Source organism: Solanum dulcamara, chromosome 9 (assembly GCF_947179165.1).
Source record: "Solanum dulcamara chromosome 9, daSolDulc1.2, whole genome shotgun sequence".
Taxonomy (NCBI): domain Eukaryota; kingdom Viridiplantae; phylum Streptophyta; class Magnoliopsida; order Solanales; family Solanaceae; genus Solanum; species Solanum dulcamara.
Window position 1 is genome coordinate 16,875,068 of NC_077245.1, and position 72,089 is coordinate 16,947,156.

At 37.5% G+C, this 72,089-nt stretch overlaps 1 protein-coding gene across 1 annotated transcript; it reads right to left on the reverse strand.

The window, feature by feature from the left end:
* Positions 1-30,461: 30,461 nt before the first annotated feature.
* Positions 30,462-32,634, reverse strand: LOC129903972 (pentatricopeptide repeat-containing protein At3g02650, mitochondrial). Its single transcript, XM_055979506.1, has one exon. The coding sequence runs from the start codon at positions 32,591-32,593 to the stop codon at positions 30,701-30,703; it is 1,893 nt and encodes a 630-aa protein (XP_055835481.1). The 5' UTR covers positions 32,594-32,634; the 3' UTR covers positions 30,462-30,700.
* Positions 32,635-72,089: the final 39,455 nt, after the last annotated feature.

Here is a 72,089-nt window from a genome sequence, read left to right on the forward strand (position 1 = left end):
AATTATCATCATTCACATCATCAACAAACATCTTGCTCCAAAATCCTTATTTAATTCTGTATTCCATTTATAGAAACAAAAGTGACATTCTAGCTCTATCAATATTTTATTTCTTTTTATGTCATTCACATTCATAACTATCCCAATTCTCATATAACTCAAAAATCAATTTCATCAAACTCATGTAAAAGAATACCTTATTTTTACTATAAAAAATAATATTATTTTTATTATACATAAAAACCATCAATCTCATCCTCAAGACAAATTATGACCAAAAAGAAATCTCATATTGGGTTCATGTGAATGAATACATGAATCCATAGTCTCAACAAAGTCAACTCAAGAATATCATTAACACATTTTAGTAATATTCTATAGTTTAGAAAATTTCAAGAAAAACCTTCATAGAAAGTTCAAATCTTTCACAACTTCTATCCAACACATCTATGGGCATATGGAAGAACTCAATCCATATTTTAGGTTAGCCTTACATACCTTGCTTGAAGATCATCTCATCAGAAACCAAGACTTGACTTGAAGATCTTGAATCCTTGAGCTTTAGAGAGGATTTTGTTGGAGATAATTTGGATGAGAAGAGGGGATGAAGATTAGGGTTTTGGGGAGGTGAGGGGACTGAAAAATAATCCCAAAACGTTCCAAGTGAGGGTATATATAATTAGGGAAAAAGTCCAATTTGCCCTTCCTCAAAATTCTGGAAAATTGGGCAAAAATGTTGCTGGCGCTATAGTGGCGCGTCGCGCCACTGCAGCGCCAAGCCAAAATAGGCTTAAAACCCTGTACATCTAATAGTGGCGTGTCACGCCAAGGACCAAACTACTGAGGCTGTTTTCTGGCGCTATAGTGGCACCGAGCGCCACTGGAGCGCCAAGTCTAAATTTTCTGCAGTGGTCGCCCAGGCCTGAAATTCCTGCAGTACTAGTCTGTAGTAAAATGGTCATAACCTTTGACGCCGAACTCCAAAAATTACAATCTTGGTGGAGTTGGAAAGAAGACTCAAAGACCTTTAATTTGGTAGGTCGTGGGCCACCCAGTTCATTATATTATAGGAGATATGGTCATTTGAAGTTGCCCCTTATACTAACTCATCCGAAAACTTAATCGGTTGGAATTCTTTGGACTCGGTTTGGTGTTAGAGATCCCTTATGACCCCTAAATACATCTAACACACTTAAAATACTTAGGAATTAATCTTAACTCATATATATAATTACAAGTCCTTCAGTTCGAGTCTACACACATGTGGAGAAATGTTCGAGTCTTTGCGAAAAAAATTTCGGGGGGTTACAAAATAATAATAAAGGGATTTCTCAAATTCATGCTCAAAATAATAGTTAAGAGACTTCTCAAACTCAACTCAATCTCAAACTCTTTCTCAATCAAGTTAAAAATAGTAATTCTTTAAACTCAAAATAATGTGTAATTTAATTAATGCAAAACGTTCACCAATCATTCTAAAAAAAATCCATCAAAGCATAAAATATAAATGAAATCTCAATTAGGGTTCATGTGAATACAAACACGAATCCATACTCTCAATAAGACTCAACTGAAGAAACTCATCAAAGAATATTATTATTATTATATATATATATACAATAACACAATAGAATTCATATACAAAATTCAATAGGAATTATAAATAATTCAAGAACTCAATTCATGGAACTTCGAAATTCAATTAGGGTTCATGTGAATGAAACCATGAACAGAAATCTAAAGAATTCAAGGTGTAGAATAAATAATAATCTCGATGCATAATTATATAAAACTCAATGAACGAAGAAATTACTCATTTGAAACTCAAAAACTAGGGATAAAATTCAACTCAACTATTCAACGATAGAATTTAGATGTAGGGCACGTGGATGAACTTGATCCAATGTTATGATAATCTTACATATCTGAAAGATTGATATTACAATCGAAACTCGAAAAACAATAGCTTTCTTGGAGGAAATCTTTGATTTTGGAACCTTGTTGCTTGATCTCAAGAAAAAAAAACTCTTTTATGAAGTTCTTAGAGTGGAAGAACTTGGGAAAACTTTGTATGAAAAGTTTCTCTTCGTATCTTGAATCTTTTTTTACTTGAAAGCCTTAAGTTATTTTGAGAGAGTTTCTTGAGACTGGATTGTTTGGATTGATGATTATGAGAGGAAAACAAGTTAGTTGGATGATATACTCAGTTAAAACACTCAAAAATGACTAAGAATAGGGCTAAAAAGCTTGGGAAGGACCAAAATAACCCTGGAGGACTTGCCGGATTTTTCTGAGGATTTGATTTCTACGACTCGTAGAAAAATCTAATGGTTGTAGAGTTGAGTCGTAACTTTTTTGTACTCTGACAACCTCTAGTAAAACGGTCATAACTTTTTGCTCCGAACTCGGAATGAGACAAACTTGGTGGAGTTGGAAAGAGGACTCAAAGATATTTAATTTGATGGTAATAGGCTACCTAATTCTTTATATTCTAGGAGATATGATCATTTGAAGTTGATCCAAGTAAATGTTTTTACCGAAACTCAATCGATAAGGAAACTTTCAACTCCACTTTGTGCTAAAGGATCCTTATGACCTTAATTCATCTCCAAATCTATTTTCACACTAAAGAATTAACCTCCTCACATGCACACAATTATGAATCATCCGATACAACCCCATACACATATGAAGAATGTCTAGGTCTTAGCTTAAAAAAAATTCAGAGCGTTACATAAGTGATCACTAACCCACCTCGTACACATCTCTTTCGTCAGCTTGATACAATATAAACAAATGTGGATTTCAATTAGTAAGTACAAATAATTACTAGTAATGGTTCTGCTTCTTTTATATTTCTGTCAGGTAATTTGTATTTACGCTACGTAGGATCTATTCGGAAGGAGCGCTCCTAGTAATGTATTTGCTTATTTTTATAGATACTGTAATTAATTTAGCAAACTGATAAAGAAAGATAATAAATAAGTTTCCACTTTGAGATATCCAATCGGAGAAGACTGGTCCCTTGAAGGAAAAACATTAATGAGAGGCAAAAGATTGTTATCTTTTATTTTCAATAAAGTAATTTTTTTAATTTCAATATCATAAGGTTCATGTTTAAGACGAAAAATTTAAATAAAATTTGGTACATACATTATGCATATTCTTTTTTAGTTACAAAATTTTAAAATCAGTCTTACTAATTAAGTTTGTATTTGGTCAAACTAAGACCCATAAAATGACACAAATATAAAAATTAATTTATAATATGCTAGTATTTCATTTGTCTTTTTCAAATCTTGAAACAAAATACAAAAGGATAGAGCCCTACGACGCATCTATATAAGCACATAGATATATTACAATACTAGTATTACTTTTCTTTACAAATTCATACATTCGATTCACATTTGGCACTTTTTCTTCTCTCATAAAGTAGTTTTTGTTTATAAATCTAGGGTCTAATTTGTAACATATGAAGGGTCATCTTCATCAACATCAATTTACAAGTCATCAACAATAACACAACATACCTGATGTATCTCCACAAATGAAGTATACGGGTGGCGGTATGTATACATTCTTACTCCTACCTTGTGAAGGAAGGGAGGTTATTTTTGATAGACAATTTATAAGTCATGAAGGTGTGAATATTGATACAAATGATGGAGACAAGTTGTTTGAACAATGGAGTATTGTAGAACCAAGTGATTTCTTGATGATTCAAGATCATCAACATCAGTTTATGAGTCATCAAGATGGAAATACTAATACAAGTGGTGGAGATAAGTTGTTTGCACAATGGAATGACGTAGAGCCAAGCAATTTCTTGATGCTTCATGATCAACATCAATTTATGACTCACCCAGGTGTTAATAGTAATACAAGTGGCGGAGATAAGTTATTTCCAAAACAGTGTTGTAGAGCCAAGTGGTTTCTCGATGATTCAAAATTGGCTTCATCAGTTTGTGAGTCATCAAGGTATTAATATTGCTACAAGTAGTGGATATAATTTATTTCCACAACAGAGAGATGTAGAGACAACAGATGTCTTGATGATTCAGAAGCAGCATCATGATCAACATCAGTTTATAAGTCATCAAGATGTTAATGTTGATACATATTTGCACAATGGAGTGCATTGATTCAGGATCAACATCAGTTGATGAATCATCAAGGCGTTAATACTGATACATATGGTAGAGATGATAAGTTCTTCTTACAATGGAGTATTGAAGAGATAAATGATTTCTTGAATAATTGAGGGAACTCGACCAAAATTTCATGGAGACCAAATGCGACATGATTTTATGGGAAGAGTTGTCCAACAAAATGAAGCAAATTATGGGAAGGCATATCCAACAAGATTTTATTACAACTTACCTTCAGGTTTCTTTCATTTATGAAGTTGTCATACTAGTAAACTTAGTATAAAACATGCAAGTTGCTCTTATTGTTCATGTCATTAGATCAAAACTGGATCTAAATTGTAGAACAAGCAACACGTAAACCAACAGTCAAAACTAGAACAAAAGAAGTATTGAAGCAATAATGAAACCTAGGTTCAAAACCTACACTAAGACAACAATAAAAATTGGACCAAAATAATTTAGGGGTTTAAATAATATGAAATATTTAAGTTTAGAGGGTACGTAATATCACCCTCATATAGTCTTGGGGTATAAATAATACATAAAAAAATTGAGAGGGATAATACAACAATTCCATAATTTAGATGTGTAACTAACGATTTCGTCATATTTCAGAGTGGTTTTTGTAATGACCCGTTAGGTCATTTTGAGAACTAGTCAATATCTTTCATAAAAGATTTTTTCCATAAATTTTAAATGGAAATTTTGAACTATTCATTTAACTACGGTTTTTTTTATTAATGGATAATTTAAAATAATTTATTTAGTTAGTGGTTAATTGGCCAAGCCCATTAATAATATAATTTAAATTAATACCCTGAATAATTTTAGATCATATTTTTAAAACAAAAAATATATCATAACCTCCTGAGAAGAACATCTCAACTTTGGCACAATCCGAAGCGACGGCCAACCTGCAATTCATTGTGTATATGCATTAAGGTTATATTATTATTATTTTATTATTATGATAATTAGTTGTCAAAATTTTTAAAAAAAAGATTTGCAATGTTGCCACCTTAATTTTGCAACTTCAATTATAAGAATTGTATTTGGACTTTGACCAATCATTACGTAACGATGGCCACATGATGGCTAAGTAAATCATGTTAATGAATTGAGGATTTTGGTTAGATTTTTATATAGTGTTTCGTAGTTAAAGTTTAATGATTATGGCTCTAATTTTTGGTTTCACAATTTTCTTATAGTTATTAAATTATGATTCAAGTTTTGATATATTGGTTTAGGTAATTAAATATTAGGTGTGTTGTGTTTTATGAATTTCCTTAAATTTATGATATTGAATAAATTGGAACCTAAGCCTAGACTTGAATTTAGAAAAAAATATATGAGAGTTGACATGTTACTTGGCATCAAGATTAGGAACCCGATTATAGATTTGAGTGAGTTTTTGGGTCTAGGCTATACATATAGTAATATGGTGTTGTTAGTTTCAAAATCTTATTGTGATTATTTATTTGATTAGATTGCATTGATTTGGAAGCCCAACGAAAGGAAAACGCTCAAGTCCCGGAGTAATTGTTTGATTATTTGAGTCAAGTGAACTTCTAAACCTCTGTTTAAACTTGTAGATGCTAGTATTTCCCTGTTATGTGCGTTGGGGTAATGAGAATTAGACTTGATTATTGATTGTATGATTGACTTTAAAAATGGAGATAAAGGGTATAAAATGGCAATCTAATGACGTGTATAGGTGTAATTTATGTAATGAGATTATTGACTTATTCTGGACATGTCAAATGACTATATTGATATGAGATGTGAAAATTATTGTTGATATCATGCTATTATCGTGAATTATATGAACATTAATTGATTGCATTGATTCTGATACACTGTGCTGAGACTGGAAATAATATGAAACAAAGGGGACGGGCCTAACGCTCTGTGGCAGGTATTAAGAAACAAAGTGGTCAGGCCACACGCTCCGTGGCAGGTATTATGAAATAAAGAGGTCGGTCCACATACTCCGTGGCAGGATATATATATTGAGGGGATAGGCCACACGCTCCGTGGGAGGTTACATGGACAAAAATGTCCCTCATAAATTTTGGACAGTGATCCAGCGGATGTGTACTCATAGGACATACATGCATCATTTTATTACATTGCATCGTACCTTTTTGATATTTGTGAATTTGTGTTTACTCCTTATTTCTCTATATATGCTGAACTTGACTTGATATGATTCACTTGATGAGACTATTGATGAATATTCATGGATTGTATTATTATTATTGTCCAAAGTGTAGAGTTAGGCTGATTTTATGCAGATTGTAGTTAAGGAGGTTCGGTTGGGATGAGAGGAGTATTTGTAATCTATTGAGCTTTGCTTAGTTTTAGTTGTCCACTTGCTGAGTACCGTGTTGTTTGGTACTCACCCCTTGCTTCTAGATTTGTGTAGGTTGTGAGTCCAGACCTACTTGATCTCCTAATGTTTTCTACCACATCCGAGGCTATAATTTCGAGTGTTGAGGTAGCTATTACATTCATCTAGCAGACACCTCTTACTCTTTTATTATGTTTTAGTCTTATTCTAGAGACAACGATATTATGACTATATTTTCTTTTGTACTTAGGTAATGTATTAGTGGCTTGTACATGTGACAACCAATATTGAGATTTTGAGTTTATTTTATGTGTTTTTAATTAATTTAAAGTTCGATTCATTTCATTTTCTTCCGCATTTACTTTTCATTAGGTTTAGGCTGACTTGTCTCTGTGGGTTGAGATGAGTGTCATTACACCCGGATTCAGGTCGTGACAAAATAGTATTAGAGCCCAGGTTCATAGGTCTCACATGTGTATAAGTCAAGTCTAAGTCTAGTCTCGAGGATCAGTATGGAGACGTCTGTACTTATCTTCGAGAGGCTATGAAGACTGTTAGGAAAGATCTTCACTCTTGATTCTCTGTCATGCGTTCTTGTTCCAATTTAATTCTCTGTTCTCTCACTTATAGTGGTAACTCATGGTTGATTCTGCATGTGTGTAGTTGAAAGTGATCACGTGGTACAGATTTAATTTTGAAGTGGAAGTGATAGACCTATGGAAAGGATGTGTGGTCAGACATATAATGCACCGCGATTTGGAAAGAGTGAGTAAGATTGTTGTTCAATGATGTATTTTGAGGATATAGTATAGAAGGAGTAACAAAGGTTGTGAGATTTTATGAACGTCTTGCTTAGTGTGTGAAGGAGATGATGTTGTGCTAACCGAGAACAGAATTACTATAGCGGTTTCATAAAGTGGGTGTATATCAAGAAGGGTTATAATACATTTACTGTCATGCCCCGGGAGGGTACCCTAGACGTGGTTAGCACTAAGAAATCATTACTGGCTCTCAAGCGAACCACTTGACCTGATCACACATCCGTTTATTCATTCAATCAGCAAAAAACTTAAAATAAAGAGATAATTAGGTGGGTAATTTCAATCAACAATCTAGCTCAAGAAAGAAAGGTCATGGTCCATCAAATCAAACTCCAATCTATGTCATTAAAATAGTCTAACAAGAATAATTCAAGAAAATAAAATACTCAATCAGCCCATCACTATCTAGTCTATGAAGCCTATATCACTACTATCTAATTGGTGCCAATGAAAGGTTTATGGCTACCTCAAATCAAAATAAAAGGACTAAAATCAATGCAAAAATAACATAAGTAGTATCCTCTGAATGTATGGAAGGACTCACCAATAAGCTGAGTGTAAATAAATCCTCAACGGTGGAGCCTATTGATGATCTCTTAAACCTGTCTCTGCACATGAAATGATGCAGGTCTAAATGGACGTCAGTACGTGAAATGTACGAGTATGTAATATGGCAGAATGAAATATGCATCAAGGTAGAATAATATCAGTTCAAATATCTCCAATCAGAAAGATAAGAGAGACTCAATCAAGGTATCATAAGTTTAAAGAAGAATACTGTTTAAATACAAACCAATCATATACAATCCAATCCAATCATGTTTCAATCATATACAATTCGATCTCATCCAATCATATACAATCCGATCCAATCCAATCATATACAATCCGATTCAAACCAATTACATACTATCCAATTCAATGATATACAATCAACTCAACAATAAAAATCAAAGGACTCAACTCAATAGATATGCAAATTAGAATTTAACAATGTTTTACAATTCAAACTCAATTATCTACAATGTCAATCAAACCAATCATATCATGCATAATCCACTCAATTTGGGAGTTTCTCTAATCGACAACCATCACCTATAAGCCAGTGATGTACAACAAGCCGACGTTGTTGCCACTTCCGTTAATATCTTTCTAGGGTAGGAACGAATCAATAATCATGGATCGATAATCAATCAAGTCATATCATGTCAGGACGGTAATTTGGAAAACATCTGACTTTAATAGTTCAATCTTCTCCTAAGTTTGGCGATGTAGTTATTGGGTTCAAGTTATTACTTACTCTTACCCAATTCAATACTCGATACTCCTCCCAAAACTCAATATACTCATGTCTATCAGGTTAAATATTCAAATCATCTCATCTGGTCTTATTGGACCCTTTTCAAAACTCAATCAATCTGGTCTCATTAGACCTTCTTTCAAAACTCATTCAATTTCAATCATCACTTCATTCAATTAGGCAATCCTTTTAAGACTCATCAGGACTTCGACTCAACAATCATTAATGCTTTCATTTAAGACATGCTTTTAACTCAATCATGTTGTCCCATCACTCTTTCTCAAAACGATTAATTATGCCGAAAAAATATTCATGTTTCAAAGTAGTAAAATGCTTAAAGTCATCAACTTGACTCCAGCTTAATGCATCCTCTTTTAAGACATTCAAAATCATGCTTTCAAATTCAATCAATGCAGTAAATATTAAATGCATTTAAAATATAATTTTAACTCATCAACTCAATCTCAAAATAGATGTTTTAATGTAAAATTATTTAACTCGTTTATACTCAAAATACTCATGCTCAAAATAATAATTAAGAGACTTTTCAAACTCAACTCATTCTTAAACACTTTCTAAATCAAAGATGAAAATAATCATTCTTTAAACTCAAAATAGTGCATAAATAATCTATGCAAAAACGTTCACAAATCATTTTTAAAACTCTTCTCAAACAATCATTTATACTCAAAATCCTCATAAGACTCCAATCAAATCGAATTATGCAAATTATATCATGTAGTCACATTAGACTTCAATCCACTCCATCTCAAAATATCATCATCAACATTACCTCTTCATCAATCATTTTACTTTAAAAAAATAAATATTATTTACATCATCATCAAATATCTTGCTCTAAAATCCTCATTTAACTCTATGTTTAATTTCATTAAACTCATTAAAATTTGCATCATCTCACTTTGAAAGCAATATTTTATTTATACATGAAAATCATCAATCTCAACCTCAAGGTAAATTATGACAAAAATAAAATCTCATCTTAGATTCATGTGAATGAATACATGATTGTATATCTCAAATACTCAACTCAAAGACATCATCAATACATATGAATTTATATACAAAAACTCAATAGAAATTTTAGATAACTCAAGAACTCAATTCATGGTACCTCAAAACTCAACTCAACTCTAATCAATGAAGATGTAGGGCATGTGGATAAAATCAATCCAACATTGTGAGTAGCCTTACATACCTGACTTGAAAAACAAATCAAGGATTTGATGTCCTTACCTGAAGAACTTGAACTCAAGTCTTCCTTCTCTTCTCCAATTCTTGCTCTAAATGTTCTTGGGTATTTTTGGAGAGAAAACTATTTAGAAACTAATATAGGGACAGAATTTAGCCCTAAAACGTAGTGGTTTAAGTTGGGAAAGATAGGGAAAAGACCAAACTATCCCTCATAAAAATCTGATCACTCTTACAGGTCGTCAAAATATTTACAGGTCGTAGACCCAATTCGTCCTGTCAATTCTTAGAAAAACCTAAAACAAATGAGCCTCTGATCTTTGTTTACGACCAATGTTTATGACCCATAAGCATTTCTATGATTCATAACTTATTCCTACGGGTCATAACTCCAGTTCGTAATATTTCCTACTGGTCGTAATATTTTTGATTTGACAGTTTTTAGTAAAATGGTCATAACCTTTTACTCTGAACTTGGAATGATGAAATCTTAGTGAAGTTGGAAAGAGTATTCAAGCACCTTTAATTTGATAGGTCGTGAGCCACCTAAATCTTAGTATTCTAAAAGTTATAGTCATTTGAAGTTGATCCTTATACGAACTCATCCGAAAACTTAGCTGATAGAAATTCTTTGGTCTTGGCTTGATGTTAGAGGTCCCTCATGAACTTAAACCACATATAATACCCTAAAAATAAATAGGAATTGATCGTAACTCATATCTAAAATTATAAGTCATCGAGTTCGATCCTATACGCATATGAAGAATGATTCGAATCTTAGCGGAAAAAAATTGGGGTGTTACATCTACTATAGTGGTACCTATGTTTACTTGGTTAGGGCTATGGGTTGTGTTGCTTCTTCTATTGACCTGACCTATGAAAGGGTGCATATCGCTTTCGACTGGAGACTGAAATGCTTTGATAATGTATAACAGCTATGTAATGGGTAGGAAGGTGTAGACTATCTAGGTACGATATTTATGGTGGGTATGACGTGTTCTAGTGGTAGATCTACCAGACATTCACTGTGTGGTACTAGTGGTATATGAAAATGAATACATCAATTATCAAGTACGACTACTAACTATTTAAAGAGTTATCAGTTTTATCTCATGCTCGTATAATAATATTCGATGCGGCATTCACATTTGAGAAACCAACTAGTTTGTTACTAAGGACGCTTGGGTTAAGCTTGGTTTATAAGAAAGATTTTAGTGGTGGATCTTTGGTACGATTAATGCATTTAGGTTGTGAAGTGTATTCCGAGGATTCTAAATAAGGACTTGTGATTTTATCGTAAACTCCAAGGGGGTATATCGATATAAGAATGACAAGCTAATGGGTAAAGAAATTTCTAGCGTGTATACTTATATGAAGGCAATTGAAAATTTTAGTTAAAAAAAGTACGTATAAAAATTGGATTCCTTTGGATTTGGTTGGTACAACTAAGTTTAAGGTGTCATATCGATGATAAGGTTGAATTCGAGATGATGGCAATAGATACTGAGCATAATAGTAATAAGAGTTTGTGATGGATTGTGACCAGAATGCAACCATATGATAAGGATTTTCGGTTAAATGAATTTTGTATGGTAATAACGACTTACGGATATCTAAAGTTGTGGTGTGCTAATAGTAGCAAGGCTGTATGAAAAATTTTAGGATGTGCTGAGACACCGCTCGACTAAAATTGAAATGATCTAGAGTCATAAATGAAAAAAATTAGTAATAGACGTAGTTTAGCCTTCAGAAAGGGGCGAGATGATGTTTACTCTGATTGTGAGGGCCAAAAATGTATCTTCAGAGAGAGTGAAGAATTAAATTTAGAGACACATGATTTAATTTTTTTTGCTCTGGTTATGCATATAATGTTACATGTTATTTATATGGGCTAAAACCTGTTAGATAAGATTTGAGAAACAAGTCAACAGGCGTTTGGCTCGAGTGTGGTAATAAGTTTTTTTGTGTGTGGCTTTGAGTTTGGTAACTGAGACAGTTGGTTTTTTTTTACCAAATGATATGGTAAGATCGATAGAGAGGTTATCAATGATAAGGTAAGATACGTGAATTCATAAAACTCTTCAAGGTATGAGCTAATGTTGATACATAAAGAAATTGGGTTACATGAATGGAATTCAAAATTCAAGTTGTTCATTGTAAGTCTACATTGTGGCAATAGGTTTTATCAAGGTATAGATTGATAAGGTGAGAAATGATCGATCACAACAGATATTGAGCAATTAAAAAGACTTGTACAGGATTTGGGTCTTAGAGATTGTTACTTTTGATTGTTAAGGGACCTAAGGCAGTGCTTCACTTAAAGTTTTTATTTAGAGCATGAGGTAAAATATCATGAATTGTTAGTCAAAGAATAATATCGGTAAATAAATTAGAGAAAGGAGCAAGAGCCTAATATATTGAAGAGCAAGGTATTTAGGAGTTGCATCATGGGAAGAATCTAAGAAAGATGAAGGAATAAAATATCTCGTTTACCTTGGTTCGAAGTTGAAGGTTGTATGGATTTTGCCTTTGAGTTCATATATGATCACATAATGTGAACTGGTTCGGTATAGACTTACTAGGGGTTTATCAGTGACTTTTAAGAAGATTAAGTTTTGATTCGAGTGACAAATACTGATATGTGTAAGATGTTGTATTTTTATGTTTATTTGAATTATTCGAATAATGGTATATGACTTATGAGGGCTTTTCGGTATGGACCTATAGTTTTACATGGTTATTGAGGATTTCGAGTTGGATTGATACTACTCTATTGATGGGACTACAAAGACTATTGTGATGTGTTTATTACATAGAAACTTGATGGTAAATAAAGATTATGTGCTCACAGTATATAGAGTTATTGGGGTGACCAAGAACCACTCTTATCTTTGGTATGAGGTATATGATGGTTTGAATGGTAGTTGAAATTTGGTATGTGAGAGACTGTTTAGAGTTGACATTGGGTATGATTCAATAAATTTATCTTGATGAAAATGTACTATTAGATTTAAAATTAGTGCTATCAGCTTTGGGTGTGACTTGTATCTACCATGGAATACTTAAATGGAAACAGAGGGAGCCATAGTTTGAAGTATTTGGAGGCGACGATGTGTTGTTAAGAAGAAGTACTTTGATACCAGTGACAGTTTGAGAGTAAGGTAAATTATTGGTGTGATTATGATATTTTTTTTGGTATTAGGTATGTTGGCTTTTGTGGAGTATTGTGAGGAGTATGTTGGGTTTGATAAATCGAGTACGTCTATTTTTGTAATGAGACTAGACTGGTTGAATGTGGTAGCTAAAAATTAAAGAAATAGGGTCAAATGAATGAAAATGTTTGATATGAGCATCATAGAAGGAGTATCTTGTATTATTCGACCATGGTTCCGTGCATTCTCATGTGACCACCTACTTTATTTCAGACATAGTTTGGAGAATGATTCGCTGCATATGCTCATGCATATTTCCATATCTATGGGTGGGTCCCTAGTGGTGGATCGAGTGTACTGATCCTGCGAATGTCCTCTTGGTAGGGTGGCATCCTTGGGTAGACTTGGTCAGTTATGGTAGATTTTGTGTCATTTGGGATAGATGAAGTATACCAGTGGTTCTACACGCACAACTTTGCTTATGAGGATTTATAGAAAACCTACCATGAATACTTATAATTGTTCGACAGTCTTAAGATGCATCTCATCATCGGAGTCACATTCTGGCTAGTGTTATTGAATTTGGGGACCAATTGGTCTAGTTCTGTCTCTTTTAAGGGTTGCTTACAATCACAACTATTGATCTACCATTTCTGATAGTGTTGCCATGGGTTTTATATTTTTCGCTATCCAAGAGGTTATTTGATCATTTTCTTCTTTGGGTTAGATAAATTATATTCTCTAGTGATGAGTATCCAATGTCGAAAGATCAGATTTATATAACTTAAGCTTCTGAAAAGATTTGGTTGTGAGAATGAAATCTTGACAAAATCTATGATGGTTTGTGTATTATGTGTGTGGTGACTAGTTCAGGTTCACTTCTGGTTGTAGCTAGTATTGATTAAGAATTCTCTCATAGTTATGTGTTGAAAGATTGTCCAAATGGTTATGCTGTGGTTTAGAGGGTTTCGATTCAAGTTTGGTCATTACGTTAATCTGTAGCTTGAAAATCACTCTTGATTTGTAGATTCATCAAAGTTCAATTCAAAAGTTCAGTTCTTATTAGTTAATCTTGATGGAATAGTCTTAAGGAGGAGCTCACTTAAAGAGATGAACACCGACTCCGGAAGATCATAATTCAGACTTTTGATAACGTCGGTTATTCTTCCTTCTTCTCCTTTATGTTCGAGGACGAACATGATTTTTAGTGGTGGAAAATATAATGACATATTAGGTCATTTTGACAACTAGTCCTTTATCTTTAATAAAAATTCTTTCCATAAATTTTAAATGGAAATTTTGAACTATTCATTTAACTACAGTTTTTTTATTAATGATTAATTTAAAATAATTAATTTAGTTGGTGGTTAACGGGACAAACCCATATATAATATAATTTAAGTTAATACCTATATAATTTTAGATCATATTTTTAAAACAAAAAAATATTATAACCTCCTGAGAAGAACATCTCAACTTTGGCACAACTTGAAGCGGCAGCCGACCTGCAACTAGATAAGTAGTAAGCATGCCTTAAATAATTCATTGTGTAAATGCATTAAGGTTATATTATTATTATTTTATTATTATTATGATAATTAGTTGTCAAAGTGAAAAGAGAGATTTTCAATGTTGCCACCTTAATTCTCAACTTCAATTATAAGAAGTGTGTTTGGAGTTTGACCAATCATTACGTAATGATGGCCACATGATGGTTAAGTAAATCATGTTAATGAATTAAGGACTTTGGTTAGATTTTTATATAGTGTTTCATAGTTAAAATCTAGTGATTATGGCTCTAATTTTTGGTTTCACAATTTTCTTATAGTTATCAAATTATGATTCAAGTTTTGATATATTGGTTTAGGTAATTAAATAATAGGTGTATTGTATTTTATGAATTCCGTTAAATTTATGATATTGAATAAATTGGAACCTAACCCTAGGCTTGAATTTTAAAAAAATATAAAAGTTGACATGTCAATTGGCATCAAGATTAGGAACCCAATTATATATTTGAGTGAGTTTTTGGGTCTAGGCTAGACATATAGTAAAATGGGTGTTGTTAGTTTCGGAATGTTATTGTGATTATTTATTTGATTTGATTGCATTGATTTGGAAGCCCAACGAAAGAGAAACGCTCAAGTCCCGGAGTAATTGTTTGATTATTTAAGTCAAGTGAACCTCTAAACCTTTGTTTAAACTTGTAGATGCTACTATTTCCCTGTTATGTGCGTTGGGGAGTAACGAGAATTAAACTGGGTTATTGATTGTATGATTGACTTTAAAAATGGAGATGAGGGATATAAAATGGCAATCTAATGACGTGTATTGGTGTAATCTATGTAATGAGATTATTGACTTATTCTGTACATGTGAAATGACTATATTGATATGAGATGTGAAAATTATTGTTGATATCATGCTATTATCGTGTAGACTACTCAAGAATTTTCTATTTTATTTGTTGTAATTGAATTTGAATAAATAATTAATTGAATTATATGAACATTAATTGATTGCATTGATTCTGATACACTATGCTGAGACCGGAAATAATATGAAATAAAAGGGATGGGCCACACGCTTCGTGGCGGGTATTATGAAATAAAGGGGTCTGACCACACGCTCCATGGCAGGTTACATAAATAGAAACGTCCCCCATGAATTTCGGACAGTGATCCAGCGGATGTGTACCCATAGGACAGACATGCATCATTTCATTGCATTGCATCGCACCTTTTTGATATTTGTGAATTTATGTTTACCCCTTATTGCTCTGTATATGCTGAACTTGACTTGATATGATTCACTTGATGAGACTATTGATGAATATTCATGGATTGTATTATTATTATTTTCCAAAGTGTAGAGTTGGGCTAATTTTATGCAGGTTGTAGTTAAGGAGGTTCGATTGGAATGACAGGAGTACTTGTAATCTCTATTGAGATTTGCTTAGTTTTAGTTGTCTACTTGCTGAGTACCGTATTGTTTGGTACTCACCCTTTGCTTCTACACTTGTGTAGGTTGTGAGCCCAGACCTACTTGATCTCCTAGTGTTTCATACCACATCTGTGGCTATCATTCCGAGTGTTGAGGTAGCTGTTACATCCATCTAGTGGACACCTCTTACTCTTTTATTATGTTTTAGTTCTATTCTAGATACAAAGACATTATGATTGTATTTTCTTTCGTACTTTGATAATGTATTAGTAGCTTGTATACGTGACAACTAATCTTGAGGAATTTTGAGTTTATTTTATGTGTTTTTGATTAAGTTAAAGTTCGATTCATTTTGTTTTCTTCCGCATTTACTTTTCATTGGGTATTAGGCTGACTTGTCATGATGAGTTGAGATGAGTGTCATCACACCCGAATTCGGATCGTGACATTCTTATGCCTTATCCCTACTTTCATTTTGTAAATGATAATTAGTGCATGCATATACCGTGTACTATGTACTATCCAAAATATGCATGAAAAAGTATGTACAAGTGGTCAAAGCCCCACCTCTTACACATCTCTTTCATCAGCTTGACGTAATATGACCAAATGGCAAATGTGGATCTCAATTAGTAAGTAAAAATTAATTACTGGTAATGTTTTTGCTTTTTTTATATTTTTGTCAGTTACTAAAATTAAATCTCAACTAATTTGAATTCACGTCGAATAGAATCCATTCGAAAGGAGCACTCCTTATTAATGTTTTCACTTATTGTAGTAGATATGTAATTAATTCCGCAAACTGGTAAAGAAAGATAAATAAGTTTCCCCTTTGAGATATTGGACCGGAGAAGACTGGTCCCTTGAAAGAAAAACATTAATGAGAGGGAAAAAAATTGTTGCCTTTTATATTCATATATACATTTGATACATCAGTATCATACGTATCATGTTTAAGACAAAAAAATGAAATAATAATTTGGTACGTACATTACGCATATTCTTAACCAATCTACAAAATTTTAAAATCATTCATACTAATTAACTTTGTACTCATTCAAACTAAGATCCATAAAATAAAATAAATATAGAAATTAATTTGTAGTATGTTAGTATTTGATTTATCCTTTTGAATGTCATGAACTAGATCATCGTGAGTGGCATCCACACCAACACTCCAGTGGGAGATCGAATTTCTAATCCAAACTTAATCCATCAACACCATTTTAAGAAGTCAAAAAATGAAATAAAACAACTAAATATCAGTTTAAAATAAATAAGGATCGAGTTTCCACAAACTCAATTAAATATCAAGATTATTGTAGAAAATAACCCCTTGGAACCTGAAAGTTATAGAACCAAAATTCTAACTATCTAGAATAATTAAAGGGATGCAAATCCAATCAAGAAAACAATAATCTAAAGTCTATGAAATATCTGAATCTGGAAGATGGACAAAGAAACTAGGAGAAACCCATGATAGCCTGAAAGAACTAGCTCACCATTGGATTCAGAAGTCGTGTGTATCAATACTGAGGTCTCAAAACAGCCGTCTGAATATGCCATGTATTAACAAAGAAAGAGTAGGTGCAGTACCAGTACACAAACCACGGTGTACTTATAGGATCATACGGCCAATTTCAAGATATGAAATGTAAATCAAGCAACCAGAATACAATAACACAAGTCAACACATAAAACAATAAGCCAACAACAGAAATAGACTCCCAATCTTAAATCTTGACTTAAAAAACACATGAAATATGTCCCACATGATCACAACAACACAAACTCGATTCTCTCATAGAACTCATGCACAAACTGTTAATGTACTGGCGCGGTACCAGAGCCAACCAAATGATATTTCATACCATGTATGGTACCTGAGTCAATCATTAATAAATACCAGACGTGGTTTCTGAACCAATCAGCAATCACAAATAACATGCACCATCATAATCACAATGAACAACCAGACTTGAAGTCGTAAGTAAAATAAACAGGTTCATTCAACATGATGTCATTTCATGTTCATCCCTTATGTTTTTTCCACATGCATTGCACAAGTAATACAATAAAGTAGTTAACATGCAAACATTACATACGTGGGAAAATAAACAACCATCACCTACCTCGATTCAAACATTAAAAACTCTAAAGAACTTGATCTTTCCCTTTTTGCAATTATTTGGCTTGTTTTTGGTCTAAAACAATAATAAATCAGAACAATCAATAAATAATTGCCTAATTAAACCCGTATCATTACTTAATTCTAACCTTAAGCCAACTTCATGATCATTCTACCTAAACTAGGGTTTTTTCCATCATAATTTCAAGTTAAAACCCTGCCTTAAGTTTGACCACCATATATTATAGGGCATAAGAATCTGTAATGACCTAGCCCGTCCTTACTAAAAAAATTGAGGTAAAGGTATATGAATCTTATTCGTCATAAGACTAGGATCAATTCCTTGGTATGCGAGTGCATTAGTTGTCAATTAAGGTCGTACAATGCCCCTAGCACAAAGTTAAGTAGAAAGTGTTTTTTCGATTTAGTTTTGGACTTGAATTTAAACTAAGGTCAACTTCAAACGACCATATCTCTCAGCTTATAATAAATTAGGTGTCTCATGGCCTATAAAATTAAATGTCTATGAGTCTTCTTTCCAAAGCCACTGAGTTTACCTCATTTGGAGTTCAAAATAAAAAGTAATGCTCATTTTACTAAGCACTATATGTGTTGGACCGCGGTGGTGGGAATTAGGTTGCCAGAGCAGGATTCAATGGGACAGATTCCAAAAGTAGTATATTTTTATTATCTCCTTCTTCTCTTAAGTGCCAAAATAGATAAAGGTTACCCTAGAAACCCCCAAAAGGTTGTTCTAAGCTTGGAGAAAAGAGTAGAAGAGATTCATAGCGCAAGAAAGGCTACATCCCACAGGTTTTAGGCCCGTATCCATAGTTTCTCCCTCCGGAAGTCATAGATCATGCTATAATCTTCTACAATTGCTAGGCAGGTAGGCTAGGTTTTCTCAATTGAGTAGTTATAAATTGGTTCCCATCGCTTAATATAATGTAGATTGAGATTTCATGCCTAGGCCTTCGAGCACAGAGTCTGGATGATTAAATGATTGTCAATTATTACTTAGAGTGGGAACGTATGTTGTAGGCCGTAATTATTATGTGACTAGTGATAAAGGTCCAATCCTTGAATGTTAAACTTGGTGAGACTATTTAGAAGGTCAATGACTCTCGTGACATTAAGTGTAGGCAATAGCTGGGTCATAACAAAATTCTAAGACTTGGGGATTATGGAATAGTGATGTATATATAGAGATGTATTTATACAAATAATTATTTATCTTCATGCTGATTATTTTCTGTGAATTACTTGAGTAATACGAATCATAAAATAAAGGGTGAATGTGAATGACTTAGTGCTGATAAATCTCATGCTATGAACCTATTTGATTACTTGTGGTTGTAGGTTATAGTGTAGTCTATATCACAGAGAGACTCTTAATAGGATTGAGTAATGTTATGATGTTTACCATGCATTTAATTATTGTGGTTGGGTGATTGACATGTTGTGATTGGTCTACAATTCCAAGACCGTGAAATCCATAATCTTGAACTTGCTCTACCAAAAGTGATGTCTTGACTAAAAAATATTGTTAATGAAGGGAAAGATGGAATAAAACCAATGAAATGACTATTTGTGAACAAATACACACAATGAACATGTTACTTGATTGTGACATTGGATCAGGTATCACGTTCTGATACATATATTGGATCGGATGTCACGTTGCGACACATATATAAGATCGGATGTCACATTCCAATACATATATTATTTGGGTATGGGTTCTATGAGAGAACTATTATGTGTCTATCGTCTGTGAATTGATCTTGACTATATGGGTGATGATAGAGAAACTGATCTGATTATAATTGAACATGCCCATCCTGTGTAATAATTGATATGAAAGGAACGAAGGTCCAAGTGTTACCATGTTGACTGTTGTAGTTGAGATTTACACTATAAAACTGTATATTGCTCTTGAAATGATAAATTGGTAATGTGCTTCTGTATATGCATGTTCGAATTATGTTATGTTAGCTAGATGCATCTATATCGTAGGTATAAGGCCGTGGGTAAACAAGTGGAGAGCATTTGATGTGTGGTTTAGTAAGATTAGTGACTTAGAGTCAGATATTGATTATGTCCTATTGGTACATGTGTAAAAACAGGAATTGGGAGAGAATTCGACGATTCGATCTCCGGTCAGGCTGCCTTGGTGGGAAGAATCTTGTTGTGGCAAGGCAGCTAGAGTGGGTCAAGTCCCGCCACAGCAGGCTAGCATATTTAGAAGAGGAGTCTTAGTCTAACTTAATGTTGCTTTCTTGCAAGTGAAATATTAATTATTCTAGGGTCAGGTGTTAGTACGAAAGTTTAAGGAAAGTAGACTGGTTAGACAAAGTTAGTGAGCCCATAGTTCAGAAACTCATCTATGTGATAAAAGGGCTAGGCCTTGATCTGATTCAGAGTTAGAAGCGGACCAACGAGAAGGGAAGAGAGTTAGGCTTGAACGACTTTAATAAGGCTAATGGGAATGATAAGAGTTTGTGCATAAAGGTATGGCGAGTGTATTTCCTTAAGAGCATGTGTTCTTCTTGTTGATTTCTTTATATTATACGGTGGGTATCAGGTTGACCGATGATGCCTATCAGTATGTGTTGTTTGTACTGATACTACTCTTGCAATCAGACCCTGCAACCAGACTATGCCAAGTGGCATAGCAAGAGTAGTATTAGTACAAACAACAAGAACTAGTAGGCATCGTCGACCAACCCGATACCCACTGCATAATATACAACAATCAACAAGAAGAAGCATGTACTTAAGAAAATACACCCTCCAAACCTTTATGCACAAACTCTTACCATCCTCATTAACCTTCCAATATTTTTCAAGTCTAGCACTTATCCGATCATAGCCTAACCCTTCTATCACATAGAGGAGTTTTCGAAATACGGGTCACCACTAACTCTGTCTAACCAATCTACTTTTCTTAAGCTTGCACACCCACACCTGGCCTCAGAATATTTAGCATTTCGCTTGTAAGAGGCAACATTAAAGGTGGTCTAAAGCTCCTCTCTACTCTATCTGTACTGGCCTTCATGGCGAAATCTAACCCGCTATGGCGGCCTCGCCATAGCGGGATTCCTCCCACCAGGACGGCTTTCCCGAGACAGAAACTCAGAATCCTTTCCCAAGCCCCCATTAACACACACACCAACAGGACACCACCAATATCTGACTCTAAGTTACTAATCTAACTTAACCACACATCAGTTGTTCTCTACTTGCTTAACCACGACCTCATACCTACAATACGGACACATTGAGCAATCACAACATAAAAACACAAATGACACCACTACAGTATGAAAATTGGTAACACTTGGAGCTCTTGTCTTTTCATATCAATTATTACACAGGATGTGCAAGCTCAATTATGATTACATCAGTTCCTCCATCATCACACATATAATCAGAATACACAATCACATTACGTTAGTTCCTCCATCATCACATATATAATCAGAATACACAATCACATCACGAATATAGCATCACTCGGACTTTCGATCCTTAACTTGAATTAATTTACACTAATAGACATGATTAATCACAGTTACAACAATTAATTGGTCCTCTTCAGGAACAATAACACATATTTGATCCTCTTATGAACCCACACCCAAATTGTTAGTGTATCGACGTGACACCCGATCCAATAGTTAGTATGTGTCGGTGTGACACCCAATTCAATATGTACTGGCGTGGTACCTGATCCAATATGTACCGGCGTGGTACTCGATCCAACAATCACAATCACAATCAACAATGAATAGTTCACACACTTTGACAATCAAGTAACAGGTTCATTGCAAGCAATTGATCACGAATAGTCATTCAATTAGGTTCATTCCATCTTTCCCTATTCACATATATGTATGCAATACTAATAATGCAGTCCGCAAGCATACATAACAGATACAAAAAAATAAACGATCACCTACAGCTACAAGTAATCGAATGGGTTCATGGCATGAGATTTTTCAACTAAGTCATTCACAATCACCCTTTATTTCATAATACGCATTACTTAAGTATTTCACACGGATAAGTCAGGATGAACACACACAATTGTTTTCATAAGCCTATCCTTCTATGTGCACCAATATCCATTACCCACAAGTCTCAGGATCTTGTTATGACCCAACTATTTTCCAACAATAAATCTCACAAGAATCAACAACCCTCTCAACATGGATTATCACGATTGGTATTCAAAGACTAGACCACTAATACTAGTCACAGAAATCATAACTCACACCATACCTTCCTACCCTAAACAACAATAATAATCATTTAGTCATCCAAACTCAGTACCTGAAGGCCTCAGCATGAAATATTTCATCAATATAAGATATAATATGCGTTAAGAATAGATTTACAACTACTCAATTAAGAAAATCTAGCCTACCTAGGCATCAAGCAGCTGCAGAAAGATTATAGCACAATCCTCGACTTTCGGAAGAATAAACAATTAAGACAAGACTGAAATTTATGGATTATAGCCTTTCTCGCGCTAGATTTCCCTTCTTCCCTCCTCTCCAATACTAGAGAAGCATTTTGAGAGTTTCTAGGGTAACCCTCGTCTATTTTGGCACTTAAGAGAAGAAAGAAAAAAAATCGCGTCTTTTAATTCTATCCCATTAATTTCGTTATGGCGCATCCCATCCTATTATGACGGCGCTGCTGTGGCGAGATCCTTACTACCATGGCGGGATGGTACAGGCCAAGGTCAACTTAGTTCCCAAAATTTTCTCTCTTTCTAAATAACAACGGTTCGGGTCGATTCAATAGATTCCAATTTAACCATAATCTGTTCTCGAACAATACACAGAGAAGTGAGCATGCGTTGGTTGGGGATTTCTTCGAAACTAATGGAATGACTCATCACGACTCAGGGAAGGCCACATACCCTGACGCTTAAGCACGTCCTGGGCTAGGAAGAGGAAATAAGGCTACAAAATTTTTCTACTTCACATCATAACTGACCCTGCTATGGCAGCATAGGCGAGGCAGAAACCCTGGGTAGTTCTAATATTTGCTAAATAAACAACACAAAATTTAGATTTTGACTTCCTAGATTAACCCCTTTATGTAACACCCCTCAAAATTTTTCCTAAGATTCGGACCCTTGTTGTATTCGTGTAGGGTCTAACTCAATTATTTCGAAGTATGTGTGTGAGTTAAGATGAGTCCTCGAGTAATTGAAAAGTGTTGGAGGTGAGCTGGGGTCCCTAGGACCAAGCTAAGACCAAGAAGGTTCGTTGTGGCTAAGTTTTAGGACGAGTTTGAATGAGGAGTCGACTTCTAATGACCCTATCTTTTGAGAGACAGAAATATAGGTGTCCCACGACCTATTAAATTAAAGGTCGTCGAGTCTTCTTTCCAACGCCACCAAGAATGTAAATTTTGGAGTTCGGAGTCGAAAGATATGGCGATCCTAAGATGAACGAGCACAATAGAGATTTTCAGGCCTGGGGTTCAACTACTGGAAATCTGGGCTTGGCGCCGTAGTGGCGCGATGCGCCACTATCGCGCCAGGAACATGCCTTAGTAGTTTGTCCCCTCGCGCGACGCGCCGCTAAAAGTTGTGTAGGGTTTTTCAGGCCAAATTTCCAGAACCCAGAAAATATGGCCTTGGCGCTGTAAGGGTGCGACGCGCCACTATCGCGCCAGAAACATGCCTCAGTAGTTTGGTCTCTAGCGCGGCGCGCCACTGCGAGGTATGCAGGTTTTAGGCGTAATTGGCCTGGCGCTGCAATGGCGCGACGCGCCACTATCGCGTCAGGTGCGTTTTTGCCTATTTTTCAGAACTTTTGAGGAGGGGCAATTTGGGAATTTACCCAAATTATATATATGTTACCCTTGGTCTTTTGGGAACACATTTTTGCAGCCTCACTCTCTCTCTAAAAAGCCCTAGGAGCTTCTCTCTCTCTCTCTTCTTCTTCTTCTCCATTTCCAACAAAAGAGTCCAAGAGCTTCAAGATTTGAGTCCTCCATTGAAGACCCAACCACAAGGTTTTCTTCAAGTCTTCACTAAGGTATGTAAGGCTATCCAAAACATGGGTTGAGTCCACCCATGTGCCCTATTCTTGCTTTGAGGTTAGATGTTCATGAAAATGGAGTTTCTTGGTATGGTCTAAGTTTAAATGAGTTTTGTCCCCTATTTATTTGATTCTATATGTGTTGATGTTGTGGAGTTAAGAAGTTCCCAAAATGAGCCTTTATGTGAGTATGAGTTGATGAAAATGAGTTGTTAAATATGTTCTATTGATCTTCTTGACTATGTAGATTTTGATAAAGGATGCTATTTTCTTAAAAATATTGCTTATTATAAAGATGTAAATTTAAAGTCTTGAAATTGTGATGAGTCTCAAAGATTTCTCATATGGATGGAGGAAATGATTGATTATATCTAGATGTTGCTATATATGTGCATTTAAATTTCTTTTGAAGATATGATTGAGATTGATCGGATAGTATGATTGGAAGAGATTTGATTGTGATAGAGTTGATGAGTTGACGAGGTTGTAATGAGACTTGTCGATGTGATTTGATTGAGTTGATTGGATGGAGTTTTATGAGCATTGAGTCTTGGGAGGAGTATCGAGCACCGAATTGGGTGAGAGTATAGTCCATACTCGAACCCAATAACTGCGTCGCCAAATGTAGGGGGGATGGAACCGTTAAAGTCGAATGCTTCCCCGAGAGATTTGTCCTGACATTATAGGACCTGATTGGATTGGATCCATGATTTATTGATTCGTTCATACCCTGGCAAAGTATGAACGGACGCGGAAACAACGTCGGTTTGTTGTACTTTCACTGGCTCATAAGTGATGGTTGTCGGTTAAGAGAAACTCCCAAATAGGTCTTGATAGTACTCTGGGTCAGATTGATTTGAATTGTATGTGATTGGTCCCGTCTAAATCATATTCTTGTTTAGACTTCGGACATTTGATTGAGTTGTTATCCCTCTTGAGTTGAGCTCCCGAGTTGATTAATTCTTCCTTGATATTCGTTGTATTCGGCCATTTTACATACTCGTACATTCCATGTACTGATGCCATTTGGCCTGCATCGTTTCATGATGCAGAGACAGGTACTAGAGATCATCAACCGGCGCTCCGTTGAAGATCCACATACACCCTCAGCTAGTTGGTGAGTCCTCTGAGTTTCCGGAGGATATTGAGCCTTCATGTACAGTTTTGTTGACATTTCCTTCATTTTGATTGTTGGTAGCCATGGACTTGTCATTGGCACCTCTTAGACTTTGATAGAGGCTTCATAGACTGGAGTGTGGGGAGGTCGAACTGTTATTTTGAGGAGTCTTATTTTATTGTCCTGTTGGGCTGTAAATGTTTGGCCTCCAGCCCCCATATATATATATGATCAGTATTTCATTATTTGAGTTTTCCGCTAAGAGAATATGATTGAATGAAGGTGTGACTGGACCAGGTGGTTCGCTCGGAGGTCAGAAATGGCCTTCGAGTGCCGGCCATGCCTAGGGTACCCTCCCGGGGCGTGACACTTTACGTCAAACACTATATCATAAGTTCTACTAATCCGAATTCCATTCTGAAAGTTTCTATAAGATACTATGTCCCTCACATATCATGATACCATCTTAATTTTTCCAAGCGCTACACTTCAAGGTACCAAATATATCTAAACCGCACAACGCATAAATTTCATTGGAATCTATCCTAGCTTGAATTCTGATCAACTCTCATACTAGGGGAGACTTTATCCGGGCACTTACACCCTAACTAATGCTAGACGAGAAAATCAACCTCACTCAAAAAGAAGTAACCACAAAGTATAATCATGACCTACAAGAGGAATGTGACTGAACAAGAAATCATTTACTAATCCTACTCCCTTAATCGACCTTGCTACTAAGGATCATCAATCATAAAAAAATCAACTTAGTTCAAAATTTTCATCATTTCGTCATACCCTTTTTCCAAGAGTTACTATCAGCTAGTGATCATTCTCATAAAATAAGCATATGGAAAATGTCCAACACTACTCAACCAATTACAGGTTATTTTTCTAAATACTGCACGATTGACTATTTCCATTAATGGATAATCATAATTTCACCAATACGCGAAGACTTGATCCCAACACCATCTCATGGTTTCTCATTAACTACACATTATCACTACAACGTACGTCCTTACTCAATCGAGGATAAAAAATCACCGAATCAAATAAGGTCTGATGTTCGAATATATATAGGTTACCTCAATTGGGCAACATTAATCCCATCAAATCAATATCCTATAAGTCCATTATCAAATAGTTCTAAAAACACTAGAAAATCATGATCAGTCACAAAACTTAACCATACACCAGATCTCCAGTCATCTGTCTAACTTAATTAACAACCATCAATTCTCTATTATTGTGCACTGGTCTGAAAGCTGGAACTAGCCATTATATGTCTAGAAGTTGACTGGTGAAACATGGTAAAACAGGGGAGACAGGCATGAGATACTGTCACACCTTGTCCCGTCACGGAAGGAGAATTCCCTCTATGGTAGCTTCAACGGGGTTAGCTTCCAAGGGAAAAATTCCTGAAGGTTTTCCCCCTCCCTCCCCTCTCCTTGAGATCACTTATTGACTTTCGGGGTTAGGGTTATTTCTTTAGTTTTCCACCAATCTTTTTGGTAAATATAAGTTATTCATTCCTCTAACGTGTAATTCAATTCTTAGACCTTAGAATTTATAAGAATTCACTTGGAGAAAGTTTTGGCTTGAAATTAATGGTAGGAAAAGCCCTAATTGAGGGAGATGATCATGAAATTAGCCAAAAGTTAAGATTTTGATATAATCCGGGTAAATTAAGTCAACGTTCATTGATTATATGTATTCTTTGTTTGTTTTAGACCAAGAACAAGCCAAGGCATTGAAAAAAGGAAAAGCTTCAGTTCTTTAGAGTTTCCAAGGTTTGTTTCGAGGTAGGTGATGGTTGTGTTTTCATATTTGTGTTATATGTGCATGTTAACTACTTCACTAGTCTTGCATGCATAATATATGATCAAGGAAAAATAAAGAACATAAATTAAAATGACATCTTGTGATCAAATTGCATGCGATGAATGCATTACTTGGTTGTACAAGTGTGTGTGCCTATTTATTGTGGTTGTGATTGTGATGTGTGAATTCATATTGGATCGGGTACCATATCGGTACAATTAGATCGGGTGCCACGCCGGCACATAATTGGATCGGTTACCACGCTGGTACACTAACTATTAGGATGGGTACCACGCCGGTACACTAATCGTTTGAGTATGGATTCCATGAGAGGACCATTGTTGACTATTGAACTATAGTTTAGCATGTTTCATGTATAATGATTTAAGAGTTGGCCTAATTGTGTTATGATTATATATTTTGTTGCCTTACTATGTTGTGGTTCTTGCGCATATTTCATTTATTGGAAATGGCCGTGTGATCCTACCAGTACACTGTGTTGTGTACTAGTACTACACTTGCTCTTTTTTTATTAAGTACATGGCATCTTCGGAAGGCTATTGAGAGACCTCAGTTAGGAGATCGATGACCGACGAATTCAAGAGTGAGCCAGTTTTTCACGCTGCCATGGATTCATCTTGGTTCTTAGTCTATTCTCTTCGAAATTAGACCTTTTTGGACTTTTATTTTTTATTTACTATTTTCGAGGTTGCATCTCCTTACTCAAGACCTTTAGTAGAGTTTTGGTACAATGACTTTCAGGTTCTAGGGAATTAATTTCCACATTGTTTTGATAAATTTCCTAAGTTTATGGGAACTTAGTTTTTAAAATATTTTCAATCTAATTTCACTCGTTAAATGCATGTTTGGGTTAATAGTTGTGTTTTAGTTTGGTCAGTTTTGGTTCTCTCACCAGAGAGTTAGTGTGGGTGACACTCATGGTGAGTCGGGGTCGTGACAAAGTTGATATCAGAATCGTAGTTTCGTTGATGATGTTGTATCAAAACGAGTCGAGTAGAATCTTGCGGAACAATACGGAGATGTTTGTACTTTTCTTCGAGAGGCTACAGGACTTTAGAGAATCTCTCAATCGTCTTTCTCCCTTCGTGCTATGAGTTGATTCCAATTGATATCTAGCGATCCAAATTGGTATATAATCTCTTTCACTCTTCAGTCCGTAGATGATTAACAGCAACGCTACAATGTAAGGGCAATAGCTCCAAACCAGCAATGGAGCCAGTGGTGAATGGACGCGGCAGAGGCTGAGGAAATGGGAGGCAGAGTTTATTTATCTTACATACAAAATTTGGCCAATTCCTCCTACGGGAAAAAAGAAAAAACACCGCTCAACAATTCCGTCTTTTGAAACTTTCCCTATTCCTTTCCATTTTCTTTCCTCTCTACTTCTTCCTTCAATCACTCCCTCCGAGGAAGTGGCAATGGGGCGGGGTAGGTTGCGGGTATTCTATTTTTGCATTTAACTCTTTGGGAAGACCCGATTTTGATTCTGAAAATTTGTAGACCCATTTTTGCAGATATTTGTGATTTATCACCTTATATTCTCCTTCATGAATCTATCAATTCATAGAAATCTACAATATCCCCTCCACTGACTAATGGGATCATTTGCTATGGCCTATGAGTGGATTAAAAAGGTAAGTAATTTTAATTTTAAAAAAATAATTAACAAAGGAGATGTATGATGCATCTGAAGAACCAGATGTTCAGGACTTCCAATTGAATCAAATAGTTATTTTACAGTTAGACGCCTACATCAAGAAATTCCATGACCAACATATATCATCTCTCTGCAATTTTACACATCAGAAGCTAAATTTTATCGACCGAAATGCAATTGCATGAGAGTACTCTATAACTACGACCATGCTACGCACACATCATTTCAATGTTGAGTCCTACATCTCACATCTTACAAGACTGCAGGTCAGAATCAATTTAACAAGTTACTCATCCAAAAAGAAGCTTGGATACCTTATGGTGATGAGAAAGTGTTCTCCTCTCTGCAAAGCAATTGATATGAACCAGCATTGATTCCACCTTCTTCACTGCCCAGAATGCAAATAATACTAGGGATCCTAATAAAAATACACATCTGCATTACACTCATACAGTAACCCCTTATTCAGCTATGAAGAACATCCCATTTTTCTCTGTTCAGCAATTTATCTTGCACTCAAAGCAAAACAGCCAGAATTCCACCAGCTTACTAAGTGCAAGGGGCAGAAACGGAGAGGAATGGATATAATGCGCATGACCAACCTAATTAGTTTGGCGTTGAAGCAAAAGGAATTGTTGTTTTACTAAATGATACATGTGCATCACCAACAAGCCAGACCAACCAAAGTGTTCTTCATGTCATGGACAAACTGAATTGGCAGCAATACATAATTAGGACTTGGAGGGGGAGGGAAGACAGAATGTATGATCTTCCACCTCTTATGGACCTAAAAAGTTAATGCAGAGAAATGATTATCACTTTACTCACGATGATGTGATAGTAACTTATCAGAGATCAAAAGCTACAGTAACCCAAAAATGCTATATCTCGTCTTCTTTCTTCCCATCAGAAAATAAACGGGGGGAACAGAAAGGTAGGAGAAACTAATATTTTTTCCTGCAGGAATTATATAGAGATACTACTACATTATAGAACACAACATATGCATACAAGTCTATAATGCAAACAGTACAGAATATTTCCTTACGAAGGAAGCTCTAAGACACATCCAAAGCTGTAACCTACAGCCATGGACAAGCATGTTGGAAGCTATATCTACGTAATTTGATTTTCTATGCATGATCAAAAATGTTATATAACAGGTTCCTCCAACTAAAGTAAACTCACTTTTGGTTTACTCAATAGCAATATAGGATCACGACACTCCTTTATGTCAAGGAAACCCGAGATCTAAAGACAAATAAATAATAGTTGATATCAAAATGCAATTGGAAGGAGAACTCGCAAAATTTAAAAAAAAAAAAAAAATTTAAAAAAAAAAAAAAAAAGACACTAGAATGGTCAACAGTTCAAATTGTGATGCCTCAGACATTCATTTTTCATGCCTATGGCAGATTTCATATGGGTTTAAAGAGCTTGTAAAGCTTCTAGACTCATTTAGTCCCAAACAGCTTTTGCTTTCTCGTAGATCCAATCTCACCTCACCATGCATCCACCCTTTTTTTGGACTTGCAACTGTTTCACCTGATTGGTGTCTCTCTATTGTACATAACATATGTAATTGATAAATATACAAATACAAAAAAACTATACATAACATATTTCCATTGTGTCAATCATAACTCATTAAAATGGTCGTTACTGGGCTGATGTTGTGCCAACAGAGAACCACTAGGTAAATATAGGAAAATGCACATCTCTATGCCTCTTTAAAAGTCTTCGTTATGAAGCTATCATTCTGATCCATTCAATTCAAGAAATTTGGCAGCAAACATTATTTAAAAATGAAAAAAAAAATCCTTTCTTCAGAATTCTAATGGCTGTTCAGCATACAAAATGCAGGTATTACAGTTTTAAGCCTGCTATTTATCTCAGACCATAACATAAAAGTGAAACAGAAGATACATATCCCTACAGCTAAAGGCGGAGATCGGGTACCTACTATGCTGTAGCCATTATTTCATTTGTTCCTACTTCTTCCTGTTCTAACTCCTTAACTGCTCTTACGAGACCCTTTGTGATTGCATTTAGATGCAGCCCATTCTCCTTCATCTCCTCAAGCAGCTTCTCTGCTGTTGTCCAATCTAAAGCCTTAAGGCAGAGAGATTGAATAAATTTGTTATATTCATCCGCATTAGGCTGAACTCCATACTCCTTCATCTCTCGCAATAGTTCCAGAGCCTTGTCATACTGTTCAAGCTTGCAATAGCCCCGAATAATTGTGTGATAAGTGACAGGACTTAGATTGGAGTGCTTCTTTTTGGCTTCATTCAAAATCTTGCAGGCCTCCTCCATCTCACCTCCTTTTGCATAACCACTCATAATTACACTATAAGTGTACACATCAGGTTTCAAACCTCTATCCTCCATCACCTTCAACAGTTTCCTAGCTTCTCCCATTTCTCCCTTCTTCGAGAGTGCATTAATAACTGCATTGAAGACTGCGTTGCCAGGTGGTGGACCTGCATCTATCATTTTTAAGAGCAGGTTTTTGGCCTCTTCGATGTCTTCACTGCAATAGGAACGCAGCTGCTTTTCCCCTGTTACATCATTTGCCCTACACAACCCATTGATGACATGTGAGAATGACTTAATGGCATGCTTCCGCTCTTCTTTAGGGAACTCATCCAACATCTCCATTGCAAGTTTAACACCTTCATCTTGGCGACAAAGAGAGCTGATCAACAACTTAATAGAAGATACAGGTAGATTGATATTTTTCTCCTTTGCCGACAAGTAAACCAGATGGGCATCTCTAGACTTATTTCCTTTACACAGAAAAGAAACAATCTTTCCTACTTTGTCAGCCCCAGGCAACATATCAGCATTTAGCATCTTCTCACAAACAGTAGAAGCCCAATCATAAATCGAACGCCTAGAAAGAGCTTCAATGGTAAAATAGTATGTATCAGCATTTGGTGCACATCCTAAATCCCCAAACTTATTAAAGATCTCAAATGCAACCTTTCCCTTGCCTAATCTTGACAATAAGGCAATCAATTCATTAAGAATCTCAGCACTCAATATCCCTTTCTCCTTTTCTCCAATCTCCTTCACCAAATCCCATAAAGCATAGACATTTCTACCTTCAATGCAGATTGCAGTAACCAGCAATTCAACCGCCCTACTCGTCACTAAGAACTCGGGTTTCTTCAAGACCCACTTGAAAAACGAAATCAAATTCTCCCCGGGAACATAGGGCGTCTCAAGCACTCTAACAACTAACTCCTCATTCAAAGACAACCCAATTTCCTCAAGACTAGACTCTATAGATCCATCAACAATACCACTGCTCTGCAATAGAGACAGCACACTCTCCAATTTCTCCAAATTTACTTCCTCAGCTTTTTCATCATCTTCCACTACAACCTCATTATCTCCAAAATCAGAACCATTTTCAGCTTCAAGGGTATCCTCAATTCCATCAAAAACAGAGGGCTCGGATGAAACAACTCCAAGATTGTCTCCAAAAACAGAGTCTTTATCATTTTCAAAGGCTTCAGAACCTAGAGATTCGGATTGTTCAGATGGGTTTGATGAGAAAAGTCTTGTTGATTCACGTAAACAAGATTTAGAAGAAACCCAATGAGAATAATAACGAAATGAAGATTCAAATGAACTCAATGGAGCTAAAGTTTGATCGCTGGATACGTGAGGAAGAAGAACAAGAAAGGCGCGGTCTTGGAGGCCATGAAAGCTTTCCTTTGCTACAAGTCTACTGAGAAATGCCCTCCTTCCTTGTACCGCTGGCCTCCACATTCTCTCTCTCTTTCTCTCTTGACGATTCTGAGCGTCCCTCTGTAAAACCCTATACTGTTGTCCTGTTCTGGGCATAGGCGAAGTGAAAACAGTATAGAAGCCAGACCCAAACCCAAGTCCCCAGCCCAGTCCAATTGTCCCTTGTTTTTATAAGTTTTGGGGGCTCTCTAACTTTTTAGGAATTTTCAGTTATAGCAAATCTTTTAAACATAATTATTTCATATGATATAATTTTTTTAATTATTTATAATGGAAAATATAAATTTTATCATTAAACAAAAGCTCTAGCGAATTATACAATTGATATATCCACGAATTATTTATATATCGAAATATACAAACACTGATATACATATGTATTTATATATCTGGCAAGCGAGATTGAGAGAGAAGAGGAGAGAGGCAAGTGAGATCGAGAGATGAAGGAAAGAGGCGAGCGAGAGGCAAATTTTATATGTATATCTGGCGAATTGTATATGTATATTATTCAGAAAAATTGTATAATGTTTAACTGATGTACATATATATTGTATATCTAGCAGCGAGATTTGTCATACCGAGTAAATATGTTTGTTGCGAGCCATAATTATTTTAAACTATACTCATACCACGTAATATAGTTGTAAGGTTTGTCATACCGCGTAATTTTCTCATTAATTTTTAGGTTTTTAATTTTTACTTTTATTACTTATTAATAAAATGGAGAAAGGGCCAAAAATACCCCTGCACTATAGAAAAATATTTTAAAATACCCTTCTTCTTATCTTTTGATCAAAAAATACCCTTTCATTCACTTTTTTGGTTAACTATAACCCTTACAAGTAACAATCCTCTTTTTATTTTTTATTTTTAAAAATATTTATAATGTGTCATTTTCTTATTGGATGAAATAAAAATTCCACCTCCACTAAAAAAAATTCATAATTTATCTAAGCCAAAAATTACCTCTTCAAGATCCCAATTTTTTTTTAGAAAAAATCTAATAGTTTTTTGTTGCCGTAGCTTTTTCTTCTTATTTTTTTTAAAGTTTGTTTTGGAATCACGAAGAAAGTATTGTTTTGATTTGGATAAATTATGGGGGGAAATATAAAAAAATTAACTTTTTATTTGTTGTAGTTTTTTTCTTTTAATTTAGTTTTGTTATGGTCATCAAGCATGTATATTATTTTGATTTGGATAAATTATGAGAAAAAAATTGGAAAACTTTTTTTTAAAAAATCTTTTAGTTATACGTATTATTACAAGCTAGTTTTACAATAGTTATCTAAAAACTATCTTGTAACAACTAAAAAAAAATATTTATTTATTTTTAACCATCTTGTAATAACTAATTTAGTTTAAAATAATTTTAAAATATCTTGTAATAACTAGAAAATAAATTAGCTATATGTATAACTAAAATCTTTTAGTTATTTTATTTATACGTATTATAAAAAAATCAATATTATTAAACAGAAAAGAAAAATCAAACTTAGAACTAAATAGTCTTTTTTTTTCTAGTTAACGGGATAAAAAAATTCTAGTCTTGTTTATCAATGTAGCGTTTTTAAAAAAAAGAAAAAAAATTGGACCGGGGGAGAGGGGGTCTTGAAGAGGTATATTGTTTTTGGCTTAGATAAATTGTAAAAAAACATTTAGTGGAGGTGGAATTTTTATTTCATCCAATAAAAAAATGACACATTATAAATATTTTTAAAAAATAAAAAAATAAAGAGAGGGTTATTAGTTTCAAGGGTTATAGTTAGTCAAAAACGTGAATATTTTTTGTTTCAAAGAAGTAGGTGGTTGTTAACCACCGAAATCTAGTTGAAGGGTATTTTCATACCAAAAGATGAGAAGAAGGATATTTTTAGACCAAAAGGTGGATGGAAGGTATTTTTAAACCTTTTCATATAGTTCAATTTTTGGCCATTTTCCGTTAATAAAAATTAATAGGTTAAACTATCTTTAATTATGACCTAATTTTACGGAGCAAAACTTTTTCAAGAATCTTTATTTTGGATAAAAATATTTATAGTATCTAATTCGCATGACAAGATTTCTTAAAGATCTTTATCTTGGAGCATAATTTCTACCATTAAATTTATGTCTTGGGGCATAATTTGTGAAACATAATTTTTTTCTTGCTTTGGAGCAATCATTAGAAGGAAAAAAGGGTATATTTTACCTATTCGGCTAGCTGAAGGGTATTTTTGAGTTAAAAATATATAGAAATAAAATTGATCCATTTTGAATAGTTCAAAAATATATTTGGTCATTTTTTCTTTAAAATAAAATAAAATCTTTGAAAGTTGATCTGCGTGGATATGATATTTATTGATAAAAGGTAATGATAACATTGATTCTTACTTTCCAAAAGCATATTATTTTTGAAAGTTTCAATCCTCAAATAACTTATTATTTTCTTCTATCAGGGAAATTTGATGCATGGTATAATTAGGAAAAAACAAGTTAACAGTTTCAAAGACAAGTTGAGTGAAGGTTCTGTATTTATCATCAAGAACTTCAAAGTTGTTGAAAGCATTAGGGATATAGACCTGTTGAAAATTCACTGAAAATTATTTTCTTTGCCACAACTGCGATCAAGAATTTATCTGAAGATATTGAGGAGATTCCTATAAACGGATTTCAATTTATTAAACCAAATATGATTGACTCAAGGGTGAAAAACAACATTGTTTTATCAGGTCTGCATTTATATATAGTGTTCTCTGAGAGAAAGTTAGAGAAGGCTATAATAAGAGAAAGTCAGAGAAGGTTGTTGAGGCTGCTGCAGTCAAAAAGGTGAAAAGCAAAAAGGAAAATGAAGCAACTTTTTGCTTCCAAAATTTGACAAATGCATAGAAAAATGCGTAGAAAATTAACGCGTAAATTTTCTATGCGTTTTCATTCTCTTATAAATAGAGGGCATGCTTCCCTCATTTAAATGATCTCAGAAAGTGAGAGTAAGAATACAAAGAGAGTTATATACCAAGATAAATATTGTAGTCTTGAGTGTCCTCTTTAGTAGTTGTTCCTTTTACAAGAGAGAAGTGTTAATTATTGTTTTCTCCTTGTATTTGAGAGTTGTGTACTCCATATTAAAATAATGAGATCCTTCTACCCCGTGGTTTTTCCCCTCTATCAGTTAGAGGGGTTTCCACGTAAAATTCTGGTGTCCAATTTATTTTCATATTAATTATCATATCAAACTTTAGTTGTGGTGCTTCCTCCCTACAACAGTGGTATCAGAGCCCTTGGTTATTCTGTCTATTTTATGTGAAGGTACTATTCGTGAATAGTAAAAATTTTGTGAATAGTACATTCGGTGAGTAGTACTATTCACGTGAATAGTAATTTCGGTGATGGTACAGTTTGTCGCGATTGTTCGCAAAAATATTCAGAAACGATCTAGAAGGGTGTGAAGCAAATAACAATGTCGAGTACAATAAAGTTTGACGTTGAAAAATTCAATGAGACTAATTTCTCATTGTGGAAAATGAAAATAAAAGCGATATTGAGAAAGAACAATTGCTTAGCTGCAATTGAAGGCAGGCCCATAGATTTTACTGATGACAGCAAGTGGAATGACATAGATAGCAACGCAGTTGCTGATCTACACTTGGCACTAGCTGATCAAGTGTTGTCTAGTGTGGCAAAAAAACGGACGGCGAAGGAAATATGGGATACTCTTACAGGGTTGTATGAGGCCAAGTCTTTGCATAATAAAATCTTCTTAAAAAGAAGATTGTATACTCTTCGAATGACAAAGTCCATGTCGGTTACTGAACACATCAATACTTTGAATACTCTATTTTCGCAACTTACAACAATAGGTTGCAAAATAGAGGGGACTGAACGTGCGGAGCTTCTACTTCAAAGTCTGCTTGACTCGTATGATCAACTCATCATCAACCTGACGAATAATACAGACAGTCTAATTTTCGATGAAATTGCAGCCGCTGTCTTGGAAGAAGAAAATCGGCGCAAAAATAAGGAAGACAAACATGCAAGTTTGCAGCAAGCTGAAGCTTTGATGATGGTGAGAGGAAGACCAATGGAATGTGGCCCCAGTGGGAGTCACAATCATGGCAGATCTCAATCAAGAAGTAAGAAGAGTATCAAGTGCTACAACTGTGGCAAGAAAGGGCACTTCAAGAAAGATTGTCGGTTCAAAAAGAAGAGTGAACACCCTGAGCCATCAAATGCTCAAGGGAATGTTGCATGTACCTCGGATGATGGCGTTATTTTATATAGTGAGGCAATATCAAATAATGAAGGCAGAAAATGTTTCGCTGATGTCTGTATCATGGACACAGGAGCAACATGGCACATGACTTCTAGGAGAGAATGGTTCCATCAATATAATCCTATCTCAGGAGGGTCTGTGTTCATGGGAAACGATCATGCTTTGGATGTTATTAGTATTGGGTCCATCAAAATAAAGATGTATGATGGCACGGTATGCACCATCCAGGAGGTACGACATGTGAAAGACTTGAAGAAGAATATATTGTCTTTGGGACAATTAGATAATAATGGATGTTCATATAAGACTCATGGTGGAGTCATAAAAATATCCAAAGGAGAGCTTGTAGTGATGAAAGCGGAAAAATTTGCTGCAAACCTATATGTGCTTAAAGGTGAAACACACCAAGAAGGAGAAGCATCAACCGCGTCAGCAGGTTTATTTGAAGAATCAACGATGATATGGCATCATAAACTTGGCCATATGTCGGAACGAGGTTTGAAGATTCTTGCTGAGCAAAAGGTTCTTCCAAAGCTCAAAATGGTTTCACTACCCTTTTGTGAGCATTGTGTTACCAGTAAGCAAAATAGACTGAAGTTTAGCAGCTCGTCTGCTAAAAGCAAGGAAATACTAGATCTGGTCCACTCTAATATTTGGCAAGCACCGGTGGAGTCCCGAGAAGGAGCGAAATATTTTGTGTCATTCATCGACAATTACTCCAGGAGAAGTTGGGTGTATCCAATCAAGAAAAAGGCAGATGTTTTTCAAGTTTTCAAAGAATTCAAAGCGCGGGTGGAACTTACATCTGAGAAAAAGATCAAGTGTTTAAGGACAGATAATGGAGGAGAATGCACTGGTGATGAATTTAATAACTTCTGTAAATAAGAAGGTATTAAACGACAGTTCACGGTGGCATATACTCCACAACAAAATAGAGTAGCAGAGCGGATGAACAAAACCTTATTGGAACGGACAAGAGCTATGTTGGCAACTGCAGGGTTGGAAAAACAATTCTGGGCAGAAGCAGTCAAAACCGCATATTATGTGATCAATCGGTCACCATCAATCGCAATTGATCTAAAAACGCCATGGAAATGTGGACAGGAAAACCAGCTGATTATTCTCGCTTACATATATTCGGAAGTCATGCTTATGTTATGTACAACACCCAAGAAAAATCAAAGTTGGATCCAAAATCCAGGGAATGCATTTTCTTAGGGTATGCTGATGGAGTTAAGGGGTATCGCTTGTGGGATCCCACAGCCCGCAAGGTGGTAATCAACAGGGATGTTGTATTTGTTGAAAACAAGATACAAGCAAAAGAAGGTAGCACTTCAAAAGAAAAATCAGAGACTACTACAGTAGAAGTGGAAGAAATAGAAGAAGTTCCAGTTTCTTCTGAAGCAGCACGAGAGCACAAAGAACAAGAGCAAGTAGAGATCGAAACTCCAAAAGTTCGATGGTCAACTAGGGAGAGAAGAGAACCAGCTTGGCACTCAGATTATTCTATGGAGAGTAATATTGCATATTGTCTACTAACAGAAGATGGAGAGCCTTCAACTTTTCATGAGGCTATGAAAGGCCAAGAATCATCTCTGTGGGTGGCAGCAATGCAAGAAGAAATTGAAGCTCTTCATAAAAATAAAACATGGGATCTTTTTCAATTACCATAAGGAAGGAAGGCCATTGGAAACAAATGGGTCTACAAGATCAAACGCAATGGTAATGATCAAGTAGAGAAGTATTGTGCAAGATTGGTGGTGAAAGGATTCGCTCAGAAAGAAGGTATAGACTTCAATGAGATATTTTCTCCAGTGGTTCAACTCACAACAATTCGAGTGGTCCTGACGATGTATGCTACATTTGACTTGTACTTGGAGCAGTTAGATGTCAAAACTGCATTTCTTCATGAAGAGCTTGAAGAAGAAATTTACATGCTCCAACCAGAAGGTTTTGAAGAACAGGAAAAAGAGAACTTGGTTTGCAGGTTGAACAAATCTCTATACGGTCTCAAACAGGCGCCGAGATGTTGGTATAAGAGATTTGATTCCTTCATTATAAGCCTTGGATACAACAGACATAGTTCAGATCCTTGTGTTTATTACAAGAGATTTGGTGATGAAGATTTTGTTATTTTGCTATTGTATGTTGATGACATGTTGGTAGCAGGCCCCAACAAAGATCATCTTACAAATTTAAAGGCACAGTTAGCTAGAGAGTTTGAAATGAAGGACTTGGGACCAACAAACAAGATTCTAAGGATGCAAATTCACCGAGACAAAAATAATAGGAAGATTTGGCTTTCTCAAAAGAACTACTTGAAGAAAATCTTAAGGCGTTTCAAGATGCAAGATTGTAAGTCAATTTTTACCCCACTTCCTATTAATTTCAAGTTATCCTCAAGTATGTGTATCACCCCTCAAAAAATTTCCCTAGAATTCAAACCCTTCTTGTATACGGGTAGGGTCGAACTCGAGTATTGAGGATCGTATGCATGAGTTGAGATGAGTCTTTGAGAATTTGAGCAGTGTTAGAGGTGAGGTGGGTCATGAAGGACCCCTAGGATCAAATTAGATCCAAAAGATTCGTCGTGGCTAAGTTTGGGTAGGAGTTCGCATAAAGGGTCGACTTCTAACGACCCTATCTTTTGAAAGACGATAATCTCGGTGGCCCACGACCCATCAAATTAAAGGTCGTTGAGTCTTCTTTCAATGCCACCAAGAATGTAACTTTTGGAGTTCGGAGTCGAAAGGTATGGCGATCCTAAGATGAGCGAGCACAACAGAGATTTACAGGCCTGGGTTCAAATACTGGAAATCTGGGCTTGGCGCCGCAGTGGCGCGACGCGCCACTATCGCGCCAGGAACATGCCTCAGTAGTTTGTTGTCACGCCCCGGGAGGGTACCCTAGACGTAACCGGCACCCGAAGGCTATTTCTGACCTCCGAGCGAACCACCTGGTCCAGTCACTCCTTCATTCAAGCACATTCTCTTAGCAGGAACTCAATTTAAAGAAATACTTTTCATAATATAAGGGCCGAAGGCCAAACATTTACAATCAAGAGAAGACAATAAAAATAGGACTCCCCAAGATGACCACTCGACCTCCCCACACTCCAGTCTATGAAGCCTCTATTCAAGTCTAAAAGGTGCCAATGACAAGCCCATGGCTACCAACAATCTAAATAGAAGAAAGGACAACAAAACTGTACAAGAAGGCCCAATATCCTCCGGGAACTAGGAGGACTCACCGACTGGCTGGAAGTGTATATGGATCTTCAACGGGGCGCCGGTTGATGATCTCTAGTACCTGTCTCTGCATCATGAAACGATGCAGGCCAAATGGCGTCAGTACATGGAATGTACGAGTATGTAAAATGGCCGAATACAACGATCATCAAGGAAGAATCAATCAACTCGGGAGCTCAACTCAAAAGGAATGACAACTCAATCAAATGTCCTAAGTCTAAACAAGGATATGATTTAGACTGGACCAATCATATACAATTCAACTCAATCTGACTCAGAGTACTATCAAAACCTATTTGGGAGTTTCTCTTAACCGATAACCATCACTTATGAGCCAGTGAAAGTACAACAAACCGACGTTGTTGCCGCGTCCGTTCATACTTTGCCAGGGCATGAACGAATCAACAAATCATGGATCCAATCCAACCAGGTCCTATAATGTCAGGACAAATCTCTCAGGGAAGCATCCGACTTTAACGGTTCCATCCCCCCGGGAGGGTACCCTAGACGTAACCGGCACCCGAAGGCCATTTCTGACCTCCGAGCGAACCACCTAGTCCAGTCACTCCTTCATTCAAGCACATTCTCTTAGCAGGAACTCAACTTAAAGAAATACTTTTCATAATATAAGGGCCGAAGGCCAAATATTTACAATCAAAAGAAGACAATAAAAATAGGACTCCCCAAGATGACCGCTCGACCTCCCCACACTCCAGTCTATGAAGCCTCTATTCAAGTCTAAAAGGTGTCAATGACAAGCCCATGGCTATCAACAATCTAAATAAAAGAAAGGACAACAAAACTGTACAAGAAGGCCCAATATCCTCCGGGAACTAGGAGGACTCACCAACTGGCTGGAAGTGTATGTGGATCTTCAACGGGGCGCCGGTTGATGATCTCTAGTACTTGTCTCTGCATCATGAAACGATGCAGGCCAAATGGCGTCAGTACATGGAATGTACGAGTATGTAAAATGGCCGAATACAATGATCATCAAGGAAGAATCAATCAACTCGGGAGCTCAACTTAAAAGGAATGAAAACTCAATCAAATGTCCTAAGTCTAAACAAGGATATGATTTAGACTGGACCAATCATATACAATTCAACTCAATCTGACTCAGAGTACTATCAAAAAACCTATTTGGGAGTTTCTCTTAACCGACAACCAACACTTATGAGCCAGTGAAGGTACAACAAAACGACATTGTTGCCACGTCCGTTCATACCTTGCCAGGGTATAAACGAATCGAACACTCATGGATCCAATCCAACCAAGTCCTATAATGTCAGGACAATTCTCTCGGGGAAGCATCCGACTTTAACGGTTCCATCCCCCCTACGTTTGGCAACATAGGTATTGGGTTTGAGTATGGACTATACTCTTGCCCAATTCGGTGCTCGATACTCCTCCCAAGACTCAATGCTCATAAGACTCCATCCAATCAACTCAATCAAATCATATCGACAAGTCTCATTACAACCTTGTCAACTCATCAACTCTATCACAATCAAATCTCAATCATATCTTCAAAAGAGGTTTTAAATGCACATATATAACATCATCTAGATATAACCAATCATTACCTCCATCCGTTTGAGAAACATTTGAGGCTCATCACAATTTCAAGACTCTAAATTTGACCTTTCATATTAAGCAACATATTTAAGAAAAATAACATCCTTTATCAAATCTACATAATTTAGAAGATCAATAAAACATATTTAGCAACTCATTTCTTCATCATCTCATACTCACATAAGGGCTCATTTTAGTAACCTCTTAGCTCAACAACATTGACACATAAATAATCAAATAAGATGGGAACAAAACTCATTCAAACATGTACCATACCAAGAAACTCCATTTCCATGAATATCTAACCTCAAAACAAGAATAAGGCACATGGGTGAACTCAACCCATGTTTTGGATAGCCTTACATACCTTAGTGAAGACTTGAAGAAAACCTTGTAGTTGGGTCTTCAATGGAGGACTCAAATCTTGAAGTTCTTGGACTCCTTTTTTTGTTGGAAATGGAGAAGAAGAGAAGAGAGAGGAGCTAGGGCTTTTAGAGAGAGAGTGGGGGCTGAAGAAATGGTCCCAAAATGTACAAGGCTTGTGTATATATAATTTGGGACAATTCCCAAATTGCCCTTCCTCTAAATTTTAAAAATTAGGCCAAAACGCCCTTGGCGTGATAGTGGCGCGTCGCGCCCTTACAGCGCCAAGTCCAATTACGCCTAAAACCTGCACAACTTTTAGTGGCGCGTCGCGCCAAGGGCCAAACTACTGAGGCATGTTTCTGGCGCGATAGTGGCGCGTCGCGCCCTTACAGTGCCAAGCCCATTGTTCTGAATTCTGGGAATTTGGCTTGAAAACCCTGCACAACTTTTAGTGGCGCATCGCGCCAAGGGCCAAACTACTGAGGCATATTTCTGGCGTGATTGTGGCGCGATGCTCCCTTACAGCGCCAAGGCCATTTCCCCAGCAGTTGCAACCCAGGCCAAAATGAAATTCCTGTCGTGCTAGTTCATCTTAGGATCGTCATATCTTTTGACTCCGAACTCCAAAATTTACGTTCTTGGTGGCATTAGAAAGAAGACTCGACGACCTTTAATTTGATAGGTCGTGGTCCACCCAGATTAACGTCTTTCAAAAGATAGGGTCGTTAAAAGTCGACCCTTACATGAACTCGTCCTAAACTTAGCCACGACGGATCTTTTGGGCTTAGCTCGGTCCTAGGGGTCCTCAATGACCCCACATCACCTCCAACGCTCTTAAATTCCTCAAAGACTCATCTTAACTCAAGCACATACTTCGAAATAAATACGATGGGCCCCACACGTATACAAAGAAGGCCCGAATCTTAAGGAAAATTTTGAGGGGTGTTACATTATCTCCCCCTTAGGATTATTCGTCCTCGAATAACGAGCAACCAAGAATGGACTCGGGGTACAAATCACAATCAAAACTCAGTCATTCAATCAATCAAATTCTCAATCAAATATCAATCAAAACTCAAAAAGGTACAAATGAATTCGAGTCAAGGAAATGGTCATTACCTTCAATATTCTCCTCGGTAGGCACGAATAGATGTGGATATTTAGACTTCATGGCTTCCTCCGCTTCCCATGTGGCTTCCTCAACAAGTTGATTCCTCCACAGAACTTTGACCGAGGCGATTTCTTTGTTCCTCAGTTTGCGAATCTGGCGATCAAGAATTTGGACTGGGACCTCTTCATAAGACAAGCTATCCTTAATTCCAACGCTGTCAATGGGGACTACCAACGAGGGATCGCCTAAGCACTTTTTTAACATTGAAACGTGGAACACCGGATGGATAGAAGCTAGCTCTGAGGGTAAGTCCAACTCATAAGCAACACTCCCGATCCGCCTCAAAATTTGGTACGGACCAATATATCGAGGACTAAGTTTCCCCTTCTTTCCAAACCTCATGACACCCTTCATGGGTGACACTTTCAAATACACCTAATCATCCACCTCAAACTCTAAGTCCCTCCTCCTCACATCGGTGTAAGATTTTTGGCGGCTTTGGGCTGTTTTTAGCCTCATGTCGAATAACTCGTACCTTCTCCATGGCTTGATGAACAAGGTCCGGCCCAATCAACTTGGCTTCACCAACTTCAAACCACCCAATGGGCGATCTACACCTCTTCCCATACAAGGCTTCATAAGGAGCCATTTGAATGCTCGCATGATAGCTATTGTTATATGCAAACTCTATGAGAGGCAAGTGATCATCCCAATTCCCCTTGAAGTCAAGCACACACGCCCTCAACATATCTTCCAATGTCTGAATTGTGCGCTCTGCTTGGCCATCTGTCTGGGGATGGAAGGTTGTACTCAAGTTCACCCTCGAACCTAATCCCTTCTAAAAGGAAAAGGGACCCCATGCAATCTGACGATCTCCTGTATATACAACTTTGCATAATCTTCTGCGGTGTCAGTAGTCTTAACCGCCAAGAAGTGAGCTGATTTCGTCATTCTATCCACAATCACCCAAATGGAATCATGTTGCTTTCGGGACTTCGGCAAGCCTGTAATAAAGTCCATGTTGATCATCTCCCACTTCCACTCTAGAATTTCTATGTTTTGGGCTAAACCACATGGCCTTTGATTCTCAACCTTCACTTGTTGACAATTTGGGCATTTGGAAACAAATTCCGCAATATCTCTCTTCATCCCACTCCACCAATAGATCTCCCTCAAGTCATGGTACATTTTTGTGGAACCCGGATGAATAGAGTATTTAGAACTATGCGCTTCAGCCATAATCCTCCCTCGAACATCATCGACATCCGGCACACATAATCTATTTTGGTACCGCAATACACCATCTCCCCCTTGGGTAAATACCATTACCTCTTGTTTGTGTACAACTCCCTTCAATTGGAGAAGGACGGGATCTTGGTCTTGCTTCTCCTTCACCTCTGCCACAAGTGAGGATGTAGACCCGTCCTGAACTGTAACTCCGCCTTCATTGTTCTCTTCCAGATGAACTCCCAGTCGGGCTAACCTGTGTACCTCCTTCGCCAATTCTCTCCTTCCTTCCTCCATGTGGGCAGTGCTACCCATAGACAACCTGCTAAGAGCATCAGCAACAACATTAGCTTTACCTGGATGGTAGAGGATGCTCATATCATAGTCCTTAAGTATCTCAAGCCATCTCCTTTGCCTCAGGTTGAGTTCCTTCTGGCTAAAGACGTATTGCAAGCTCTTGTGATCGGTGAATACATCGATATGCACTCCATACAGGTAGTGGCGCCAGATTTTAAGTGCAAACACCACAACTGCCAGCTCAAGGTCATGAGTTGGGTAATTCCTCTCATGAAGCTTAAGCTTTCTTGAAGCATAGGCTATCACCTTCCCCCTTTGCATCAACACACAACCCAAACCAATTCTGGAGGCATCACAATAAATCACAAAACCCTCTGTTCCATCGGGCAAAGTTAGAATAGGAGCAGTGGTTAGCTTGGTTTTTAATTTCTGAAAACTCTCCTCACAAGCATCTGACCATTGGCACTTAGCCTTCTTTTGGGTCAGCTTAGTCAATGGTGACGATATGGATGAGAATCCCTCTACAAACCTTTGATAGTACCTGGCCAAACCCAGGAAGCTCCTTATCTCTGTTGGGGATGTGGGTCTAGGCCGATTCTTCATAGCTTCAATTTTTTGAGTATGAACCTGAATGCCATCTCCAGATACAATGTGGCCTAAGAAGGCCACTGATGCAAGCCAAAACTCACATTTAGAGAACTTTGCATACAATACCTGGTCCCTCAAAGTTTGTAAAACGACTCTAAGATGATAGGCGTGCTCCTCTTCATTCTTGGAGTAAACCAGAATATCATCTATGAATACAATCACAAACATATCAAGATACGGTTTGAATACTTGGTTCATGAGATCCATAAAAGCGCCGGGGGCGTTAGTCAACCCAAAGGACATGACCAAAAATTCAAAGTGGCCATAACGAGTCTGGAAAGCAGTCTTCGGAATATCACATTCTCTCACCTTTAACTGGTGGTAGCCGGATCTCAAGTCTATCTTTGAGAAACAAGTGGCACCTTGAACTTGATCGAATAAGTCATCTATTCTGGGGAGAGGGTATTTGTTCTTTACAGTGACTTTATTCAGCTGCCTGTAGTCGATGCACATTCTAAGGGACCCATCCTTCTTCCGCATAAATAGGACCGGAGCACCCCATGGTAAGACACTCGGCCTAATGAATCCCTTATCTAACAAGTCTTTCAGCTGCTCCTTCAACTCCTTCAACTCAGCCGGAGCCATTCCATAGGGAGGAATTGAGATAGGTTGGGTATCAGGAAGAACATCAATCCCGAAGTCGATCTCCCTATCAGGAGGGACTCCAGGCAGATCTTCAGGAAAGACATCCGGAAACTCGTTGACAATCGGAACCGACTCAAGGGATGGAGACTCAATATTGTCACCTTTCACTCGGACAATGTGATAAACACACCCTTTTGAGATTAGATTCCTGGCCCTAAGGTATGAAATAAACTTCCCTTAGGCGCAATCGAACTACCCTTCCACTCTATGACAGCCTCATTCAGGAATTTGAACGTGACAATCTGAGTTCTACAATCAATAGAGGCATAACAGACATAGAGCCAGTCCATGCCAAGGATCACGTCAAAGTCAACCATGTCCAACTCAACTAGGTCGGCCAAGATATCCCTGTGATAAATGGACACAGTGCAATCTCTATAGACTCTCTCAGCTAAGACAGAATCACCGACAGGAGTGGCCACACTAAAAGGCTCAAGAAGACGTTCAGGAATTTTATCAAATTTACTAGCCACATAAGGAGTCGCAAAAGATAGGGTGGCACCCGGATCCATCAATACATAACAATCAAAAGAAGAGACTCGAATTATACCCGTCACGACGTTTGGAGAGTTCTCTTGATCTTGGCGACTACCCATGGCATATAGGCGGTTGGTACCTCCGCTGGTGCCTGAAGTAGTGCCCCTCTGATTACCTCTAGCCGGTGGTGCGGTGGTAGAGAACTGGGCTCTGTTCCCCCATGCTGGGCATTCTTTCTAAAAATGGTCTATTTGGCCGCATTTATAACAACCCATCCTTCCCGCTCTGCACTCTCCCAAGTGAAGCTTACCACACTTGACATATGGTGGCTTCCCTTGCGCACCCTGACCCATGCTAGCTTGGGGTTGAGAACCCTGTGGCCTATAATTCTGGCGATTTTGTCCCTGCCGATCATACCTGTTTGCGGTATCGGTGCACTGGCGGTAGATGAGGCATAGATGGAAGGCCTCTTCTGGAAGAAGGACCTGTTGCCCTTGCTTTGCCTTTGCTCATTCTCATGCCCAACTGATCTCGCCTTTTTGTTCAGGTGCTCTTCTCTGTCCTTTCTTTTCTCCTCCTCTACCTGTTGAGCATACACCATTAATCTAGAAAGATCCATATCCAAGATCAACAATGCTGCCTTGCACTCTTTCTTCACATGCCTCCCCAATCCGGAGATGAATTTCCTCATCTTTGACCTCACATCAGGAATCATTTCTGGAGCATACCTGGACAGCTGGATGAACTTTAGGCCATACTCCTTAACCGACATACCTTCCTGTTTCAGGTTAACAAATTCCTCCACCTTCGCTTCCCTCAATTCTCGGGGAAAGAAGTGGTCAAGGAAGGCTCCCTCAAACTCGTCCCATCTAGCAGGTTCAGCATCCTCACCCCTACTCTATTCCCATTGGTTATACCAAATGTTTGCCACATCTTTGAGTTGATAAGACACCAACTCGACCCCCTCGATTTCCGTAGCATGCATAGCTTTCAGAATCTTCCACATCTCATCGATAAAGTTTTGGGGATCTTCATCGATCTTAGAACCCGTGAATGCCGGTGGATTCATTCTCAGAAAGTCTCTAATTCTAATGGCAGCAGATGGCTCCTGGGAACTAGAGCTGAGAGTCGGCGAACTCTGATTACCACTTCGGGCAGCCATTAGTTGCGTGAGCATTGCAATTGCCCCTCGAAATTCAGCCTCGGATGTGGGTGCAGGTGGGGTAGATGGCACTTGAGGGGCCTCCGCATATCTCGCGGGTCTGCCTCTAGCCCTTGCTGGGCGTGCCTCTGACTGTGGCATCCCTGCATTATCAACATTCCTCTGGCTAGCGGTACGTTTAGGAGGCATTATCTGTAATGTACAAATGCACGAATTAGAAAAGAGTTTTATAGAGTTTAACTCTATCGCACGAGTTCAGAGTATGAAAGAAGTGAAACAATTCCTAATGTCTTATAGCCTCCTGATTATAAGTGTGGTGCACAACACACCCATAAGCAAGACTCTACTAGACACGGCTTCATAGACTCCCTAGGACACTTGAACTCTGTGCTCTGATACCATGTTTGTCACACCCCGGGAGGGTACCCTAGACGTAACCGGCACCCGAAGGCCATTTCTGACCTGCGAGCGAACCACCTGGTCCAGTCACTCCTTCATTCAAGCACATTCTCTTAGCAGGAACTCAATTTAAAGAAATATTTTTCATAATATAAGGGCCGAAGGCCAAACATTTACAATCAAGAGAAGACAATAAAAATAGGACTCCCCAAGATGACCGCTTGACCTCCCCACACTCCAGTCTATGAAGCCTCTATTCAAGTCTAAAAGGTGCCAATGACAAGCCCATGGCTACCAACAATCTAAATAGAAGAAAGGATAACAAAACTGTACAAGAAGGCCCAATATCCTCCGGGAACTAGGAGGACTCACCGACTGGCTGGAAGTGTATGTGGATCTTCAACGGGGCGCCGGTTGATGATCTCTAGTACCTGTCTCTGCATCATGAAACGATGCAGGCCAAATGGCGTCAGTACATGGAATGTACGAGTATGTAAAATGGCCGAATACAACGATCATCAAGGAAGAATCAATCAACTCGGGAGCTCAACTCAAAAGGAATGACAACTCAATCAAATGTCCTAAGTCTAAACAAGGATATGATTTAGACTGGACCAATCATATACAATTCAACTCAATCTGACTCAGAGTACTATCAAAACCTATTTGGGAGTTTCTCTTAACCGATAACCATCACTTATGAGCCAGTGAAAGTACAACAAACCGACGTTGTTGCCGCGTCCGTTCATACTTTGCCAGGGCATGAACGAATCAACAAATCACGGATCCAATCCAACCAGGTCCTATAATGTCAGGACAAATCTCTCGGGGAAGCATCCGACTTTAATGGTTCCATCTCTCCGGGAGGGTACCCTAGACGTAACCGGCACCCGAAGGCCATTTCTGACCTCCGAGCGAACCACCTAGTCCAGTCACTCCTTCATTCAAGCACATTCTCTTAGCAGGAACTCAACTTAAAGAAATACTTTTCATAATATAAGGGCCGAAGGCCAAATATTTACAATCAAAAGAAGACAATAAAAATAGGACTCCCCAAGATGACCGCTCGACCTCCCCACACTCCAGTCTATGAAGCCTCTATTCAAGTCTAAAAGGTGTCAATGACAAGCCCATGGCTATCAACAATCTAAATAAAAGAAAGGACAATAAAACTGTACAAGAAGGCCCAATATCCTCCGGGAACTAGGAGGACTCACCAACTGGCTGGAAGTGTATGTGGATCTTCAACGGGGCGCCGGTTGATGATCTCTAGTACTTGTCTCTGCATCATGAAACGATGCAGGCCAAATAGCGTCAGTACATGGAATGTACGAGTATGTAAAATGGCCGAATACAATGATCATCAAGGAAGAATCAATCAACTCGGGAGCTCAACTTAAAAGGAATGAAAACTCAATCAAATGTCCTAAGTCTAAACAAGGATATGATTTAGACTGGACCAATCATATACAATTCAACTCAATCTGACTCAGAGTACTATCAAAAAACCTATTTGGGAGTTTCTCTTAACCGACAACCAACACTTATGAGCCAGTGAAGGTACAACAAAACGACATTGTTGCCACGTCCGTTCATACCTTGCCAGGGTATAAACGAATCGAACACTCATGGATCCAATCCAACCAAGTCCTATAATGTCAGGACAATTCTCTCGGGGAAGCATCCGACTTTAACGGTTCCATCCCCCCTACGTTTGGTAACATAGGTATTGGGTTTGAGTATGGACTATACTCTTGCCCAATTCGGTGCTCGATACTCCTCCCAAGACTCAATGCTCATAAGACTCCATCCAATCAACTCAATCAAATCATATCGACAAGTCTCATTACAACCTTGTCAACTCATCAACTCTATCACAATCAAATCTCAATCATATCTTCAAAAGAGGTTTTAAATGAACATATATAACATCATCTAGATATAACCAATCATTACCTCCATCCGTTTGAGAAACATTTGAGGCTCATCACAATTTCAAGACTCTAAATTTGACCTTTCATATTAAGCAACATATTTAAGAAAAATAACATCCTTTATCAAATCTACATAATTTAGAAGATCAATAAAACATATTTAGCAACTCATTTCTTCATCATCTCATACTCACATAAGGGCTCATTTTAGTAACCTCTTAGCTCAACAACATTGACACATAAATAATCAAATAAGATGGGAACAAAACTCATTCAAACATGTACCATACCAAGAAACTCCATTTCCATGAATATCTAACCTCAAAACAAGAATAGGGCACATGGGTGAACTCAACCCATGTTTTGGATAGCCTTACATACCTTAGTGAAGACTTGAAGAAAACCTTGTAGTTGGGTCTTCAATGGAGGACTCAAATCTTGAAGTTCTTGGACTCCTTTTTTTGTTGGAAATGGAGAAGAAGAGAAGAGAGAGGAGCTAGGGCTTTTAGAGAGAGAGTGAGGGCTAAAGAAATGGTCCCAAAATGTACAAGGCTTGTGTATATATAATTTGGGACAATTCCCAAATTGCCCTTCCTCCAAATTCTGAAAATTAGGCCAAAACGCCCTTGGCGCGATAGTGGCGCGTCGCGCCCTTACAACGCCAAGGCCAATTACGCCTAAAACCTGCACAACTTTTAGTGGTGCGTCGCGCCAGGGACCAAACTACTGAGGCATGTTTCTGGCGCGATAGTGGCGCATCGCGCCCTTACAGCGCCAAGCCTATTATTCTGAATTCTGGGAATTTGGCCTGAAAACCCTGCACAACTTTTAGTGGCGCATCGCGCCAAGGGCCAAACTACTGAGGCATGTTTTTGGCGCGATAGTGGCGCGTCGCGCCCTTACAGCGCCAAGGCCATTTCCCCAGCAGTTGCAACCCAGGCCAAAATGAAATTCCTGTCGTGCTAGTTCATCTTAGGATCGTCATATCTTTTGACTCCGAACTCCAAAATTTACGTTCTTGGTGGCGTTGGAAAGAAGACTCGACGACCTTTAATTTAATAGGTCGTGGTCCACCCAGATTGACGTCTTTCAAAAGATAGGGTCGTTAAAAGTCGACCCTTATATGAACTCGTCCTAAACTTAGCCACGACTAATTTTTTGGGCTTAGCTCGGTCCTAGGGGTCCTCAATGACCCCACATCACCTCCAACGCTCTTAAATTCCTTAGGAACTCATCTTAACTCAAGCACATACTTCGAAATAAATACGATGGGCCCCACACGTATACAAAAAAGGCCCGAATCTTAGGGAAAATTTTGAGGGGTGTTACATTTGTCCCCTGGCGCGACGCGCCACTAAATGTTGTGCAGGGTTTTTCAGGCCAAATTCCCAGAACTCAGAACAATGGCCTTGGCGTTGTAAGGGAGCGACGTGCCATTATCGCGCCAGAAATATGCCTCAGTAGTTTGGTCTCTGGCGCGGCGCGCCACTACGAGGTGTGCAGGTTTTAGGCGTATTTCAGCCTGGCGCTGCAATGGCGCGATGCGCCACTATCGCGCCAGGTGTATTTTTAGCCTATTTTCAGAACTTTTGAGGAGGGGCAATTTGGGAACTTACCCAAATTATATATGTATTGCCTTTGGTCTTTTGGGAACATATTTCTCAGCCTCACTCTCTCTCTAAAAAGCCCTAGGAGCTTCTCTCTCTCTCCTTCTTCTTCCCCATTTCCAACAAGAAGAGTTCCAAGAGCTTCAAGATTTGAGTTCTCCATTAAAGACCCAACATCAAGGTTTTCTTCAAGTCTTCACTAAGGTATGTAAGGCTATCCAAAACATGGGTTGAGTCCACCCATGTGCCCTACTCTTGCCTTGAGGTTAGATGTTCATGAAAATAGAGTTTCTTGGTATGGTTTATGTTTGTATGAACTTTGTCTCCTATTTATTTGATGCTATATGTGTTGATGTTGTTGAGCTAAGAAGTCCCTAAAAATCCTTCATGTTAGTATGAGTTAATGGAGATGACTTGTTGTTATGTCTTGTTGATCTCTTTAGCCATGTGATTATGTTGTTTAAGTCAATTTCCTTAAATGCGCTATTCTACTTGAATTGTTGAGTTGAAGTCATAGAGTTTGTTGAATCTTGAGGAGATGTCATAAATGTTTATATAAATGAGGCTTGATTGAGTTGATGTGAGGATGGAATTGACGAGTGGACAAGGTCCTAAATGAGACTTGCCATTATGACTTAATTGAGTTGAAATGAGAACCTAGTTGATGAGGTGGCAATGTACCACATAAAACTAGCCGTGAGGGCTTGTTTGAGATGATTAGAAGAGTTTTATGAGCATGGAGTCATGGGAGGAGTATCGAGCACTGAGGCGGGTGAGAGTACAGTCCATACTCGAACCCCGGAAACTACGCCGCCAACATAGGTAGGGATGGAACCGTTAAAGTCGGATGCTTCCCTTGGGATCGAACCGTTAAAGTCAGATGTTTCCTAATTTATTGTCCTGAAATGATAGGACTTGACTAATTGATGGTATCCATGATTAGGGAGGCGTTCATGCCCTGGCAAGGTATGGACGGACGTGGCAACAACGTCTGATTGTTGTACTATCACCGGCTCATAGGTGATAGTTGTCGGTTAAGAAAAACTCCCATTTAGGTCTTGATAGTGCTCTGAGTCAGTTGAGTTGAGTGGTTTATGAGTTAGCCCCGTCTAAACTATTCTTGTTAGACTTAGGACATTTGAGTGAGTTGTCCTATATTTATATATATATGTAAGAGTTGAGGTGCTGAGTTAATGTTGATGTCTTCTTGATGTTTGTTTCATCTGGCCATTTTACATACTCGTACATTCCATGTACTGACGCTATTTGGCCTGCATCATTTCATGATGCAGAGACAGGTACTAGAGATCATCAATCGGCGCTCCGTTGAAGATCCACATACACTTCCAGCTAGTTGGTAAGTCCTCCTAGTTCCCGAAGGATATTGAGCCTTCTTGTCCAGTTTTGTTGTCATTTCTTTTATTTTGTGTGTTGGTAGCCATGGACTTGTCATCGGCACCTTCTAGACTTTGATAGAGGCTTCATAGACTAGAGTGTGGGAAGGTTGGACTGTTATTTTGAGGAGTCCTATTTTACTTATTTTGTTGGAATTGAATATGGTTGGCCTTCGGCCCTACAATGTGAATAGTATGCTATGATTGACCCCTCCTTTGGGTGAGTGTGACTGAATAATGAGGTGACTGAATCAGGTGGTTCGCTTGAAGGTCAGAAATGGCTTTCAAGTGCCGGTCACGTCTTGGGTACCCTCCCGGGGCGTGACAGTATGAGTCCTAACAATGAAGAAGAGAGGATGGAGATATCTCGAGTATCGTATGCATCAGTAGTGGGAAGTTTAATGTTCGCCATGATATGTACAAGACCTGATATTGCACAAGCAGTGGGAGTGATCAGTCGATACATGGCTAATCCTGGTAAAGAGCATTAGAATACTGTTAAGAGGATCCTGAGATGCATCAAGGGTACCTCAGATGTTGCAATGTTTTATGGAGGATCAGACTTTACTGTTAAAGGTTATGTTGATTCAGATTATGCAGGTGACTTTGATAAAAGTAAGTCCACCACAGGTTATGTGTTTACTCTTGCTGGAGGAGCTGTAAGCTGGGTTTTAAAACTGCAATCTATCGTGGCTATATCTACGACGGAAGCAGAATATGTAGCAGCTACACAAGCTAGCAAAGAGGCAATATGGATGCAGATGTTACTGGAGGAGCTCGGACACAAACAAGAGAAGGTTGCTCTGTTTTGTGACAGTCAGAGTGTTTTGCATCTTGCAAAGAATCCGGCATTTCATTCAAGGACAAAGCACATACGAGTTCAGTATCACTTTGTTCGTGAGAAGGTGCAAGAAGGCAGTGTGGATATTCAGAAAATTCACACTAATGACAATCTGACAGATATGTTTACGAAGCCAATCAACAGTAACAAGTTCATATGGTGTCGATCTTCTATTGGCCTAGCAGAAACGTAACATTGCAGTAATTGGGTAGAAAGGATAGTGTGAAAACTTAATTGATTCTCAATTAAATCTTCAAGTGGGAGAATGAGAGAAAGTCAGAGAAGGCTACAATAAGAGAAAGTCAGAGAAGGTTGCTAAGGCTGCTGCAGTCAAAAAGGTGAAAAGCAAAAAGGAAAATGAAGCAACTTTTTGCTTGCAAAATTTGACAAACGCGTAGAAAAACGCGTACAAAATTAACGCGTAAATTTTCTACGCATTTTCATTCTTTTATAAATAGAGGGCATTCTGCCCTCATTTAAATGATCTCAGAAAGTGAGAGTAAGAATACAAAGAGAGTTATACACCAAGATAAATATTGTAATCTTGAGTGTCCTCTTTAGTAGTTGTTCCTTTTACAAGAGAGAAGTGTTAATTATTGTTTTCTCCTTGTATTTGAGAGTTGTGTACTCCATATTAAAATAGTGAAATCCTTCTACCCCATGGTTTTTTCCCTCTATCAGTTAGAGGAGTTTTCACGTAAAATTCTCGTGTCCACTTTATTTTCATATTAATTATCATATCAAACTTTAGTTGTGGTACTTTCTCCCTACAACACTCTCTACTGAAGTATTTAAATATCCACGTTTTTTTAACTGAACTTCTTCTTCATTATTCCTAGATGTGGTTGGTTATTTATATGGAATTGGTGATGTAGAGAGTGCCGATCCGAATTAGAGAAAGAGGGACATCCACATTCTTACCGATTAGTAAGTTTACTCATCTTATTTTAAGTAGCTTTTGTTTGTTTTCTCCTTACAAGAGTGAATGGTTTGATTACTGTTTTATCTTTTTCCTTCATAGTTCGACTAAATCAAAAATTACCTTATGGGAAGAACTTGGGGAGAAGTTTCCCCCATATTTGTATAACAAGGATGCTGGCCCGTATATAGAGATAATGACTTCTACGACGGTGAAAGAATTTCATGGTAATTCTTTCTGTTTTAAATGTAACTGTTATGAATTTAACTGCTAACATTTTGAAAAAAGTTTCATAGTCCCATTTTTAATGCAAGCATTGGTAATAGGTGAGGTTAGCTTCTCCTCCACCCATGCAAGCAAAATATATGTAAATCTTGATATAGATTACATAAGGTCTTTAGTTCAAAAGTTTTCCGCCATGTCCACATAAGTTCAAATTATAGAAAGCTTCAATGTTAACAACCTTCCTATTGAGGAAGAGATGTTTTTGAACCGTATGAACATTAAGGAGTTGTTGGATTCTGAGTGGAGCTCTGAAATACAGGTTTTTTTTCTTATCTTGCTTCTTGTGTTTCTGATTTTTCCTTTCAACAGAATCTTTACACTATATAATTGAATTTATTTTAAAATTGTAGGAATACATTGTTACTATGAAGAGAAAAATTATAGAGATAGATAACTATTTCGGTTGGTACTACATTGCATGCAATGTGTGTTCAAAGAAGGTTGAACCTACAAAGAGTGTCTATCGATGCCATAATTGCAACAAAGATTGCATGTTTCCTTTGGTGAAGTAAGACTTTGAGAAAGAATGTGAATTTTGTTTGTATATATTGTGAATTAATCTATCTTATTGTCTAAACGTAGGTACAAGATACATATAAAAGTGACAGATAGGATCGGAGAGAGTACTCTTACCCTATTTAATGATGTGGCTGAGAAACTCATTGATACATCATCGTCCAAGTTGGTGAAGAAGCTTACCTCGGCTAATAATGATGTGCCTGTCCAAGTTCAAAGCATTTGCGGGAAAGAATTTGTTTTTAAACTAAAATTAAATAAGTATAATTTGAGAGAAGGGCTTGAGAATTTACAATATCAAAGCTTTGGATTCCAGATAATAATTTGGAAGTACAATACAAACTAAGGAAACAAAAAATGGTATTGCTATATAGACTTTAAGTTTATAATTCACAATTACGCTTACTTTGTAATTAATTCTTTTATTTTATGTTTTTGCAGGGGAAAAGCTTATTTGAGAATAAAACTGAGGCAAAAGATCAGGGAACTGAAGGATCGTCCAAAGAGATGGTACTTTGAATTAATGTTTTAATTATGAGTTTCTAATCATTATAAAGATTAACATGTTTGATAAATATGTTGATATATTTACTTTTTGAAGAATAATCAGGTATATGTTGATGTGTTGTGTGATGACTTGAAAGATACTGAGGAAGTACTACATGTCACTAATGGGGCTAACAGTAGGAAGCAAAGAAACGTAATCATAGATGATGAGGAATTAATCATTGACGACACAAGTAAGTTCAAGAAGTAGTGAGATTAGTGTTTCTCATAGATGACGAGGAAATAAGTGTTGAAGACACAATAAGTTCAAGAAATAGGGATTAGTGTTGCTTCTGACTGTTTACTGTTGTTTGAGCTTAGTTAAATTATTTGGTCCTTTTACCATTTTTATTTTAGTCTCACGAGTAGACGTGTTTTGTCTGTAGTGATGATATTCATACTTGTATGGTTTTATCCCAACTTAGACGCCCTCTATTATTAATCTATTTGGTTATTTGCATCAGTCTTATCACAATTGTGTTCATCTTTTTACTTGTCTAAAATGCTCAAATAATCAAAATAGTTGATATTATTAAAAAATGACAACTCAAACACACTTATAACAGTTTTGTTGCTGGGGACCTATTCGACTACATTTACAAACTCCTTTATTTCTGATCTCTCAATCTCTCCTTCTTCATTGGTGTTATGAACAGATTCTGATGTTACACGGACAAGTAAAATCAGATGTTCACCAAAATTCACAACAAATTGTATTCATGAATGAAAATTAGCTAATAAACACCTACCTCTACTTTTCTTGGTTCTGAGAATTTCTCTTGAGCCACAAGAGCTACAAAACTTTTTTCCTATTACCCAGAAATGTCGAACATGTTATCAACACATGGAAGATAATATCCAGATCACCAAGGAGAAGAATATTTTAATAAATTAAAATATATGCTGACATTCAGAATTCAATTTGATGAGTGACATTGTGATGGATTTCTGAAAAGGTCTAAGTCATAAATGTCATCACTAGTGTTTTTTATTCGAAATGGATAATACATATGGTATATATCAATTTTGTCAATAAAGAGTGATGCAAATTTAAAGAGGCACAAAGGAATGAGAATGTTGGTAGAGTACATATAAAAGATGAAAAAGAATAAAACATAGAGAGAGCTGAGAATCTGCAGAAAAGATGGGTTAGAAGGACTCTAAACTGCACAAGTGATTAACACCCATCTACACCACCCTATCTAAGGCAAGAACTGATTTCTCAAAAGCATTTCTATGTTTAGCTTATGAAGACATTTAGTCAATGCATTCAAAATTGACCATTTGAGATAATGCAAAAGCATTACTGCATTACCAATAGTTTCTTGCCCATTTTTTTTCACCTTAATCTAAAGAACTCTCTCTCTATAATACTCTCCCTTCTCTCTACAATACTCAAACGGCAACAGCATACAGAGCTGCCGGAATAGCCCTAACGCCGCCGGTGGCACTCCGCAGACCATCGGACTTAGTCCAAGAGGAGCGTCTCTCACCTAGGAACAAGACCCAACTGGAATCAACACCTAATTCCATTCGTAGCTCTTCGTATATCGACTACAACGCTGTGACCCCTGTAGAGATTTCGAAGGAACAGCTGGCTTGGGCACAAAAAATCATCTCCTGGTCATAAAATAGATGCAATGGTGAAACTCAGGGTAACGACGCGGAGTCTGATTCTAAACAATTAGATACACAACAAATCTCAAACGATTTCACACTCCCAATCAGAAAATCTGGGGATACCCAAGGTGACTCGGATACTGAGGGTGGTTCTTCTGATAAAGAGTTCTCTAACTCAGATGAGAACTTCTTGAATTTGAAGAGATTCGACACAGGTACACAAAATGTGGAGGACTCGGCGAGCGTAACAACTGGTGCTGGAAATGCCTCACAGGAAAGGATCTCGAAACAGTCGAATGTCGACAGTGAAGAAACGACAAGGAGCAATATCCAAATCAATCCAAGTAAGAGTGTATCTATTCCGATTGAACATAAGTCGAAAGAGGTAACCCCTTCTGTACAACAAGAGGTTAAGAATAATAAGGAAAATAAGGGTGAAAATGAGTTGAATCCTATCGCTATAGAAATTGATACTCAGGACAATATAGGGAAAACTGATGCATGTAATAACAGTACTAAGATTAATCATAACAATTCAGCATCTAACAAGACTCAACTCCCTCATGATCTCACCAAGCTAACATCCAACTTTGTTAAACACAACCCTCAGTATAAACCAAATATGCAGAATTCAAATAACAAACCTCCCACAAAACCAAAACAGCTACCTCAGTTGCAGAGCTACAAAACAGATTCTGTCCCAGAACCAAGTCCATTCACAGTTATACAAACTTATGCGACTAGACTAAGAGTTAACCAAACTAGAACTGAAGCGCCTATTACTATTTCACCCCTTGTCTACACCACAAGACAGGGCCTACCAGCTATAATCTATAAAAAAAAGACTTTCTTGTGAAACTTGCGTCTAGATGTAAGTATACTTTAATAGGAAAATTCACCAATACAATGCCTAAGATAGAGCTTATCAGAAGAAGCTTTATTCAACAGACTCAACTCACCGGAGGTGTCAAAATTGCCCATTTCAATGCAAGACACATTTACATTGATCTTGATAATGAGGAAGATCATATTTCAGTTTGGAATAAATAGAAAATATATATTGATGGGCAACTTATGCGACTCCAATTGTGGACTCCAACCTTCAGGGCAGAGGAGGAAACTCCTATCGTACCAGTTTGGGTCATACTACCAGAACTACCGTGGCATTGTTACAATAAAGAGTTTATAACCACCCTTTTAGACCCGATTGGTAAAACCCTGTACCTGGATGCAGCATCACTTAAAAAAACTAGAGGCAGTGTTGCAAAAGTAAGGATACAAATGGATATCACCAAGGAAAGGCCTCCACATGTATGGTTAGGAATTGATGAAGAGGATCACAATAAAGGCAAATGGCAAGCTATACAATATGAAGATTTACCTAAATACTGTTCTTATTGTAAATATCAAGGACATACTATGACAAGATGTAATGTCAAGAAGAGAGATGAAGAAAGGAAAGAAGCTGAAGAAGCAGGGAATAATAAAACCAGGAAAGAAGATGACAACCAGGTATGTCCCTTAACCACTGTACAAATGCCTGAGAATAATATATCTTTAACTAATGCAGGTACAAAAGAAAATCAAGCTGGGAGATAAAGACAGCACCAAAATAGGAACAAAAACAAGGAGGAACAACAAGAATGGCAAATTCAGAAAAAACCAAGACAGAAGGAACAACAAAAGAATGTTCAATCAAAGCAGAATCTAGCAAAGCAAACAGGTATTGACTTATCTCTCCCATCCCCCCAAGTCCCCATTAATGGCTTAGATGCTGACGCAAATGACACAATGGATAACGACTGCAACACAAAAAAATGAAGGATTCAGGTATTGACTTATCGCTCCCACACCCCCAAGTCCCCATTAATGATTTAGATGCTGACACAAATGACACACTGGATGATGACTGCAATACGACAAAAATAAAGGATTCAGGTATTGACTTATCTTTCCCACACACCCACGTCCCCATTATTGGTGTAAATGCTGACACAAATGATACACTTGAGGATGACTGCAATATTACAAAAATGAAGGAGTCAGGTATTGACTTATCTCTCCCACAGCCCCATGGCTCCCCCAATAATTTTAATGTTGAGAATGATGTAGCTGTTGTAGTTTATGGAGGTGAGGATGTGGGAATACAAGAAGAACCCACTAACTTGCAGGAAGGGGTTACCAGAGGAAGGGAAAGTACTTTGGTTGACCCTAGGAAAGACTTTAGAGCTCCTGCTACCACAGAGGTAACTACTACAACTGTAACCAGAAAGGAGAGGCACAATGAACACTCACAACAAGAAGAGGACTGCTACACAATGGATAAGGAACCTCCTGATCCGAAAAGGCAAAATGAGAGTCCTCAGGCTTTTAACAACAAGTCTACATTAGCCCTTAGTAAGAAGAAAAGGGATGCGTTGAAGAAGAAAATTATCAAAGAAATGCAATCAGGACAACAGAGCTTACATGATGTACTGGTGGTGGAACATGCAGGCATCCATGTGACAGCTTTGCAAATTCAGAAATTGGATACTGGAAAATGTGCCCTTAACAAGGAAATTACTCCATAAGAACTAATAGATGAATACAGAGTCACATATTCTGAGGATGAGGAAGATCCTGACCAATATGATGAGGTTCAAAAAGAAGAGGAGGAAAGGAGGGCTCTTTTTACCAGGGGTCAGCAAGAAAATAGGAAGAAGAAGCAACAGGATGACACAACAAGTTCTGATAATGCTATTTGCAAAAGAGGCATCAAAACAAGGTCTAAATCAAATAAGTCTCAATGATTAATACCATATGTTGGAATGCAAGGAGTATTGATACTCAGGGTTCACTGGATAGACTCCAAAAACTCAAAGACTATCACAATATCTCTATGATGGCAATTCTTGAATCATTCTCAAACCAATCACACCTCAATTCCCATAAAATTCAGCTTAATATGGACAGTGTTATTCATAATTCCAACAACAAAATTTGGCTCTTGTGGAATAAAGATGTAGCATGTTCCATTATAGATCAGGATGAGCAGCAGATTACTTGTGAGATCAAACATGTTACATGGCATATTACCTATCTCACAACCTTTGTTTATGCTAAATGTAAAGATCATTTGAGAAGAGATCTTTGGGATAAACTACTGTTATATTCCAGTGTAGGCAAACCATGGTGTACCATAGGGGATTTTAATGTAATCACTGGCATTGAAGAGAAGCTGGGGGGCATACCCTACAACATGAACAAAAGTTTTGAATTCATAAGTACTATTGAAGCTTGTGGACTCATAGACTTGGGTTTTCATGGTGCAAAGTATACATGGTGTAACAACAGAGATAATGATGCCAGGATTTGGAAGAGACTAGATAGAGCTATGGTAAATGATAAGTGGTTAGACATGATGCCTATGACTACTATTACTCATTTAGCTTCCACTGGATCAGACCATTGCCCTTTATTCATGGAGTGTGCAGAGAGACAGAACAATGCCATTAAGTATTTTAAGTTCCTACACTGCTGGGTTGATAATGATAGCTTTCTTGATGTAGTGAAAATGTGCTGGGGAAAACCTGCTGCAGGAAATCCTATGAGAAGATTTCAGGAAAAAATGAAAAGAGTGAGAAGCACTCTGAGTAGGTGGTCAAGACAAGAATATGGTGATATTTTCTCTTCCATCACTGATTTTGAGACAAAAGTTAGAGAGGCTGAGGATGCAATAATCAGTAATAACTCCAAAGATAATAGAACCAAGTTGAACTTGATCAATGCCAAATACATCAGGTATCTAAAGATAGAGCAATCCATCCTCAAACAAAAAACTCAACTCCATTGGTTTAAGGAATGGGATGCCAACTCCAATTACTTCCATGCTATCATCAGAGGGAGAAGGAGAAGACTGTATATTCACAAAATTGAAGATGATCAGGGTAATATTATTCAGGGAAATGAGGAAATTGCCAAGGCTGCATGTCATTACTTTGAAAAGATATTTACTACAGACAACAAGAAAATCAATGAAGATTTCCTTAAGTACATACCTAGAAAGGTCAGTGACAATCAAAACCACATGTTGCAAAGGGTACCTACTAAAGAGGAGTTACAGAAAGTGATTTTCTCTATGAGTGGTACTTCTGCTGCAGGTTCTGATGGGATGAGTGGCAAGTTTTTCCAGGTATGCTGGGACATTATCAGTGAGGACCTGTTGGAGCTGATTCTGTTCTTCTTTAATGGCCATGACATCCCAAAATACGTCTCCCATGCATGTCTGGCCATGACCTGTTGGAGCTGATTCTGGAAGCTTTGCTAAATACATCTGGACATATTTCTCCAACTGGGGGGAATCATGCAGGACCACAACTCCATTAGAGGCATCTTGATGAGATGGTGGACCTACAAACCAAACAATGTTGTACATAAACTCATGTTGCAAGCCCTCCCTATATTTATTTGCTGGAATGTCTGGAAGAACAGGTGTGCAAGTAAATATGGAGGAAAGAAATCTAGTACTACTAGAGTGAAGTTCAATATAATCAAGGAAATATACATGCTTATTACTATAGCTTTTCCATATATCTCATGGCCACCAGCTTGGAAGGATCTAATTATTTGGATAGAAAACTGTAAGCATGACATAAAAGTAACCCAGGTTAAATGGCTCAAACCCCCCCTAACATAGTTAAACTTAACACAGATGGGAGTGCCATAGGCAACCCAGGAAAAATAGGAGCAGGAGGCATAGTAAGGGATCATAAGGGTAATCTGATATATGCTTTTGCCTCTCCTTTGGGAGTTGGAACCAATAATCAAGCGGAAGTGCAGGCAACCAGTTTTGGCATTAATTGGTGCATTTAACATGGTTATAATAGAGTAATATTGGAAGTAGATTCTGAACTTGTGATCAAGTGGCTGAATCTGGACATCAAACCACCCTAGAACATTCAAAACTACGTTAATGAACTCCAACAACTGGTCCAACTGCTAGAATTCTTCCAATGCAAACATGTTTTTCGAGAAGCAAATTTTCCAGCTGATACATTATCTAAGTACAGCCATACACTTGATAATACACAGCACTTCTACAACCTTCAACAACTTCTACAAGAAACCAAGAGCTACATAAAGCTAGACAAGATAGGAATGGCAAGCTTCAGGAGAAGAAGATTAAAAAGGATCAAACAACCTCCTTGAACATTTCTTATCTCTAATGTTCCTAACTTGGATAAAATCGGTATGACAAAATTGGGAAGAACAAAGATGTAGCTTCGTATACTTGATCTTCTTCATTTAGCTATGTATAAAATGTAGCTTATTTGAATAGGACTAGTGTAGGTATCTTTCTTGTATTCACATAGAAGGGGAGAGTCTCCCTCATTTATGGTTTTTCCTAGTCACATTGTATCGAGAGGAGTCCTCTCATAGGTTTACTGTTTTTCTAGTATTTAGGAAGCACTTTCTAGTATCGGGGATGAGTTAGCCGACCTTAGTAGGTTTGCAGACTTATGAACCACCTTAAGTTCGGAGGTAAGGTTATGTCCCCCTCCTTGTATCTTTATATTTTATGTATGATAAGGTTTGGGGGTGCTGCTCAATCCCTGACTGTGCACGAGAGGTGGGAGCCTCGTGTAGGGTCCCTTTCCGTAAAAAAAAAATAGTTTCTTGCCCGCACAACCTCAACCCAAAGATGGATAATGTCATTAGACGTTTATCATGTTAAGTTCAAGAAGCAAAAAGTGTTGTTCATTTCCCTTAAGATGAATTATGTCAAGTAAATTCTTCACAAAATGATCTAGGGTGATTTATTTGAGGCGCATTTTTATGCAATCTTGGGAAAACTTTTCCAATTTTCAGTAGCTGATTTTGCTTCATTGTAGACACGTTTGTGTTTGCTGGACAGTTAGAGGAGGCAGAGCAGTTTACCTGGAAGATGATGCCAATTGATCTTGATGTCGGGTTGTGGAGGACGTTGTTATGGGGTTGTAAAGTTCATGGAGATGCTGAAAGCAGTGAACGCTTAGTAAATGACGTTCAGCTTTACAACTCACCCTTCGCAAAAGTAAAGGCGCCAGCACTACAAAATCAGAATTTCTCCCAAGTCACAAAGTCTCCGAATCACCCTCGAGATTCGTTCGAAATTCCGTATTATACGTACACCATATATGCTAAATATTAAAATCGACGTTTCGGACTCAATGAAACCATTGGAATTCAAATTTGAAGTCTTCTTGACCCAAAATCCAAAAAGTCACAACTAAACTAACATAAGCCTCAAAATACAAAACGAGCTCGGAACCTCCGAAAATTCAACCAAGGCCACTCCAAAACCTAAAACCAACCCCCGAATCCAGTGGAGCCGTCAAAATTCTATTTCGAGTATCGAAACTTCAAAAGTTGCCCAAAGTCAAATCTTCGCGTAAAATTCCTCAAATTACCAACTCAAGTCCTCAATCTCCGATACAACTCCAATTTCAGGAAAATAATGCCAATTGATCCTGATGTCGTGCTGTGAGGATGTTGTTATGGGGTTGTAAAGTTTATGGAGATGATGAAAGGAGTTAACACTTAGTAAAGGATGTTGAGCTTTTGTAAATGGACTCTCGTGATTGTGGGAGTTATGTACTTCTTGGGTACGTCTATGCAGCCACAGGGAATTGGAAACAGAAGGTACAGATGTGAGAGTTAATGAATCAAAGAGGGTTACCAGGGTTTAAAGCATTCAGACAAACTCTAATCAGTTGACTTGGTAACTGGCTCTATCTTAGGTCATGCTAGAAGTGAAGTCTCACTAAGATGGAGATGAAACCTTACTAAAACAAGTGAAGATCAAACTCATGAAATATTTTTTAATCATTTCACGGGTTAATTTATAATTATTAAGCTTGACAATTATTTTTGGAATTATATCTTCTTTGAGTTATGCTCATACAGTGACACATGTAGGAAGATACCATCAGATGAACAACTTATAATATCCCGAAAGCCATATTGCAAGCCTTGTATACATCTCATAACAAGGAGGTCAATGAAACTGCATTAACGTAATAACAAATATCTTTAAAGCTTACATAAGTCCATGCCACCTTAAGGTCATCAATATCCAGAGAATCATTTGATTGAATGCTATCAGGAACCTGCACATTTTTCTTAACAGAACAAATCTGATTGATGGTACAACTATTGCAGTAACGATACCAAATGATTTGGGCGATCTTCCCTATTAAATGGCCATATCCTCCTCCCAATCTTATTCAGTTACACTTTCCCCACAAATCAATAACATCTAATTCCTATTAAGTGCCTAGGCAAACCCCATATCTTTCTCCAACTCATATTTAAATTCATGATACTCGAATTCTATCATCATTCAATCATCCATTCATTTTTTCGCTATCGTCATTTAATCATTCATTTATTTTTTAGCTACAAATTCTAGAGCCATTCAATCATTCATTCATTTTCCATATTCAAATTCAACAGAGGGCACACACTGTTGGAGGGAGGAAGCACCACAACTAAAGTTTGATATGATGAAAATAATGAAAATAAATTGGACACGAGAATTTTACGTGGAAACCTCTCTAACTGATAGAGGGAAAAAACCACGAGGTAGAAGGATATCACTAATTTAATATGGAGTACACAGCTCTCAAATACAAGGAGAAAATAATAATTAATACTTCTCTCTTGTAAAAGGAACAACTACTAAAGAGGTCACTCAAGACTACAATATTTATCTTGGTGTATAACTCTCTTTGTATTCTTACTCTCTCTTTCTGGGATGATTTGGAATGAGGGCAAGAGGCCTTCTATATATAGGAGAAAGAAAACGTGTATATGCGTTTTCAAAAACGTGTAAGAGTTGTTGGCAGCAAACAATGTCAAAAAAGGCATACATATTTTCAGCAAACAATGTCAAAAAAAAGGTTGCTGGCAGGCAGCCCCTTTTTTTGACTTCTGCATTTGGCTGCCCCTTTTTTTGACTTCTGCATTCTCCCACTTGAAGATTTAATTGAGAATCAATTAACTCTTCACACCATCCTTTCTACCCAACTACTGCAATGTTACGTTTCTGCTAGGCCAATAGAAGATCGACACCATATGAACTTATTACTGTTGATCGGCTTTGTAAACATATCTGCTAGGTTATCATTCGTGTGAATTTTCTGAATGTCCACACTGCCTTCTTCCACCTTCTCACGAACAAAGTGATACTGAACTCGTATGTGCTTTGTCCTTGAATGAAATGCCGGATTCTTTGCAAGATGCAAAGCGCTCTGACTGTCACAAAACAAAGCAATCTTCTCTTGTTTGTGCCCGAGCTTCTCCAATAACATCTGCATCCATATTGCCTCTTTGCTAGCTTGTGTAGCTGCTACATATTCTGCTTCCGTCGTAGATATAGCCATGATAGACTGCAGTTTTGAAACCCAGCTTACAGCTCCTCCAGCAAGAGTAAACACATAACCTGTGGTGGACTTACTTTTATCAAGGTCACCTGCATAATCTGAATCAACATAACCTTTAACAGTAAAGTCTGATCCTCTATAACACATTGCAACATCTGAGGTACCCTTGATGTATCTCAGGATCTTCTTAACAGTATTCCAATGCTCTTTACCAGGATTAGCCATGTATCGACTGATCACTCCCACTGCTTGTGCAATGTCAGGTCTTGTACATACCATGACGAACATTAAACTTCCCACTGCTGATGCATACGGTACTCGAGACATCTCCATCCTCCCTTCTTTATTGCTAGGACTCATACTTGAGGATAACTTGAAATTAATAGGAAGTGGGGTAGAAATTGACTTACAGTCTTGCATCTTGAAGCGTCTCAAGATTTTCTTCAAGTAGTTCTTTTGAGAAAGCCAAATTTTCCTATTATTTCTGTTTCGGTGAATTTGCATCCCTAGAATCTTGTTTGCTGGTCCCAAGTCCTTCATTTCAAACTCCCTAGCTAACTGTGCATTTAAATTTGTAAGAAGATCTTTGTTGGGGCCTGCTACTAATATGTCATCAATATACAACAGCAAAATAACAAAATCTTCATCACCAAATTTCTTGTAATAAACACAAGGATCTGAACTATGTCTGTTGTATCCAAGGCTTATAATGAAGGAATCAAATCTCTTATACCAACATCTCGGCGCCTGTTTGAGATCGTATAGAGATTTGTTCAACCTGCAAACCAAGTTCTCTTTTCCCTGTTCTTCAAAATCTTCTGGTTGGAGCATATAAATTTCTTCTTCAAGCTCTCCATGAAGAAATGCAGTTTTGACATCTAACTGCTCCAAATACAAGTCAAATGTAGCACACATTGCCAGGACCACTCGAATTATTGTGAGTCGAACCACTGGAGAAAATATATCATTAAAGTCGATACCTTCTTTCTGAGCGAATCCTTTCACCACTAATCTTGCAAGATATTTCTCCACTTGATCATTACCATTGCGTTTGATCTTGTAGACCCATTTGTTTCCAATGGCCTTCCTTCCTTGTGGTAATTGAACAAGATCCCATGTTTTATTTTTATGGAGAGCTTCAATTTCTTCTTGCATTGCTGCCACCCACAGAGATGATTCTTGGCCTTTCATAGCCTCGTGAAAAGTTGAAGGCTCTCCATCTTCTGCTAGTAGACAGTATGCAATATTACTCTCCATATAATAATCTGAGTGCCAAGCTGGTTCTCTTCTCTCCCTAGTTGACCATCGAACTTCTGGAGTTTCGATCTCAGCTTGCTTTTGTTCTTCGTGCTCTGGTGTTGCTTCAGAAGAAACTGGAACTTCTTCTTTTTCTTCAACTTCAACTGTAGTAGTCTCTGATTTTTCTTTTGAAGTGCTACCTTCTTTTGCTTGTATCTTGTTTTCAACAAATACAACATCCCTACTGATTACCACCTTGCGGGCTGTGGGATCCCACAAGCGATACCCCTTGACTCCATCAGCATACCCTAAGAAAATACACTCCCTGGATTTTGGATCCAACTTCAATTTTTCTTGGGTGTTGTACATAACATAAGCAGGACTTCCGAATATATGTAAGCGAGAATAATCAACTGGTTTTCCTGTCCACATCTCTATTGGAGTTTTCAGATCAATTGCGGTTAATGGTGACCGATTGATCACATAACAGGCGGTTTTGACTGCTTCTGCCCAGAATGGTTTTTCCAACCCTGCAGTTGCCAACATAGCTCTTGTCCGTTCCAACAAGGTTCTGTTCATCCGCTCTGCTACTCCATTTTGTTGTGGAGTATATACCACCGTGAACTACCGTTTAATACCTTCTTGTTTATAGAAGTTATTAAATTCATCGCCAGTGTATTCTCCTCTATTATCTGTCCTTAAACACTTGATCTTTTTCTCAGATTCAAGTTCCACCCGCGCTTTGAATTCTTTGAAAACTGAAAAAACATCTGCCTTCCTCTTGATTGGATACACCCAACTTCTCCTGGAGTAATTGTCGATAAATGACACGAAATATTTTGCTCCTCCTAGAGACTCCATCGGTGCTTGCCAAACATCAGAGTGAACCAGATCTAGTATTTCCTTGCTTTTAGCAGAGGAACTGCTAAACTTCAGTCTATTTTGCTTACTGATAACACAATTGTCACGCCCCGGGAGGGTACCCTAGACGTAACCGGCACTCAAAAACTATTTCTGGCTCCCAAGCGAACTACATAGCCTGATCACACATCCGTTCATTCATTTATTCAGCGGAAAATTTAAAAATAAAAAATAATTTAGCGGGCAACTCAAATCACCCATCCAACTCAGAGAATAAAGGCCATAGGCCGACAGATCAACTAAAATATTTGTCATTTAAAAATAGTTTGACAAGAATAACTCAATCGACTCATCACTATCTAGTCTATGAAGCCTCTATCACTACTATCTAATTGGTGCCAATGACATGTTCATGGCTACCTCAAATCAAAATGAAAAGGGCTAACTCAATGCAACAATACACAGACGGTGTCCTCCGAATGTAGGGGAGGACTCACTAATACGGTGAGTGCGAATAGATCCCCAATGATGCTCCTAATGACGATCTCTTAAACTTGTCTCTGCATCATGAAATGATGCAGGTCCAAATGGACGTCAGTACGTGGAATGTACTGGTATGTAATATGGCAGAATGAAGCATACCTCAAGGAAGAATAGCAGCGGTCCAAATATCTCAAATTGAAAAGATGAGAGAGACTCAACAAGGCATCATAAGTCTAAAGTAATAATACATTTTTAGACAAAGACCAATCATATACCATACGGTCCAATCCAATCATACACAATACAGTTCAATCAAATCATTTACAATTCGATCCCTTTCAATCATGTACACTCCGATTATATACACTCAACTCAACAATCAACTCAAAGGACTCAACTCGGTAAATATGCAAATTAAATTATACAACGTTTTACAATTCAACTCAAAGGACTCAACTCAACAAATATGTAGCAACTCACTCAAGTGTCCTAAGTCTAACAAGAAATAGTTTAGATAGGACTAACTCATAAGCATAGAGCAACTCACTCAACTCAACTGACTCAGAGTACTATCAAGACCTAAATGGGAGTTTCTCTTAACCGACAACCAACACTTATGAGCCAGTGAAGGTACAATGAAACGACGTCGTTGCCACGCCTGTTCATACCTTGCCAGGGCATGAACGACGAACACTCATGGATCCAATCCAACCAGGTCCTATAATGTCAGGACAAAAGCTCTCGGGGAAGCATCCGACTTTAACGGTTCAATCCCCCCTACGTTTGGCAACACAGGTATTGGGTTCGAGTATGGACTATACTCTTACCCAATTCGGTGCTCAATACTCCTCCCATGACTCCATGCTCATAAAACTCCTCCAATCATCTCAAACAAGCCCTCACGGCTAGTTTCATGTGGAACATTGCCACCTCATCAACTCTGTTCTCATTTCAACTCAATTAACTCATAATGACGAGTCTAATTGGACCTTCTTTCAAATCGACTCCTCTCAAATCATCAAACTCTTCTCTTTAAAAATTTATACAATCTCAACTCAATGATTGCAGAAAATATTATGTACATAAAAATATAATTTCAACTCCTCAACTCAAACTCAAAATAGATACTTTAATGTAAAAATACTCAACTCATACTTAAACTCTTTTCTAAATCAAAGATAAAACTAATAATTCTTTAGACTCAAAATAGTGTATAAGTAGTTTATGCAAAAAGGTTCACAATTAATTTATTTAAAGCTCCTCCTCAAAAGATCATTTATTTTCAAAACATTTCTAAGACTCCAATCAACTCAAATTATGCACATCACATACCCCAAACTCACATTAGACTCCAATCCACTTCATCACATAACATCCTCATCAATATACCTCTCCGTTAACCATTCTACATATATTAAATAAGCACCATTCACATCATCACTCACATCATCACCAAAACATCATCATCACATCATCATCATATATTATCATTTACATCATCATCAAACATTATCATCACATCATTGTCAAGTATCATCATCACATCAATCATCAAACATCTACTCTAAAATCCTTATTTTTGTCCTATGTTCATTTTATAGAAGCGAAAGGGACATTCTTAACTAATCAATTCATTCTTTTCATTCCAATCAATACATATATATACACACAATTATCCATCTCAACCTCAAGACATTTATGACAAGAAATCTCATCTTGAGTTCATGTGAATGAAACATGGACCCATACTCTCAACAAAACTCAACTCAAGAATATCATCAATACCTATAAATCTATATACAAAGATACATTTGTAGCCAAAAATATGAAAGATAACTATTTAGTAACTCAAGTCATTAAAAACATCAATCAACTAATAGTACTTAAAAACATTCCATAGTTTAGGAAAACTTTCAAGAAAACCTTCTTAGAAGGTTCAACTCTTTCACAACTTCTATCCAACACATATATGGGCATATGGAAGAACTAAATCCATATTTTAGGTTAGCCTTACATACATTGTTTGAAGACTTTGAAGGAACTTGATGTTGGGTATTCAATGGAAGACTTGAATCCTTGAAACTCTTGAAGGCACCCTTTGTTGGAGATGGATTTGGAGAAGAAGAAGAAGAAGAGAGGGAAAATATTTAGGGCTTTTTAGAGAGAGAGAGGAGCTGAAAATAATGGTCCAAAATGCTCAAGGATGGTGTATATATAATTTGGAAAAAGTCCAAGTTGCCTCTCTTCCAAAAATCTGGAAATTTGGGCATAAGTCTTGCTGGCGCTATAGTGGCGCGTCGCGCCACTGCAGCGCCAAGCCAAAATAGGCTTAAAAACCTGCACATCTAATAGTGGCGCGTCGCGCCAAGCCCCAAACTACTGAGGCTGTTTTCTGGTGCTATAGTGGCGTGGGGCGCCACTGGAGCGCCAAGCCTGAATTTCGCCCAGGCCTGAATATTCCTGCAGTACTAGTCCATAGTAAAATGGCCATAACGTTTGACTCCGAACTCTAAAAATTGCAATCTTGGTGGAGTTGGAAAGAAGACTCAAAGACCTTTAATTTGGTAGGTCGTGGTCCACCCAGTTCTTTATATCCTAAGAGATATGGTCGTTTGAAGTTGACCCTTATACTAACTCGTCCGAAAACTTAATCGATTGAAGTTCTTTGGACTCGACTTGGTGTTAGAGATCCCTTATGACCCCTAAACACATCTAACACACTTCAAATACTTAGGAATTACTCCTAACTCACATGTAGAATTACAAGTCCCCCGGCCCGAGTCTACCCACACTTGAAGAAATGTTTGATTCTTCACGAAAAATTTTCCGGGGTGTCACAACAATGCTCACAAAAGGATAGTGAAACCTTTTTGAGCCCTAGAAGAAGTTTTTGGTCATCTAGAATCTTCAAACCTCGTTCCGACATATGGCCAAGTTTACGATGCCACATCATCGTTGATTCTTCAAATGAACTTGCTGACGCGGTTGATGCTTCTCCTTCTTGGTGTGTTTCACCTTTAAGCAAATATAGATTTGCAGCAAGTTTTTCTGCTTTCATCACTACAAGCGCTCCTTTGGATATTCTCATGACTCCACCATGAATCTTATACGAACATTCATTATCATCTAGTTGTCCTAAAGACAATAGATTCTTCTTCAAGTCTTTTACATGTCGTACCTCCTGGATGGTGCGAACCATACCATCATACATCTTTATTTTGATGGACCCAATACCAATAACATCCAAAGCATGATCATTTCCCATGAACATAGACCCTCCTAAGATAGGATTATATTGATGGAACCATTCTCTCCTGGAAGTCATGTGCCATGTTGCTCCTGTGTCCATGATCCAGACATCAGAAAAATGTTTTCTGCCTTCATTATTTGATATTGTTTCACTACATAAAATATCGCCATCATCCGAGGTACATGCAACATTCCCTTGAGCATTTGATGGCTCAGGGTGTTCACTCTTCTTCTTAAACCGACAATCTTTCTTGAAGTGCCCTTTCTTGCCACAGTTGTAGCATTTGAT

Bases quoted from the DNA above. Each gene is read 5' to 3' on its own strand.
- LOC129903972 (XM_055979506.1), bottom strand. From the start codon at position 32,593: ATGCCCAGAACAGGACAACAGTATAGGGTTTTACAGAGGGACGCTCAG.